We start from the raw sequence: 72,089 nt of genomic DNA, 5'->3' as shown, positions 1-72,089 counted from the left end.
CGTGAGTTTGTTTTTTTGTCTCTCTCTGACCCACCATCTTCTCATCAAGGTCAACCAGTCAGCACTGCTGTGTCTGTTTTGTGATAACATTTATGGTGTCAGGCCATTTATGTTCAGATGATTTTAACAACATTGTGCTGTTGTAGAAATTGGGACCTGATGGCTTTAGCGATGTTTCCACAGATGGAAGAACCTGTTAGAAAAGACCATCTCCTCGGCCTCTGGAGGCATTGAAGCCACCGAGCAAGGATCAACAGCTCCGTAAGTACTCAGGATTTTTAAAGTTTTCTAATGCTGCTGTAATGCTGTTAACAGAAGGCAGAATTTCAAAGATGCACTTACAATGATTGGACTCCTGACATCTCCTCTAGGTCTGCGGTTCTACGGTTGCATGGTAATCATGTCGGTCGTCTAGGTAAGCCCATGTTTGTTTTTGTTTGTATACAATGTCATAGGATTTGCTCTCTGTGGTACTTATGGCTGATGCCTTTGGTCCCTAGATGGCTCCCTAACAGAAGAGTCTGGTTCGATAGAGAGAGATTCACAGAGTGATGATGAAAATGTTCTCACACCTACTATCCCAACTGACCAATCAGAAGCCTACATGCATACTGGTGGGCAGGGTTATGTGGGAGGACAAGCTAAAGTGGCTGATGCTGCTCTTCAAGATGGTAAGAATTTGTTACACTCCGTTACACAGTAATTGTTGCACTATGATAGTTAAACAGTATATTTCTGGTGGTGGTGGTGGTGTTTTTATAAATAGAATTTTAGCAGGCTCAGATATTTACCAACTTTTTTGCACCCTTTGTGTTCTGCCAGTCAGGACACTAAGACTGTTGATCCTTGGATCCTTGGATCCTTTAGAGGCTGCCAGTCAGAAGCAGAAAGTGACATCATTGTCCTCACAGCAAGAAGGGCAGGAGATGCCTTGCCAGTCACCAAAAGGCCGTTCACACCTGGAGATGCTGAGGCATGAAACGAGGCCCTGCCAATCACGAGCAAGCATACGGCAGCGCATGATAAAAAATGTGGATGGAATCTTTCAAAGAATGGAGGGACTGATGAAAAACCTGCATCAGCTTAGGGTAAAGTGGATATATTACTCACTCTCTCTCAAATACACACACACACACATACACACACACACACACACACACACACACACACACTATCATTGCAGCTAACTAGCACTTTCATGTTATGTTTTAAAAGAATGGCTTTGTGCACTTGTGAGATCCTGGTTAACTCCTTGTTTTCATTTTCATAGGAGATTGAAGCACTGTAGACTGCTTACAATGGTGTGAAAAAAGTTACCTGTCAGTCAGTTCAGATGACACCATCCATGGGTCTTCCTCCATTATCAGGACACCATCTATTTATCTTGGGTCGAGCGATGGTAAGTGTGTCAAAGAAGCAATTTATAAATACTGGGGCTAAATCTGTTTAATGCTGTACCACAATTCTTTTTGATTGTACCAAAAAAAAGATCTAGTCTGGAATCACTGGGATAATTTTGGGTTGAGTTTAAATGGAGCCCACTGTTTCAGTTGTGAACTGTCTTTTGTGATGTTTCTTTAACCCAGTCCCCCACTGCGAGTAAGCCTGAAAGGCTGGGCCAGGCCAGCACTGAAAGCATGCCTAGACTGCTCATGCAGTCCTCCACCAACGAGCTGCTCACATGCCTGGGTGTGTTCTTGTGCCGGCGTTGCTGCCTGCTGAAGGACCTGACTGCTGACGAGCCTGTGCAGTGGCTGCGCATTGTGGACCGCTACGTGACACTGACAGAATGGCAGGAGCAAAGCTTCCTCATTCCAAGCACCATGGTCTTTCTCTACATGCTGTGCCGTGACATCATTTCAGCTGAGGTGGCCACCAAGGAGGAGTTGCAGGCCGTGCTGCTCACATGCTTGTATGTGTCTTGCTCCTACATGTGTGAGGAGATCAGCTACCCAGCCAAAGCTTTCCTGGTGGAGGAAAACAAAGGGGCCTTCTGGGCCCGATCCCTGGACATTGCTAACCGCATGAGTGGCAAGATGCTGCAGATTAACAATGACCCGCAGTATTTTTGGCAGGTCTTCACTGACCTGAAGAACAAGATGGTTCATTAAAGGATTAAACAATAAAATATTTTATTAATTAAACATTTTGTTAAAAAGTTCAAGTTCAAGAGGTTTTATTGTCATTTCAGCTATATACAAGTACACAAAAAAAACAAGACAATGTTCCTCCAGGACCATGGTGCAACATAAAAACAACAGTGCAACAGACAACATGCTACACAAGTGCAAACAGTCCAATATACTGCAAAATGTCATTAAATAAACATTAAATAAACAATAATAAATACAGGACAGGACAAATACAAAATACAAAATGAGTAGACAGTGCAATTTAGTACAGTACACAGTACTGGGCATACGTAAAGCGAGTTGTGCATAGCAATCAGTGATATGCTACCCTGAACATAGCAGTCACCGGTAGCAGCCAGAACAGTTCAGAGTACAGTGCTGGTTTAGTACAGCACTAGTCCGATGCAAAACAATGTGTGAGTGTCTGTATAGATATGTATGTATGTATGTGTGTGTGTGTGTGTGTGTGTGTGTGTGTGTGTGTGTGTATGTGTGTGTGTGTGTGTGTGTGTGACTGTCTATAAGCATGTATAAAAGTGCCCATTTTGGAATCTGAATTGGAATTGGAGTTAGCCAGAGTTCAGGAGTCTAATGGCTTTAGGAACGACACTAGCGTTGATTTTGATTCTAGCCACAGTTCTAGTAATAAGCAGAGTTACAACTCTGCATGCAAAGTCACTGAACGTTTGACTGTTAATTCTGTAGCAAGCATAATTGAAAAAATTACATGTCCTAAATGCATGTGTGGTAAATACATTGACATTAGTATTTTTAATTAATTTCTAACATTCGGAGACATTCAGAGGTGTTTCTATTAGGCCCAGAGTTAGCTAGGTCCCCACTGTCTAATTACTCAATGAACCTCAATGGTCTCCCAATCACATCTTATCTAACGGTTAAAGATCTTGGAGTTATGGATCCCACTCTCTCGTTCAAAGCTCATGTAAATAAATAATGTTTCTAGGACCGCCTTTCTCCATTTTTAAATTGACTTTATTAAGAAAATTCAATTCAATTCAATACAAACACTCCATCACAAAAACCTCACAAACAATATCTACCAGAGGACACAGACTACCTTCACTCTATACATTAATAATTAACAATACAATTTACATCTGTAAATTAGGTATACATCCATTTATATGTCCAAAAGAGTCCAGGGAATTTTTCCTCTCATATCAAACGTCTTCAACCTTTTTAACTCACACACAATCTGTTTAAAAACTATTTCTGCAGGTATTATACATTGCTCAATAATCATCTTACATCGTGTTTTCCAAATCTTCGAATTTGGCACACAAACAATCATCCAACAAAGGTCCTTCACACTCAGTCAAATTCTCATTAAACACTCCATACATAATACTTTTCCTGTTACGATCCCATTTAAACCCAATACCTTTCATTTTCTCCCAAATTTCAATAGTCCTTGTGCACTGCAGTAATATATGTTCTATCATTTCATCGGCTATGCAATTTTACATCGTACAGGCAATCTTCCAACAGATATAAGCCATGCAGTATCTCGAACATTTTCCAAGATACTTTTAGACTGTACATTTTTAACACAGGTTTCACATTCTGTCACTGTCAGACCCTTATAATTGACATTCCCCCAAAATCACAGTCTTGTATTGTTTTATCTATCATTTTATTTGGGGACTTATTCCAATCAATATTAAGCTGCCTATATTTAAACAAAAAATCTCCATATAGTAATTTAAAATAAGGAGCATGTTTCCTTGACTTGCCTCTTTTCTTTCCACTGATTTACATCTCCTACCCAAATTGCTTTCCGAAATATAGCTTTCGTTACATTTTTGCAAAAGGCATTTTCTAATTTCTGAGCTAACTCAACTCCCCCTAATCCGCCTTCATCTTTTGACTTGTACATAATTTCCCTTTTTGTCACTTCTGTTATTTCCCCAAATAAAACGAACACACATTTTATTCAGCCTCTTAATACATTTCTCATCCGGAGGGAAAACCATAGCCAAAAACAACAATTTCGAAAAAATAAAGGTCTTAACCTCCTGTATTCTAGTCTTATAGTTTGACACCCTCCATTTTCCCAATTCTAGTTTAATTTCACACTCCTTTTTCTCCCAATTCCGTTCGCTACATCTACCATTTACTACCATCAAACCTAATATTTTTATTTCAGTTTTTATTTCTACATCTATTGGTACAGGTTGCCCATCTCCTATCCATACCCCTTCACTTTTACTTTCATTTAATTTTGCTCCAGCCACAACTTCATACATTTCAAAGTGCCTCTTAACTATATGAAACTCATTTTGATTCTTGACATAAGCCGTCACATCATCTGCGTACGCAGATATTTTCCATCTTTCCATACCTAACATGTGAACACCTTGTAATTGCTGATCATTTTTAATTTTATATAATAGTGGGCTAATAGCGATGACATATAATGCAGCACTCAATGGGCATCCTTGTTTAACCCCTCTATGTATTTCAAAATCTTCAGTTAACACACCATTAACATTAATTTGGACTTTTGATTTACTATACAATAATTTAATCATATTTACAAACCTCTCTGGAAATCCATAATGTTCCAATCTACACCATAAGTAGTCTCTAGAAATATAATCAAAGGCCTTTTTCTGATCCAGTCCTATTATATAAAAATCCCTCTCAGACCCTTCAATAACCAAACTCCTTATTACTCCTAAACTATCCCCCATGTATCTTACTCTTATCGCACATATCTGTTCCAACTCTATGATATCAGTCAATATTTCTGACATCCTATTAACAATTATTTTTGCACAAATTTTGTACTCCAAGTTTAATAGGCTGACCTGTCTCCAATTATCCAACTTACAAGGATCTCCTTTTTTTATATATTAATGATATCACACTATGATAAAATGAATCATGCAATTGCCCCCCATCTAATGCTTCATTAAAAACATCAGCTAGAAGATCAGCAATTTCACTAACGCACACCTTATGAAATTCAGCAGGTAAACCATCGGCTCTAGGATTCTTGCGTGGGTTTCATTCCTCTATTGCTCTGATAACTTATTTTTTCCTAATTCATTCTTCCAACTCCTGCAGCTCCTCCCCTTTAGAAATCTAAAATAATCACCTGGAATGTAAACCTAGCCTAGAGGACCTTTAGAGCTTTATTATTAAAAAAAGACAGACAGATGAACAGAAAAATGCAAAATGTATATAGAATATTTTTAAGTATTCGCCATCTCCACCATTATAGGAATGATGTGTGTGTGTGTGTGTGTGTGTGTGTGTGTGTGTGTGTGTTTATGTATGTATGTATGTATGTATGTATGTATGTATGTATATATATATATATATATATATATATATATATATATATATATGGTTACGTGCGAGTACATGTATGTTGGATTGTATATGTACACGTATTAGAGTGTGATATTTATCGTTTATGGATTGGCTCTGTATGGATTTTATCAATGGTCTCCAGTCTAGATGATTGGTTCTGTTATTGATTAATAATTAATAGAATTATTCTATTGATATATAGTCTATCAATAGATTTTTCTATTGGGTGACACTAATATTATTTTTTGTTTTCCAGTTCATGAGTATGTTTTTTTTGTTTGTTGTTTTTTTGCAATAATATTTTTATTATATCAATATAATAATGTTATACATAGTATCCTGTCATATTGGTTGATGATATGTCTCCTAGGAGAAATAAAGATGGTGTTGGATGGCTATGGTTATTTAAAGCATGGGATATGTTGGTGATGATGACTTGCCAAAATTGCTTGATAGGTGTGCTCTGCCACGTGGCGTGAATGTAATCGTCAGCTGTGTTTTGAGTAAAATATGTACAGATTGCTGAGCTTGTGAAACCAATTTTAAACATCCAATGTGTAGTATAATGTACTCTGTATTATTTTGTACTGAATGCATTGTAGGTTAGTGTTGCTGTCATGTGGTAATTATTATTACACATTTTAATCCAAACTGTGGTATCGGGGGCTAGTAATAAATCTTCCTCCCATTGTCTCGATGGGAGAGTAACTGTGAGATTTGATTTCACTATTGTTTTGTATATCTTAGATAATAGGTTTTTTGTATTAAGAATGTTTGTTTATAAAATCTGATATGGATGTAGGTATCGGAATTGATTTTTGAACACATAGGTGATCTTAGCTGATGGTATTGTAGGAACTAGGGGCTTTCTATACCATATTTTGGGGCTAGTTGTGGGCGTGACATGAAAGAAGTCTTATGATAAATATGTTTAAGGTGTGTAATGCCTTTTTCTATCCAAGAGGTAAAGTTTAATATTTTTGTTCATGGTAAAGTCTGGATTGTTCCAAATGGGAGAATGACTAGTTTGTGTGAGTGTGGAGTTTGATATCTTGTGGAATTTCCACCAGACTGTTAGCATCATGGCCACCTTCAAACTGTTGAAACATGGATATTTTTGAATATGAGTCTGGGCACATTTGAAACACCTGCTGCAAACATTACTGACATTATTTCTTGTTTATGTGATTGGCTGTGTTTCTCTAGTCACAAGTACTTCTGAATGCTCCTCCAGAGCACCCAGAAACCCTCATAGTGGGTTTCTCAACTTGCTCAGACTCAAATCTGAATATCGGCATCTGAAACATCTTGGAGAGGAACAAAAAACACAACACATTTGATTAAATTGTTCTGGTCACCAGGACCGGAGCTCAACCCAGCTCTGGTAAAGGCTACCAGTGCACTGAAGGGGTCCATGCTCTAAACTCTGGAATCCCGCCGGACTGAGGCGTTGGGAAAGCGGTTTCTCTGTATGCCCAGTCATGATGAAAAGATTGTGAATCTTTTATGTGAATGTTTACGTAAATATGAGATTTTACACTCAGAATGTAAATAAAGGTAAGTAAATAAACACATTGTAGTTGATGGTTTTAACAATACCCAGCGTTAGCCTACTTGATCGAATAAACTAATATTATTAACCTATTAATAATACAAAAAAAAAATCTGTATTAACAATTTACTATTTGCCATTACAACTCTGCCTTGAGATCTGAAGTAAATGACTTTATGTAATATAGAATGTAATGTGAAAAATAAATTTGGTAAATTCTGGCTTTAAAAAAGTTCTTTCAGTGTTACTACCACCTGTTGTAGATCGACAGTCACACACCCCCTCTGACAGCCGTGCTGGGCGGTTGAATGGGGTTTGTGTGTATAGGATATAATAATACTGGACGCTGCAAGCAAACGCGCGGCCACATGCTCTACGTCGGCCCTGCAACGAGTTGGGGAGTATACGGCAGGAGGAGAGAAAAAGCTTTGACTAAGTGCATCCTCACCTGGGCACACTCCGCATCATTTCCCCTTATGGAACATCCATACCTCCAGGGCGCTACACTCCATCACTCATACCCAGCACAGCACATACTCACCTGGACACACTCCTCACCATATCCCACTCTACATTCCGGAGCTCCAGACCTCCAGGATTGCAGCGCGCCAGCCGACCCTTTAGGGACCACACTTAAGCCCCCCTCCTTGGGCTAAACCTCTTAGATTGGATCAAGGGCTAATTTTCAATGGATCGCAGCAACGTAGCTGCTCTGCCACTCACAAGAACCTGGCCCAGAATCAGGTCATTTAAGGTCAATTAGCACCAGGTTCTCCACAAACATGCTTTGCAGCTGAATCCCTGGTCCGTTCACACGTGTCTTTGCTCACTGGGGTCCGGGAGGATTCTGATTTGGAGGCGTTCAGTCATAATCCCACAGGCACCAAATGTCTGAACCTGCGGTTCCTCTCATACTGAGCAGGATTACTGTTGCAACACCACATCATCAGTAGGGTAAAACTAACCTGTCTCATGACGGTCTAAACCCACCTCACGTTCCCTGTTAGTGAGTGAACAATCCAACGCTTGGTGAATTCTGCTTCACAGTGATGGGAAGAGCCGACATCGAAGGATCAAAAAGCGACGTCGCTATGAACGATTGGCCGCCACAAGTCAGTTATCCCTGTGGTAAATTTTCTGACACTTCCTGCTTAAAACCCAAAAAGCCAGAAGCCTCACTTTCACGGTCTGTATACCTACTGAAAATGAAAATTAAACGAGTTTTTGCTGTTCTGCTCCATGGGAGGTTTCTGTCCTGCCCGAGCTCACATTAGGACACCTGTATTACGCTTTAACAGGTGTAACCCCCCCCAGTCAATGAGAACATTTTTAATATCTGTGGGAAAAGAGGGAGAAATGTATCCAACAACTTTCTTTTTTAATGTGCAACACAGTCAAAATTGTGAACTCAACTACATGCAAAAACCACAAAAAGCATTTACAAACTGGAAACTCTTACTGCATAATTAAAACATTATACAACTTAAGAAAAAACATAACATAAAACATAAAACATCGGTAAATATGAGAATTCAAACAACAAAATGAACCAAGCTTATTCAAATTGAAAAGTAACAGCAGTAACTCTAGGCATGACCCATGGCCTTGAGGACCTGTTCGGCAGCGGTGTGGTGGGCCTCCTCCTCCATGTTGTTGTTGTTGGGGCAGGGGAGAACTTCGGCAGCACCGCAGAACGGTTCGGATAACCCTGGTACCAGCACGCTGTAGTTGACACAGAGTAAGCCATTGGTGTTGGTATGATAGCGCACGTTGTAGAGTGGCACGCCGAACCCATACATTTGACACAGGAAGTGCACAGCATTGCACGTCCGCGAGAAGTGCTGTGGGCGGGGGTCGTGGGAGGCCGCCCCCACTGACTGGAAGCGCGTGGATGTGAGAAGAGCCTGGCGGACAGGTGTAGGACCCGGAGAGGCGAAGGCGCCCACTTCTTCACACTCGTCATGTCTGCGCTTGGAGCTGCCAGAGAACCAGTGGGCAGTGATGAAGATTACTCATATAAACCTTACTCATATAAACACCACCTGGATTGGCTTTGACATATTCAGGTGGATTTGGGCATGTCATCCAAAGCACACAGAAGCAATAATCTGTTAATACACCATAATTCTATAATCCCAACCCATCAATAAGAACCCTTAATGGCAATTGAATAGAGAAGGCAGCATACCGTACTGAGTCTGCATTGTCTAGGGTGTTGGAAATTCAGGTTACTGGCCATCATAAATATATTCCAGGTTTACAGTTAATGAGAGGGAGATGGTACTCTCTCTCCATCCATCACTACACCTACGAGACAGTCTGTAAGGAGGCCACACTCTAAGTGATGTGAAGGCGTTTACTCCAGACCTTTTTGTGTATTAAATGGGTTTGTTCTAGACCTTTGCTAGCTCTCTAGTGCAGGATCTAATAACGTAATGACAAACAGCTGGCTGAGAAACAAGCAGCCATGGGGCCAGTTACTCATGGTCCCGTTAAATAAGAGGATTCAGAACAAACTGAGCAGTTATTACTGTATAGTTCATCCATTATTGATGTTAATTTCTCAAATTAAAGATGTGGTTTTGCAGCTTAATCTCAATGGAATTTTTTAAATTTAAAATGCTCTGAGTTAGACTACAGAGTCAGTACAGCATATGTGTGTGTGTGTACACATGTGCATGTGTGTGTGTGCGCGCGAGTGTGTGCGTGTGAGCACGAGTGTGTGTGCGTGAGTGTTTGTGCGTGCGTGCGTGTCTAATTGCGCACAAACGTTTCTTGTGCAATGTGAAAAAACAAAGAGCTAGATAGAAAAAGAGAGGGAGATTGATCAAACAAGGAGGGAGGACCTAGCTAAGCTAGGACTGAGGGGAATGACTTCAGGGCAGAGGTGGGTAGATGAATGGCTAAGATGATGGACTGTTGGATGGACTGATGGTGTTCAGTGTAGACCCAAAACAGGGCCTTAAAATCCAGCCTTAGGGGAAACCCACTTAAAGACAGACAAGTGAAGGTTGTAGGTCACATACCTACAATGTGCTTCCCTCACTGTCTATCCATCGGTACGTTACTGATACATACCTGTAGATGGATAAACAGATACATACATAACAATACATACCTATAGAGCGATAGATACATACAAACATACATGCACACAGAAAGACATAAAGAAGAATTTTAGGTCTACCTTTGATATCGAAGAAATCAAGAATTGTCCTAACTATCACACACACAGGCACTAGGTTAGCTAGCTAACTATTTGACGAAACTGAGTACACAAACGCTATGGTAAAAACCTGTGTAAAAAGACCAAAACCTGAAGTAAATTGTTAACTGGAGATGGTAAATGTCATTAATGCATTATGAGCAAAAGATAAACTCGTATGTCAAATGAGCCAGTATGAAGCAGAACTAGCTAGCTAGGTTTACTCTTTAGCTTGCTAGCTAGCTGGTTTCTGTGGCTCGTTTAATGGGGGCGAGTCTGCACGCTAATTAGCTGCTATCACGGCGAGCGTATTATAGCAAAGAAACTAATGTTGGACTATAGGCACAGTCTATATTGTGAGAGACACATTACCCCCAGATATTCAGATATGCTCAAAATGCCCCCCATATAGCGAGGTAATAAATAAAAATATTGCACACACTAGTTGTGTCAGCTGCTGTTGGTGAGACATTTTATGTTATAACACCCACCACTGCTGTCTATTGTCGCACTTAATTTCAGACAATATTACTTTTTTTCTGTGTAAAGTCCCCTTTACTGTCTTGCTGGAAGCTTAATTCTGGACATGAGTGTACCAGTGCAGTGGTGACTTCTCTGGGTCAGGATAGTCAGGGTCAACAGGGGTGTGTGAATGCCAAGGTTTTAGCCTTTTGAATTTTCCTGTGCCCATAATTACAATAATTTTCTAATAATTAATCTGTTTTTTTTTTGTTTTTTTTTTTGTGGTAGAGACATGTTAGGCAAGACAGTACAGGTTGTACCCTTACTGCTTTGCTCAGAGCAAACTGGCTTTCAAAACACATGTATTTCATTTTTTTAGTTCTAACATGTTGGCTTTACCTGAAGTTCTTCTAACGACACTTCAGTGTGGCAGATTCTCTTCTGACTGGTTATCACTGGGCTACTACACTGAAGTATTCTCATATGCTATCAGTAAATATGCCACTTACTTCTGTGTCACTCCACATGTAAACATGGTTCTCTTTACAGAAAATAGTTTAGTGGTGCAATAGCTTATCCTCTTTCCTATCAACTTCTATATCACTTCAACTAAGTCAATCAAATCAAAATCAAAATTTATTTGTATAGCGCTTTTTACAACAGTTGTCACAAAGCAGCTTTACAAATGTCCAAGTCCAAGCCTCCAGTGAGCAAGACAAGGGCAACAGTGGCAAGGAAAAACTCCCTAGAACATGAGGAAGAAACCTTGAGAGGAACCAAGACTCAAAGGGGGGCCCATGCTTCTCTGGCCAACAATGGTCACCACAATAATGACAATTTTAAGAGGAAAAAAAAGCAATTAATATCTAGTCTAACTTTCTAGAGGTCCTAATCTTGTCCCTAAGTACACAGAAAAAAAACAAACAAACTCAGCAGGATTACAAGTATATTTACATTTACAGCATTTAGCAGACGCGCTCATCCAGAACGACTTACAAAAGTGCTTTGTCATTTACTCATAGAATATATCCAAGTTCAGTATAGTAGGTTAGAATTAAACATACCAATGAACTAGAATACTGTGGAATACAGGGATAAATGCTGATACCTAGAAGTGCAAAATACATAAGGTCTATCTTAAACAACGATAAGTGATATAAACAATAAGTGCTAGAGTTTGTATATTTACCCCTAACTATGCATTTCCTTCTAGCACTAAGTGTTTTCTGCAACTTTACTGTTAATGAAAGTGACTTTAATCCATTGTTTAGGCTACATACTCATCAGTTCCTGGTTCTCACAAAATATGCCTTTAATTGTATTGGAAGCTACATGGTCAGTGTAGTATGACTAAGATGTTAAGTCTAATTTCCTCCCTAGATTGGGGAATTATCACGAAGGAAGTGCTTGGGAGGTCTAATGATTTCCAGGGTTACGTTCTCAGGAATGTTAGCTCCTGGTAGGGTCTCCCATGGCAACCAGGTCTGGGGTGGAGACTAGACAAACACAAGCCATTAACACCCTTATGATCAAAAGTATGAGAAGTATAAGAGGATCAGCCCAAAGAGACAATGTGGGGGGCTGTGCAGTGCCTGGGCAGTGAAACAGATTATCTCTTAAAGGTTAAATCCCTTAAAGGTCTTAATCCTGCTCATCCCACATGCTGATGTGTGAGTGAAACAGTGCATAGGTGTAGAGACCTGGACTTGGCGAGATGCAGGCCTATCCTTGCAGTCTGGTGCTATTCTGTTACTAGAGGACCTGAACACGCTTCTCCAACAGTATATTCTTCTGGGCCTGATGACAACGCACACACACATGAACACGCACACACTCGGGCACACAAACAGACATACAGATACTGTTTAATTTCTTCACATCTGTAGATACACTAGCATAAGTTGATATATACGTTTATGAGTTTGATTATGAGCTGATTTCAACTTGACACGTACAGAGTATATAATATACATAGAGAGTGCATAGTTTTACCAGATTGAGTGCTACAGATTCTTGTAATGAAAGGTGACAAACCCAGCCATATGAAGAAAACAAGTACAGGGTTAATCCCTTAAAGGTTTAAAGAAGTCTCCCTTAAAGGTCTTAGTCCTGCTCATACCACATGCTGATGTGTGAGTGAAACAGTGCAGAGGTGTAGAGACCTGGACTTGGCGACATGCAGGTCTTTCCTTGCAATTAATGCTGCATTCTGCTGCAGGAGAACCAGAACATGCTACTCCACACACACACAGACACACACACACACACACACACACACACACACACAGATGCGCACATACAGGTGCACAAATATACACAGATACACATTCTGTTTAATTTCTTCACATCTGCAGACTAGAGTAAGCTGAGGGTATAGTGTTAAACCAGGTACTACATAAACAGTATATAGTATATATACACAGAGGGTATAGTGTTAAACCAGGTACTACATACAAAGTATATAGTATATATACAGAGTATATAATTTTACCAGATGATCATGCTGATCTTTGATCTCCTGGTTCTTCATCTCCAGCGCCACTTTCAGGCTCATAATGTCCTCCTCTATAGGCTGGTATAACACACACATATGCATAAGCACACGCGTACGCACGCACACACCCACACACACGCGCGCACACACACGTGCGCACACACACGCGCACACAAACACACGCATACATACACACACGCACACACACGCGCACACACACAGGCACACACGAATCATCACTACAGCCAGTACAATGGAAAGGTGGGAATGTGTACTGAATGTGTACTGCCGCTATAAGTGAAAGATGGAGGTACTGGTGTATGTGTACTGACACTATAAGGGATCTCTACCTGCAGTGACAGTCTGAGCTTCTCAAGTTCTTCCTCCAGAGATTTCTTCTCCTGTTCACAGGCCATTTTCATATCTGCCAGAGCAAGTATCATTACTGCTGGATATATATAGAACACAGATTTTATATACTACATAATTACTACTGGATATATAAAATATACTATATATAGTACTATACATATATTAGTATCACTTTTATTGGAGCCTAAAGGCTAACATTCATTATTAGTTATGTTAGTATTATTGCATTTCCATAGTACTTACTCTTGATGGACCTGTTATGCTCCTCCTCCTCCTGCTGTTTCTGCAGGAGCTCTGTCTCCTCCTGCTGCTCGTGTTTCAGCATCTCCTGAAGAACCTGGAGCTCCTTCTGCTTCTGCAACCTCAGCTCCTTCAGCTGCTCCAACAAACTGTTCTCCAACTCCTCCTTCTCACACCGCAAACACTCCAATCGGGCCACAGGCCACACTACTGACACAGAACCACACACACACACACACACACACACAGAGACAAACAGAAAGAAAGACAGACATATGAAATTAGAAAGCGATATAGGGTAGAAATAGATTGATGTTATTCAGGGACCTCATTTATAAAACTTTGTGGATTCCAAAGTGAAAGTGTGTGTATTCTGCACAAATAACAGGAAATGGCATATATTCCCCCAAAAATTTGATTTCTAAAGACTCAAGTATGAATTATTGGGAGATAGAGGCGACAATGCAACGCTAAAGACAAAAAAGGAATTTTAACCGCAGTTATGAGTGGAAGCACCAGCAACCGCAGGTGTGAGTGGCATTATATTTACATTTACCTTCCACATCCTTTGTGTCTGTATATTCGTCCTCGATGCGTCCAGTACACCATCTCCAGAAACGTCTCATTTTTTCTCTGTCCTCTTCAGTGTCTTTCCACAGACTGATCTGTAAAGGTGTTCATGGGATTCCCCTCACATGTGACATCAGGCCACAGGACATATGGGGTTCTAAAGTTCCAAGAGTGTAGATGAGTTGTTTTTCTTTGAATTTCCTAATTTCATTGCTGCCATAGCAACAACTGGCAATGCAAACAGATGTGTCATTAATGCAGTGACTCTACCTCAACATGGATTGATTAACCATGTACGGCTCACCGGAGACTGTGATACATATAACATCCCAAAGTGTACTTCATTCTGAGCAAAATCTAACTAGCTTCATTACTGCTGAATTATGAGGGGCCATTTAGGGACAAATCAGGGAAACACGACTTGTACATACATATGAAACATTTTCACATAAATAACCTACTACTTACATTTGTGTATAATAATTTAAACTTGCATATACACGCACTTGCCCACTCAATCCCTGGTGCGTAAACATAGAGTTGCACTATGCTTATGTTGGTATGGGGTGTCTGTTTGTATATAACAATTTTCTGGGTGCCTGGAAGTCATTTCATTGTAACTTCAAGGCAAATATTTAACATGTGTACAGTGCGTATAATAGACAGAGGAAGACTGTTGAACTATCAATATTACGACAGTTATTGACATTTGTGTAATAAGTAGTGCTTCTCTTAATGACAAATGTAACTGTTTTCCCATATAGAATTGTGTGCTTTATATTGTTTGGAAGAACGTTTTCTTCTCATTTAGAAATATGTTCACTAAGTGCTCAGATTGTCTTATTATTTATTATGCTCAGTCTCAGCATTTTTGGCAGATTTCACCACGTTATTACGAACGTGGATACGTTATCTTATAATTATAAGCAGTGTGAGATGTGAAGCTAAGCGAATCACATGTGCAGAATTTCTAACAATAGCCTGTTTTGTATAGCCTGGCTAACTGACCAATCAGTGAAATTAAATGTGGCTGCTGAGCTTGTTGCAGCTGGGTCAATTTAATTTGATTTAATTGTGTTTAATTTTAAACTCAGCTGCGTGCCATGAGACACAAGTTAATCTGAGCATTTTTTTTTTGTTCTAGCTGCAAGCTAACGCCGATTTAACCTAGCCATGTTTTACAGTTATCTTGAAATAATTGAGGTGCATCGCTAGAGGGTGCTGTTCACTTTTTTCTATTTTCTTTGTGTATTATTGATCAGGAAAAAAACTTTAAAATAGATGAGGTGGACGTTTTCTAAGTATGATATGGAATTTGAGTATATGAGTGAATGTTACTATGTAAATGTGTAAGAATTTGGGGATAAGATTATTATGAGATTATTTATAATCAAACGACTACATTATACAACCACATCTTCCTTTTATTTACATATTATACAGATATTTTATTTACAGAGCAGCTCCTCATTGGTTTAGCTCAGAAGCTTCTTTTTGATGTCCTCTTTCTCCAGGTACTCCTGCAGAATTTGTAGATAAAATTATTATGAGATTATTTATAATCAAACGACTACACTATACAACCACATCTTCCTTTTATTTACATATTATACAGATATTTACAGATATTTATATTTTACGTACAGAGCAGCTCCTCATTGTTTGGCTCAGAAGCTTCTTTTCAATGTCCTCTTTCTCCAGGTACTCCTGCAGTTTAGGCATCTCATCTGCCAACCGCCTGAGGGCAGAAGAGACGTGGTGTGAAGTTTAGCCTGCTCTTAAAGGCTACAGTAATAGTACATCTATGAGGCTAAAAGCAATTATTATATGAAACCTTATAGAGGTCATTTGGAATGATCTCTTTCGATCAACCCTAATGTAACCCTTACAAACTTTCATGAACTCATTTGAATAACACTACCATAGCCCTTAAGAACTTTCCTAATTTTTTTTAGGATGTTCTGAACAGATTATCTCTTAAAGGTTAAATCCCTCAAAGGTCTTAGTCCTGCTCATCCCACATGCTGATGTGTGAGTGAAAAAGTGCAGAGGTGTAGAGACCTGGACTTGGAGGCATGCAGGTCTTTCCTGGCAATTAGTGCTGCATTCTGCTGCAGGAGAACCAGAACATGCTTCCACATCCAGTATAATTTACTCGTTATTCTTTTCATGAGCCTATACACACACACACACACACACACACACACACACACACACACACACACACACACACAATATATATATATATATATATATATATATATATATATATATATATATATATATATATATATATATATATATATATATATATAAAAACATATTTATATTTTTCATATTGGCTTTTACTTTGTTTAAAAAAGGAGGGAAGATAGGTTAAAAAATAAAATATTGTGCAGTGACCATAACTCTATTAACATGCTCACTCAGAGTTAACACAGATCACCACACGGGAGTGATGTCCGCGTTGAAATACCTTTAAATATAATTTTCTTGAATATCAGTTGTCCTTCACTCTGGCAATGGTCATTTTCATGTGTCTTACTTGTCCGTTTTATGCTTATTCATATCCCCCAAAAGTCTGTTTAGACAAGCGGTACGTTTAAGCTCTTTCGTGGTGCTCTGTGGTATCTTTACGCATCGCATGTCTTGTCTTAAACTGGTTGTTTTTCCACAGCTTTATCGTGGACGTTGAGCCAAAGCCATCATTTAGGGCCAGCCGACGTTTATCTGTCTAAAACGGTATCTGGAGAGAGAGTCTAGCTAACTGGAAGATGTCCACGCTTGAAGAAAAATCATGGACAACAAGAAGATGGAAACAGACGGCGGAAAAGAAATCATATCTGCTTATATACACGCAGTGTCCCCGATAAAAAAAAAATGTCAACGTGAAACAACAAGTAGTTAAATGCAATAATTCAGATGGGCAGAGATGAACACCACCACTGGAGAAACATGAGGGTCGCGGCTGACAGAAACTACACCAGTTAAATTAATAAAAACAACAAAAGTATTAAGTAAGTAACGATGACAAATCACTGTTAGAAATGTAACTGTTCGGGCAACCAATGGAGCGCAATGAGTTTCCTAGTTGTACCTGGTTTTGTGATCGCTAATGGCGAACGTTTGCTGCTAGCTAGCTATTTCTATTAGCTCGCTAGTTAGCTCTATATTAGCTAGCAAACGTCAATCTATACCATCAAACCTGTACGTTTAAGCAACACCACATAAGTAGCCATCTATATCACTCTAAATGGCACCTTTCCAAAGAATGAAACAAAGTAGCTAATTAATCTTCGCTATCTTGTTAATAGCGACATAATTGTATGGAAATGCAGAGTTTCAGTAGCTAGTTGGCGCTATAGCTTGCTAGCTACGAAGCCGCCGTCTTAGGATGTCAAACCCAGACTTGCTAGTGGGATGCTTTTTCCAGCATGACGGAGCACCATGTCACAAGGCCAAAATGATGATAACCAAGTGGCTCGGTGAACAAAACATTGACATTTTTGGTCCATGGTCAGGAAACTCCCCAGATCTCAATCCCATTGAGAACCTGTGGTCTCTCCTCAAAAGATGGTAGAAAAAGAAAAACTGATCAACTCCAAGCACTGATTAGGCAAGATTGGGTTGCCATCAGTTAAGACTTTGCCCAGAAGCTGATATCCAGCATGCCAAGGTGAATTGCAGAAGGGTCAACATTGTAAATATTAAGTCTGCTTAAACTGGATGTATTTGTCAATAAAAAGTAAAAAAATATTATGAAATTACTTCACTATGCCATATAAACATCTGACAAAAGGATCTAAAAACTTGTAAAACCCAAAATTTGTCAATCTCAAAACCTTTGGCCACAATTGTACACACACACACACACACACACACACACACACACACACGCTTAGCGTATGTTTGTATAATGCACAATAACGGACCTCAATCACACACGCTACAGTTTTTACCAGTGAAGGATATGCAAAATGTCTGCTATTGTCAAGACTGCAGAATTTACCAACCATAACAGGATCTGCAGTTCCCAGATGTGAAGTAATGGATGTAACTTCATCCCCAAAGTAACACTTCCAGATGAATCTTTCTCCTCTTTTCTGCATTTGTAGGTGGGTGGGTTTGATAGTGCTGATCACTTGCAGAGTGTAGAGGCCTGTGACCCCATGACCAACATGTGGAGAGACATCCCCATGGTGCTAAACCCACAAAGCAACTATGGCATGGAGGTGGCAACACATTCTCTCACCAACACACACTCACTCACAGAGGCGGTGATGATGATGATTGCGGCAGTATTTTGTGAAGTAATACAGTCTCACAAAAAGGACTATGCAGGTGTCTGCACAATAAAGGAAGACTACAGTCTTCCCCGTTTCACCAAAGACAGTGGTTACACTGTCACACTTAAAATACACTACAGTTAACACTTTTAATAGAGGTTTAATTGAGGACAAACCTGGAGAGACCTGTAGCTCATCTGAGTGCAGGTAGTGTTGGATTCTCTCTTGGTTGGGTTTGATTAGCTTGACTAATGATTTAAATGAACTGAAAAGCAACTTAAAAAGTCTTTACGTTTTTTATATACCAGCTGTTCTTAGTGACACATACTCAGATCACATTTGTGGTCTGAAATTTCTGTAAGTTTTGTTATTTTGATCATTAGTCATTTTCATAAAAAACATGCTCTAAAACACAATATTTTTATCTGGATTTTGGCAGAAATGTTGCTAGTAGTTTATAGAATAAAACACATCTGCTCAGCCTGGTCAAACATATACCCATCAATTGTAAAATTAGAGAAACTGATAATTTTGTAGTGGTCTTATTTTTTTTCCCAGAGGTGTGTGTGTGTGTGTGCGCGTGATGTGCGTGCGTGTGCGTGCATGTGCGTGCGTGTGTGTGTGTGTGCGTGCGTGTGTGTGTGCGTGTGTGCGTGTGTGTGTGTGTGTGTGTGTGTGTGTGTGTGTGTGTGTGTGTGTGTGTGTGTGTGTGTGTGTGTGTGTGTGTGGTTCTGTGTCAGTAGTGGGGCCTGTGGCCCGATTGGAGTGTTTGCGGCGTGAGAAGCAGGAGTTGGAGAACAGTTTGTTGGAGCAGCTGAAGGATTTGAGGTTGCAGAAGCAGAAGGAGCTCCAGGTACTTCAGAAGATGCTGAAACACGAGCAGCAGGAGGAGACAGAGCTCCTGCAGAAACAGCAGGAGGAGGAGGAGGAGCATAACAGGTCCATCAAGAGTAAGTACTATGGAGATGCAATAATACTAACATAACTAATAATGAATGTTAGCCTTTAGGCTCCAATAAAAGTGATACTAATATATGTATAGTACTATATATAGTATATTTTATATATCCAGTAGTAATTATGCAGTATATACAATCTGTGTTCTATATATATCCAGCAGTAATGATACTTGCTCTGGCAGATATGAAAATGGCCTGTGAACAGGAGACGAAATCTCTGGAGGAAGAACTTGAGAAGCTCAGACTGTCACTGCAGGTAGAGATCCCTTATAGTGTCAGTACACATCCACCAGTACCTCCACCTTTCACTTATAGCAGCAGTACACATTCAGTACACATTCCCACCTTTCCATTGTACTGGCTGTAGTGATGATGCATGTGTGCGCGTGCGTGTGTGCGCGTGCGTGTGCGCGTGTGCGTGTGCGCGTGTGTGTGGAGTAGCATGTTCTGGTTCTCCTGCATCAGAATGCAGCACTAATTGTGAGGAAAGACCTGCATGTCGCCAAGTCCAGGTCTCTACACCTCTGCACTGTTTCACTCACACATCAGCATGTGGTATGAGCAGGACTAAGACATTTAAGGGAGACTCCTTTAAACCTTTAAGGGATTAACCCAGTACTTGTTTTCATCATTTCGTTGGGTTTGTTACCTTTCATCACAAGAATCTGTAGCACTCAATCTGGTAAAACTATGCGCACTCTATGTATATTATGTACTCTGTACGTGTCAAGTTGAAATCAGCTCATAATCATACTCATAAACGTATATATCAACTTATGCTAGTGTATCTACAGATGTGAAGAAATTAAATAGTATCTGTATGTCTGTATTTGTGCCCGTGTGTGTGCGTGTGCATGTGTGTGTGTGCGTTGTCATCAGGCCCAGAAGAACATACTGTTGGAGAAGGATGTTCAGGTTCTCTAGCAACAGAATAGCACCAGACTGCGAGGATAGGCCTGCATCTCGCCAAGTCCAGGTCTCTACACCTATGCACTGTTTCACTCACACATCAGCATGTGGGATGAGCAGGACTAAGACCTTTAAGGGATTTAACCTTTAAGAGATAATCTGTTCAGAACATCCTAAAAAATTTTAGGAAAGTTCTTAAGGGCTATGGTAGTGTTATTCAAATGAGTTCATGAAAGTTTTTAAGGGTTACATTAGGGTTGATTGAAAGAGATCATTCCAAATGACCTCTATAAGGCTTCATATAATAAGCGCTTTTAACCTCACAGATGTACTATATCTGTAGCCTTTAACAGCAGGCTAAGCTTCACACCACGTCGGTTGGCAGATGAGATGCCTAAACTGCAGAGGTACCTGGAGAAAGAGGACATTGAAAAGAAGCTTCTGAGCCAAACCAATGAGGAGCTGCTCTGTAAGTAAAATATAAATATCTGTAAATATCTGTATAATATGTAAATAAAAGGAAGATGTGATTGTATAGTGTAGCCGTTTGATTATAAATAATCTCATAATAATCTTATGTACAAATTCTGCAGGATTACCTGGAGAAAGAGGACATCAAAAAGAAGCTTCTGAGCTGAACCAATGAGGAGCTGCTCTATAAATAAAATATCTGGTAGTAGTATTATTTAAAGTGTCAAATGTGATGAAGTGTGCCCAGGTTCAAAACTACTTTATTGGGCATGACTGTGTGACCTCTTGAGCCCGGAAGTCTGGAGCATTGGTTATTTAAAGGGTCAAATGTGATGAAGTGTGCCCAGGCCCAGAGCTGCTTTGTTTGGCATGATTGGGTGACCTCTTGGGCCTGGAACTCTGTTTCTAGTTTCATTTATAGGGTCAAACTGCATGGTGTGCACAGGCCCAGAGCTACTTTGCTGGGCATGTCACACACACGGGGAGTTCCATGCACAATGCCTTTACAGATCAGTCTTTGGAAGGGCACTGAAGAGGACAGATCGAAAAATGAGGCGTTTCTAGAGCTGGTGTGCTGGAGGCATAGAGAATGAGAATGTAGATACAAAGGAGGTGGGATCCAGGAGAGAACTAATAAAGCAAACCAATAGCAGAAAGCAGAAGTGGCATCTAAAGAAAACGAAGATAGATTGGAAAAAACCTCCTACAGTTGGTATGGATGTTTGATTTTTTTTTTTCTGCTTTTTGGCCTTGCCTTTCTAAATGGATGAATTTAAACCACATGTATAAAAAAACATAGTAAACTAAATCATCTTTGCAATAAGGGACAAAAACTGACTTATTGAAAATGCTTTTATCCATATATATATATATATATATATATATATATATATATATATATATATATATATATAATTATTCTTATATATGATATGATGTGACATAATATTATATGAAAATGAAATTAAACACAATGAGGGATCCTCAAAATAGTTTTAATGACTTTAAAAAAATTATTTAATTGCGAAATAATCAAGTGATTAAAGTAAATAAAAGTTATCAGTCTTAAACGAATACGTACCACGCAGTCTTTAAAAAACTAAAACTCGCTGTTTAAAAACTATTTTGTCCCAGGCCTGCTGATCCAGAATACACACTGATCCACAACCTATCACAACCAAGGGGACTGTTAGAAACTGGTTTAAAGTGACCAGTCCTTCAGGTTTGATCTCCTCCAAGTTACCCTCTACCTGCCAGAACCCAAAATGAAGCAGTGGCCGGACTCTTTGGAAATGCAGCAGTGGCCTGGAGCTCGAGAGGGGCAGGTGTAAAGGGTTTAGTATGAGGAGGGGTGCTTAAGTCTGGGCCCAAAAGGTTCGGCTGGTGCGCCAGGTTTGTGGAGGTGTGCATACCTGGAGGGTAAACGAGACAGGGTGTGGCGTGGCCAGGTGAGGGTGCAGTTTGGTGGGAATGAGTGATGGGCGTATGGTGCCCTAGAGGTGTGGTTGTTCCAGGAGGGGCAAGGTGGTATAGTGTGGCTGGATGAGGGGGTGCTTCGCTGGTCATGTGCTTGTGAGTTATAGGCCTGGAGGTCTGGTGCTTTGAATGACAGAAAGGGTCTGATTTGTGCCCAGGTTTAAAAGTACTTTGCTGGGCAGGACTGTGTGACCTCTTGGGCCTGGAAGTCCGGTGCTTTGAATCATTTAAAGGGTCAAATGGCCTGAGGAGTGCCCAGGTTTAAAGCAACTCTGCTGGGCATGACTGTATGACCTCTTGGGCCTGGAAGTCTGCTGCTTTGAATGATTTAAAGCGTCAAATGGTCTGAAGTTTGCTCAAGTTTAAAGCCACTTTGCTGGGCATGTGGTTGTGATTTAGAGGCCTGGTGCTTTGAATGACAGAAAGGGTCAAATGGTCTGAAATGTGCCCAGGCATAGAGTTTCTTTGCTGAGCATGATTGTGTGACCTCTTGAGCCTAGAAGTCTGGTTGTAGTATTATTTAAAGGGTCAAACTGCATGAAATGTGCCCAGGTTTAAAGCTACTTTGCTGGGCATGCTTGCGTGTCCTCTTGGGCCTGGAAGTCTGGTTTTTCAATTTATTAAGGTGTGAAATGGCCTGAAGTGTACCTAAGCCTAGAGCTTCTTTGATGGGCATGACTTTGTGACCTCTTGGGCCGGGAAGTCTGCTGCTATTAATTTATTAACAATCACAAAACCAGAGACAACTAGGAAACACCTTTCGCTCCATTCGTTGCCCACACGGTTACATTTCAAACAATGATTTGTCATCGATTCTTACTTAATGCTTGTGTTGTTTTCCTTCATCTAACTGGTATAGAGTTGTTGGATTTTTTGGGGAGGCACTGCGTGTATATAAGCAGATATATGTATATGTGTATGATGTGTATGTGTATATGTATACTATGTATATGTATGTGATTCCTTTTATGTATATGTACATGTATATGATTCCTTTTATGTATATGTACATGTGTGTGTATATATATATATATATATATATATGATTTCTTTTCCGCCGTCTGTTTCCAACTTCTTGTTGTCCATGATTTTTCTTCAAGAGAGTGGACATCTTCCAGTTAGCTAGACTCTCTTTCCAGATACCGTTTTGGACAGATAATTGTCGGCTGGGCCTAAATGATGGCTTTGGCTCAACGTCCATGATAAAGCATCAAACTATTGGCTCTGGAAAAACAACCAGTTTAAGACAAGACATGGGGTGCGTAAAGATACCACAGAGCACCACGAAAGAGCTTAAAGTTACCGCTTGTCTAAACAGACTTTTGGGGGATATGAATAAGCATAAAATGGACAAGTAAGACACATGAAAATGACCATTGCCAGACTGAAGGACAACTGATATTCAAGTAAATTATATTTAAAGGTTTTTCAATGCAGACAGTGCATAATGTCTCCAGTCTTGGACAATAAAGCATTCATGTGAGTATTACTGAAAAACACTAACCATAAGAGAAAAAAGCATATTTTTTCAAGTGTTGCGTCCTGTGTTCGTTTGGTGTGTGTGTGTGTGTGTGTGTGTGTGTGCGTGTGTGTGTGTGTGTATATCCATCAGACAAGCTACATTCCTCCTGCATCCTTCCACTGTTGACAGCATTTGACCTCACTCTCAACCACTCTCCTCCGACTCACAAAGCGGCCAATGTTCTGGACCTGATCTTCACCCGTACCACCACAACATCGGACATCAGTCACTCCCCTCCACCTCTCGGACCATCACTTTCTATCCTTCTCTTTCTCCCTTCCTTCTCTTTCCATCCAGATGCTCTTATCCAGAGCAACTTACAAATGCGCTCATGGCAGTGGTAGCTCACTGGTTAAGGTACTTGATATTTGTTAGAGTCTGGGTTCAAACCCTGCCACTGTTGGGCCCCTGAGCAAGGCCCTTAATTCTCAATTGCTCAAGTTGTACTCAGTCATAATTGTAAGTTGCTTTGGATAAAAGTGTCAGGTAAATGTGCTTTCATTTCCTCATAGAATACATCCTAGCCAGTACAGTAGGTTGGACCAAGATACCAATGAGCTCAAATAATGTACAGGGGTCAATGCTGATGCCTAGAAGTACAAAATACAAAATGTCTATCTTAAGCTCTAGTCCTTATTGTTTGTTAGACAACACCAGTGTAAAACAATACCCTACAATAAGTACCAATTTGGTCAGTATAGGAGCAGGGTCAGCTCCTGTTCTTAAAACCCACTCAATATTGTATCTCTGTTTTTAATCCTTTTCTCTGCCCAGGACACTAGTGGCTCTTCAGGCTCTGGCAAAATATAGCACTGCAACCTACAGTACAACAGACACCATTGCGGTGACTGTGACGTCGCCGCACGGCTTGAAGACCCAGTTCATGGTGTACCGGAACAAAAGACTACTGTACCAGCAGATCCAGCTGCAGGAAGTGACTGGGGTTTACAATGTCAGGGCATCAGGCCAAGGCTTTGTGTTTGTGCAGGTTAGTCTGGTGCCACTTCCTGTGCTGATCATGGGGCACCTTGGTGTGGATATGCTTGAAGACCATTTTGAATAGTTTCTTGGGTGTGTAAATGACTCTAGGGATCCTGTATGCTACTAATATTTCTCTTCCAGTTCACCCAGCACTACAACATCCCTCCTCCCAATGACTTCTCCTCCTTCAGTATCTCATTCAACACAACATCAAACTGCAGTGCCCCAAACCTGTCTGTGGGGGTCACTGTGACTGTCAGCTCAGCTCTACTAGAGAACAAGAGGAAAGAATGGCTTTGCCCATGTAACCCTTTGACTTTGCTTTAATTTGTCTTTCGGGTATAATGATAACAGGACTGAGACGGACATGGTGGTCATTGAGGTCAAGCTGCTGTCTGGGTTCAGTCTGGTTGAGGGGTCACTGATACCAGTATCTGGCTCTATAGCGGTAACTTTGACCTCACTGAAAATACCCATCATGCATTAGCTGGTTTGCTTATAAATAATCTGTCTACAGGAGAATGCCACTGTAAAGCATGTGGATCAAAAGGAGAGAAACGTCATCATGTACTTGAACGGGGTAAGAACAGGCTTTCACTAGTTCAACAGTTTCAGATCAACTTGCTTGCAAGATGAACAGTATGTTGTATGTTGGGACAAACATTAACAATGGTCTACGTGATTTTGTATGGTGACGCAGCTGTCTCCCTTCCCCGAGCTGAAGAAGGGAGAGACCTACACTCTGGTTATCCAGCAGGATATAGTGGTGCAGAACCTGAAGCCAGCTGAAGATCTACGACTACTACCAGCCCAGTAAGAACCAGTCCCATTATCCTCAGATTCCATAATGGAAGATGAGGGTTGGGACAGATGTTACATGAGTCATTTTTGGAAGTAGAAATGACCAACCTTATTTCACGTCACTCTTCAATATGTAATTAAGGAACAAGATCATATGAACTGAATTATAATTACACTAAATGTGCTATAATGTCCTCCTGTGTAGCATGAATAAGAACCTGTTTTCCTTTATTCTCTCCTGTAGGTGATGTGGCCTTTACAGAATACACGTCTCCATGTAACAAACTGTAGACTACGTGACCTGCTGCCTGCACTAATGTTGGCCACGTTGTACTGCATTGTACCATGAGAATCTGTCCTTTTACCTGAAGTGTAAATCAGATCTAATGCTACTGGGTGACTGTTCTGTAATTACTCGGTTATTTAGTTGTATTGAAATGAAATTCTCTTGTGCAGTGTACAAATGCCTTGTCTCTTTTCTTTCTCTACTCTTCACTCTTCACCAGTGTTCCCTCATCTGATGCTGTATTGCCACTCAGCTTAATTTTAAAACTTGCCATGCAGAGCAAGGCCATAATCATAAACTGAACAGGTCACAGGGAATTCACTCCCTCATAAGAGAATTGAGGGGCAAAGTATACTAATGCTCAGAAATCTATGCATTTGTATGAAGACGAGTCCAGATATTGTGACCAAGGTTTAGGAAGTGATGTACAAGTACATTTGGGTGTGCATCAAGGACCTCTTCTCACTTTAACCTCTCCACTTCTCTCCAGCCCCCTCTCTTCTCATTCTGTCTACTAATCTCCTTCCCAGTTGTCTCTGCTCTCCCACCGTCTCCCCCCTCCTCTGGTGCTTCTCTCGTTTCTTTTTAGTTATGTATTTGTTTGAATGACCACACCTCCACATGCTGGGGAGTACTTTACTATTCTTAATGATGTGTGGAGATTTTATTAATTTTTTAAAGTCCATTATCATCTAAGGCATCTCTTAAATTGTCACTTGTCCCTGTCCTGTTTAGTGGCTTCATACCCTCCTTTTTACTCTCAATGAACCAGATTGGACAGGAAAAATATATTTTAGTCAACAAGTGACAGCCTCTCGGTGCATCTATGAAGCCTATATGAGTGTGTACAGCAGGATGAGACGAGTGTAATGGCATTATGGGCTCTATCTCTCTCCTTCACCTACCGGTATCCTCATACACTCTCCTTCGAATGAAAGCATGACCATGAAAAACAGCAGTAAACAATGAGGAATGGATTATTGGTGATTTATCTGATTGGTAGTTGTCAGGAAAGACTGAGGACTCTCTTCAACATTTGTATCTGACTAGTATTCATTTTCTCACGGTGAAATTTTTTTTTTTTCTGAAAATATGTTATTGCTACTCTTCCTCTTGTGCATGCCTTGCTGTCAATGAAAGCTGACTAATGAGAATCTTTCACTTTTTAAAAGTAACACCAATAAAGCCATTTATCATAAACAGGTACAGCTACACAGGATATTATATGAGCATACAATACATTAAAACTGCTACTCTACATGTTCACATGCATCACTACAATGACTGACGCATTAGACTTCATGTGGGATTTCTAATATATATAACTAAATATCAAAGCATTGTTAGTTGGATATGACGGTGAGCGTTGTTGGATTCTGCATGGACCACCACAAACCCAGAACTGTACAGTACATCCCTCCCCCACCAGATCTCTATCAGGTCCTGTAAAATATACAGAACACTTCTACATGTTTATCTCTGTTTAAAGTGAAGAGACACGTCCATGCAGTGTCTCTGTTTAAGCATGTCCATCTGACATTAATAAGATCAATGTAATACATTTTCATGGAAAGGAAAAATAAAATTCTATCTGAAAAGGATGTTAGGACGTTTTGAGAAACAACCTTCATGTTGTTATAATTTTGATCATAATTCTGTGTCTGAAAGATAATTTTGTATTCCTCACAACTCCAGCCTACATCTAACCTTCATCAAGACTAGATGTATGAAAGGAATAACAATGGCTCCAAAATATTTCTAAACAAAAATAAAGTGAAACATGGATATTTGATGGATTCAAATGCTCAACAAATAAACAGCCAAACTCAATTCCACCCATGTGAGAAGGAAACAAACAAACCAGAAGTGAACATTAAGGCCTGTACAATTAATGCAGCCTCTGGTACTACCGCAATATTACTGTTATGCTTAATATCAGCCCATTATCATTTCTAGCTCTTGGTACTCACTCGTAGGTTCCTTTAATTGGTTAGATAATGGCTGAAAAGAGTTTGAACAGGTGATTCTTATGAGCTAACTTTAATGAGAGGCTTAAAAGGAATGCAGACAAACTGGGATCTTGTGTCTGTCTGTGCTTCTCCCAGGGGGAAGGGTTGGTGTATGAAACTGGGTATTGGGGTTTCCCATGTCTAGCAGTACAATGTGGTGGAGCAGAAGGTAGTCATATCCTGTGCTTATGTTATGGCGTTACCTTGTATGTGTTTAAGAGAGTTGATTTTCATGTTTAAATGCCTTTTTGTCTTGTAGGTTCTGGTTACTCCTCCCTGTCATATTTCAGCTGAGGGATGCAGAGGGGCTTGGTGGTGAGAAACTGTTCAGATCAAACCACAAATGGTGATGCTTTGTGTCTATTCAGGAATTTAAGCAATCTCTGCTCTGTTCATCCCCTTCAAGTGTGGAACAAATCTGCACCACATTGGTATGGTGTAGCAACATCAGCTTCTGTGGCTCAGCCCCAAGAAGTTGGCTACCTACCTTATCTGACCAAGATGGAGGGCTCTCCTTCCAGTGTTGCATCTAAGCAAAGTAGCTCTGTGTTCCCTCAGCAAGGCCTGGAACCCAGTCAGACTGCGGGAGGATGTTTAAGGAGTGGTTCCAGAAGTCAAATGGATTCAAGTGCACAGACTGCAAGTGGCTCTGCTGGGTATTACCAGTCTGTGTTCCAAGGTGGCCAGCAATTCCCTGGACTTGTAGCCAAAGCTCAACTGCAGGATTCTTCTGGTAATGGTGAAATTCAGTTTCAGGGGCAGAGTGCTAATCGTGTCTTTGGCACCCCCCAGACTTCTAGTGGTCTGTTTCAACAAGGTGTCTGGCATCAGGGGTCTGCTGGCAGCTTGGACTCTATATCCAGTGCTCAAGGTTCCCCAATTCAGTATACTGGTTCAACAATGCACGCTGTGTCTGTTCAATCTGCTCCTACCCATCAGGGAGACTACAGGGCTCCATCCTCAGGCCACCCAACATACCATCCTTCAAAGAAGGTCCAACCTTCTCGTGTTCCTTCCCCTCAATCTCAAAGCTACACACAGCTGAAATCCAGACTCTTAGCTAGCCAAAGTGCCAGTGGGAGTTCTGGTGTAACCTCTACTAGCCGACAGCCCGTCAAGGATACTGAACAACATGGCAGCTCTCGCGGGGCTGTTCCTTTTCGGTTTGCAAATGGATGGCAGACATGGAGAGGGCAGACTAGCCAGTTGCAGATGCAGGGCTCCAGTGCTGGTTCTTCTATTGCCTCTACAAGCCAACAGTCTGCCAGTGATGCTCCACAAAAAAGCAGCTACTATGGGCCTTTGCCAGCCCAGGGTGCAGGTACAGGGCAGACCACTGGCTGGCAGTCTGCAATGCAACCTGCCCAGTTCCAAATGCAGGGCTCCTGTGTGGATTCTGGCTTGACCTCTACTAGCCAACAGCCTGTCAAGAATGCAGCGCAACATGGCAGCTGTCGTGGGTCTGGTCCTTCTCAGACTGCAAGTAGATGGCTGACATCGAGCAAACCATTTGCATCACAGACGCGGGGCTCCAGTGTGAGTTCAAATGTCTTTACTAGCCAACAGTCTGCCAGTGATGCTCCACAAAAAAGCAGCTACTATGGGCCTCTGCCAGTCCAGGGTGCAGGCACAGGGCAGAACACTGGCTGGCAGTCTGCACAGCAAGCTGGTCAGTCTCAAATGCAGAGGTTGAGCTCCACCCACCAGCAGTCAGCTGGTGATGTGCAAAAAAGCAGCAGTTATTATGCACCTGTGCTTACCCACAGTGTAGGAACCCAGCCCTCTAGTTATGATCATGCTTCAATACAGACTGGACCTGTGCTGGGTACAGGTATGTGGCAGTCCACTAGCCAACAGTCTGCACTACAGACTGCCCAGTCCCAAATGCAGGGCTCCAGTGCTGGTTCTGGTGTGACATCTAGTAGCCAACAGTCTGTCAGTAATGCTCCACAAAAAAGCAGCTCCTCTAGGTTCCTCCATTCTCAGGTTGGGAGTACATGGCAGACAGGAAGCCACCAGTCTGCCCAGGCCCAGTTGCAGGGTTCCGGTACAAGTGCTGCGATGACCTCCCCCAGCCAGCGATCCAATGATGCTGCTCAAAGCAGCAGCTCATGTAGGGCCTCCCCTTCACAGGTTGGGAGCATGGGCCAAACTTGGAGCCACCAGACTGCATTGCACACTGACCAGTCCCAGAAGGGGGTCCCAAATCCTCCCCAAACTGCCTCCCGCACAGTAACCTTCAACCAATACAACCCAGCAAGTCAGACCCCATCCAGCATGAATGGGTTGTCCAAAGGGCATCTTGGCAGCTACTCTAGTGGGTGGGGACAGAATGCTGTGATGCAGGCAGGTGGAAGACAGCCAGTATTTGCTGTAGATTTTAATGTGGGCCAACAGTCTTCTGACGTGCAGTTACCCTACACTGGTTCCCCATCAAGTGTGTCCAGTGGTTCTAGCAGCTACAGCTTCACTCAGGACTTGCCTAGTCACTCCAACTACCACCACAGTAAACCCCAACTGCCTCCTACTCAGTTCAGTGGGATGGTCAAGCACTAGGCTCAGGCTAATGCTGTTCAACAAAATGATGCTGAAACTATTCTTGGTTCTTCTTAATCCTGCTTTCTTAAATAAAATGTGTTGGCAACACTGCTGTCTGCTTGGTTTCTGTTGGTTAAACAATGCTGTGTGAAATTTGAAGGGGACACTAGACAAACAGGGGACTCTGTAGTGAGGTGGCTCTTTGGTTTGTTTGTTTTTTTTGGCCCCCTTTTTCTTGTATGCCACAATTACACTAGTTAGAATGAGGATGTCCAAACTGCTTGAGGTCTAAAGCTGTGTGGGTTTAGTGCATGTTCAGCAGAATTCACTCTGACTGTTTACAGTTCACATTTTCACATGGACCTTCATAAGACTGTATTTGAAATGGGACCTGTGAAGTACACTGACAACTGTGTGGAAGTCCTCATTCTGAATTGAGGGTTGTTTAAAACTGGCTCATGTTTACCTAAATGGTGTTCACTTTAAGGTGTATGGGAAGTGTTTTCGTTTAGTTGGTTGGTTCCTCTGTAGTGATTCTATTGAGGCTGAAGGAGCAATGCAGTTTTAGTTGAACTTGGTTTAACACATAAATCACTTATGTAAAAATTGTGTGAGGTGCTGAGACACCACCCAGTCATTTTTAGAAGAGGGTGATTTTGAAAGAAGGTGAACATCCTCTTAAAGAACACTACAAAGTCTTCCTTTCTTGAGAAACTTTTTTTTTCTTTTCTAAAAACATTTGTTGAAGGAAGAGGTTGGGGGCACAAACTTAAATCATTAATCAAATAGATAAGTCAGATTTTTTAAAAAACACAAATGCTTTATGAAACCTGGTTAAAGAGCTGGCTGAGGCTGTGTTCAATATGAAGTGCAGGATCTACAGTCCCTGTTTTCTCCTTGTCTTTATTGTTGATCTGTGTGAATGATGTTTCCACTTGTTTCTTGTAACCTGGTTCATGGTCCCTGTAACTTCTCTTTCCTAAGAAAGCAAAACAGGTTGAGCCTTATACTGAAATGAGGATGTAAACGCGTATGTACAATATATATTTATTTCAAGATGGCACCAGTGAAGTCGGCTGCCGTCACGACTGCTCCATCCACACCTGTCACTTTTCGCTATCTTCTTTGCCCTTTTTGTTCTTCCTGCTATTCCTGACATCTATAAAGCCCTTCTTTCTTTCTTCACCACGATACGCATCTCATACAGCAGAGATGCTCTTATTTCTCTTAGTCTACATAGCACTCACCTCAAGCCGTCTCTAACCCCAGACCCAAGATGGCCGACGGAGATCCTGAAGGAGAACAAAAGACGCGACATTAGGAAAAGGCCTCGAGGAAAACGAGCCACCGTCAGGAACAGGCTGAGGGCTCAGGCACACCAAGCTCCCTTACCTAGCATCCTGCTAGCCAATGTCCAGTCTCTGGACAACAAGCTCGACGACCTCCGGGCCAGGATAAAGTTCCAGAGGGACATTCGGGACTGCAACCTCCTCTGCTTCACCGAGTCGTGGCTGAACTCAGCGGTACTAAGCTGAAACGGGAAACTCCAATTCAGAGGAAGGTCACACGCTGGACAGACCAATTGCTGGCTACTCTGCAGGACGCTCTGGATGACACGGACTGGGACATGTTTCAGTGCAGCAATGGTGATGTCAGCGAATTTATGGAGGCAGTAGTAGGGTTTATTGGGATTCCAAGAGCCACTATCAAGAAGTTTCCCAACCTGAAGCCCTGGGTGGACAAAACCATCCACGAGGCTCTGAACTCTCTCACTGCCACCTGCAACGCGGGGATCATCAGTGGGAACATGGAGGAGTACAAGTCTGTGGCATACAGAGTGTGCAGGGCAGTGAGGGAGGTGAAGCGGTGCTATGGGAGGAAACTAGAGACATAGTTCCAGCAGAGTGGCTCTAGATCCCTGTGGCAGGGAATATGGACCATCACGGACTACAGAAGCCCACCCTGCGGACTGATGAGTGCAGATGAGTCTCTGGTGAATGAGCTAAACACGCTTGCTTCGAGGCTACATCTAGCAGTGCTAATGCTAACAGCGCTAGCGCTAACAACGCTAATGGTGCTATCGGAGCAGCCAACATGCGCAGAGCCCACCATAAGCCAGCGCCCTCTCATCATCATGGAGAGTGACGTGAGGAGAGTATTTAAAAGGGTGAATACCAGGAAGGCGGCGGTAGAGTCCTCAAAGCCTGCGCAGACCAGCTAGCCCCGGTATTCACTAACATCTTCAACCTCTCCCTGATGCTCGGTATCGTCCCATCCAGCTTCAAGTGATCCACCATCGTCCACGTCCCAAAGAAAGCTCGACCCTCTGGCCTCAATGACTACCACCCCATTGCCCTCACATCAGTCGTGATGAAGTGTTTTGAAAAGGTAGTCAGAGACTTCATCACCTCTTCACTGCCAGCCTCCATGGATCCACTGCAGTTTGCATACCGCCACAACCGCTCCACTGATGATGCAATTGCACATCTGCTCCACACCACACTGACCCACCTGGACAAAGGGAGGGGTAATTATGTTAAAATGCTGTTTGTCAACTACAGTTCAGCATTTAATACCCTCATCCCCTCCAGACTCACTACTAAGTTGGAGGATCCAGGATTGCATCCATATGACAAGAGGGCCTACCTGGAGGAGATTAAACACCTGGAGAGCTGGTGCCAGGAAAATAATCTCCTCCTTAACATCAGCCAGACAAAGGAGCTGATTGTGGACTGCAGCAAGAAGCAGGAGCGGCACTACCAACCTGTGAGGATCAATGGAACCACGGTGGAGAGAGTAGACAGTTTCAGGTACCTTGGAGTTCACATCTCGCAGGACCTGTCCTGGTCCCGCCACACCAACTGCCTGGCAAAGAAGGCTCGTCAGCGTCTTTACCACCTCAGATGCTTAAGAGAAAGAGATCATTCCAAATGACCTCTATAAGGCTTCATATAATAAGCTCTGTTAGCTTCAGAGATGTACTATATCTGTAGCCTTTAACAGCAGGCTACGCTTCACACCACGTCTCTTCTGCCCTCAGGCGGTTGGCAGAGATTGCTAACCTGCAGGAGTACCTGGAGAAAGAGGACATCAAGAAGGAGTTATCAACAATTCTTATCAATGCACATGTTCTGGAAAAAACTTATGTGAGGGAAAGGCTATCATGTTATTTAAATAGTCAGAATTTTAGCACAGAGTTACTGTGTGTGGTTCCCACAAGTGGATATATTTCAAAACACTATAAAGCTCTTTATGACAGTCCTGTGAACTTGAATAAAGCCTTTTCCAACCCTTCAATGATGCACCGGTGTGATGTTGAATTGTCTTTGAAAACTGAAACATTCTCACAAAACAAATTCAGTGCATTGCAAGCATGTTTTGCATCGATTCTAGTGTTAAATCAAAGATGAGAAATAATACCCGTTTCTTGAAATATTGCAAAATTTGTCTTTGAATTTGGATAAGCAATGCTATTTACTCATATTTACATAGTGCGCTATGTTGTCAAATTTTTATACCAGCGTCTGATTAGCTTTCGATTTCAACAGGAAAAAAAAGGAAAAAAGAAAATGGTATATATTTTGCAAAATGAGTGAGACCTTTCTCTGGGACAGCTCCTTTTTAAACAGCATGCTGATCTCTTGCCAATAAATTCATTGAATGAACTCTAAATTGATAAAAGGAAAATTGTAACAAATCAATAATACCAACTGACCAGAATGTGGACAAGAGCCAAAAGTCGAAACACTAACAAAACTAGCTGCAGGAAATGGGCTCGTTGGTCTAGGTGTCTGATTTTTGCTTAGGGTGTGAGTGGTCCCAGGTTCAATTGGTTGATGAGCCTTTCATCTTTACTTCTGATACATAGTTGCACTGCACCATGCGTCATTGTCTCCTTATGAAATGAGCAAAATAAATGACTTCTGCTTCTTACGAATGTCCAGTAAAAATGGCACTAGATTGCCCTACTAAGAGGCTTGTTATTCTAGGCTTGCGATAGTAGCTTTGGGTGCAAGAGTTCCTATGTTCAACTGGCCCAAAAGCCCACCTTGACCTTGAAACACTGGTTGCTGTGAGAGCATTTAGGTTTGTGTTTAATTTTGGTAAGTGAAGTTCAGCTTCAGACAAAGCAATGGTGCCCACGTCCTTTCCTGGTGATCCAGTGTCCCACAGAGAATACATTTTGTACTGTTTACTCTAAAATAAATGAAAGAGTGCATTAACTCTAACACTTGTGTTACCTTGGGTTTAGAAATAAACTCTCTGGGTCCAAAATTGGCTTGTTATGTTTTTAGGAATTTACAATGGCAACCCTCACCTTAAAGCAATGTCTATGTCTAGAGATAAATGGGTCGCCCTAGGAACAACATTAAAGCTAGCGCTTTAAAAGTCGGTGACTTCCCTCTGTCCAAGGCCTAGATTAAAGCCATTGAATTTCATGTGGCTAAATGAAATCATTGATGCACAAGCCTCACGGTCATGGTTTTTTTTTTTTAAGTGCATTTTGCCCTGTCATTTCCAATGTGTATTTCACAGGCTAAACACGTTGAGGCCGAATGATGCAGCGCCAAGAAAATCTCCGTGCACCATCTGGTCAAGGCTTAGATTAGAGCCAGCAAGTTTGGTGTCGATAGGTCAAAGCACTAGTGTGCAGGCCTTAGGAGTGTTCTTTTCAAAGGCTATGTAAAGATGATATCGAAGGACTGGCTATAATGTAACAGTCAAGTTATATTTGGCTTGCAACTAGGCTCTGTAGGGTGGAAGAACTACAGGGCCAGAAATGGGTTGTCTTTCGGTACCTATTACAGATACACCTCTTCGTAACATTTGGGTGAAGTAAGAAAGCCAGCTATGGTGGAAACACAGCATAGCCAAAGGCATAAAAAAAGCCTGAAATTATCATGCCTTTGATAGCCAAATAAGACAGCTCAGCACGTGGAAGGTCACAATGAGAAGATGGCTTGGATTCCTTCACAAATAGCAAAATGGGTTTTGTGTGCAGACTCACAGATCATGAACAGTAGAGCACACTCACATAGTCAGCAGGACTCAAACCTGCGTGGGGAAACCCCATTGGATTTCTAATAATGGAAATTATCATACCTTTTGTTGTGGAAATGTACTTTGCTTCGCTTTACTTTGCTTTGTGTTTCTATAGTCACAGCATAACAGTCCGTACCTAGGCGTGAGAGCCAAGGACATCAGCGGCTAACATGCTGTTCTACAAAGAGAGCTAGAAGAAGACTGTTCTAACCGTAGAGATAGAAGACCCCACCTGCGCTCAGGCTAACCAAAACATAAAGTTCAGATACGTTGTAGGAGCTGTTTTTTCTTTCTTTTCTTCTCTGTGTACAAGGGGAGAGGGACTTGTACTGTGAGTCAGTTCTCTTTCTCTGTTATACAGGGGACAGAACTCAATAAACTTATTCAATAAACTTACTCAATGCATACGGCTGTCCGTGTTTGATGTGTTCTCATTTTTCCACCACACCTTTGATGGCCAAATAAAACAGCTCAGCACGTAGAAGGTCACAATGAGAAGATGGCTTGGATTCCCTCACAGACAAAGTGAGTTTTGAGTGCAGACTCACAGATCATGAACAGTAGAGCACACTCACATAGTCAGCAGGACTCAAAACTGCACAGGGAAACCCCAATGGATTTCTAGTCCATTGTCCTCTCGGCCATGGCTACGACATAAATCATCAACAATTCTTATCAATGCACATGTTCTGGAAAAACCTTTGTGAGGGTAAGGCTATCATGTTATTTGAATAGTCAAAGTTTTAGCACAGAGTTACTGTGTGTGGTTCCCACAAGTGGATATATTTCAAAACACTATAAAACTCTTAATGACAGTCCTGTGAACTTGCATAAAGCCTATTCCTTACCCTTCAATGATCCACTGGCGTGACGTTGAATCGTCTTTGAAAACTGAAACATTCTCATAAAACAAATTCAGTGCATTGCAAGCATGTTTAGCATTGATTCTAGTCTTAAATCAAAGATGAGGAATAATACCCGTTTCTTGAAATATTGCGAAATTTCTCTTTGAATTTGGAAAAGAAATGCATTTTAGTCATTTTACATATTTTTGAACCCTGAGTGATACCTTACACCTTGGACAGCTCCTTTTTAAACAGCAGGCTGATCTCTTGCCAATAAAGTCATCAAATGAACTCTAAGTTGATAAAAAAAATAATTAAAAATTTTAACAAATCAGTAATGCCAATTAACCCCTATATGCGCCAACGCAGATACATACACATACAATTAGATGGAAAATAGCCTTCTGTAATTACAAAATTGACTTATTCAACCGTACCTTGTTCAGTAAAGTTCACCTATGATTAGGTTTAATTCACTCTATTGTCTTCCAACTTTATAACTGCTGAAATCTGTCAAGTGAAATGACATATAAATGCTTGCGCTCACCTTTATATACTTGTAGTGACGTCAAAGATGTTGTCATGTCATATGCATTGTGACATTTCTAGAATGCTGCACTGACATTTTGGTTATTGGGAAAATAAGTCAATAGTTCAAAAAATATTTGAAATCCCTATTTTTAGCAGCAGCCGAGTAAGTAGCTGATAGATGGGTACTGGTAGATGGGTACATCTTTCTTCAAAAGAACCCTTATATGACTTTCAATTTTTTTTTCTTCATGTAAAGAGACCCTTTTATGTGTAACAAAAAAATAATGTGATTTGTCAAACATCCAATTTCAAACAAAATATGCCCCAAAAAAGACCAAACCAAAGACTTAAAGAATACTAATAAGAGATTAATTATCTGCAAAATTTACAAAGATTTGTACTGTAAAGCATGACATTTACTGTTTGTGAACAAATCAGGATCAATAATATCCAGTAAAGTGGTGGGTATATTTTGGAGAAAAGTTACATATTAAACTTATTTTCCTCAAAATCTTCATTTTGATTAACATTTGAGGTATGAAACCTAATAAGTAAGAAGTTCCTGAAACATTGGTTGTACATGCACTTGCATAAAGTGATCAATCGGTCTGGCTACAAACCGGCACATTCTACAGAAACGGCCCTCATAGCATGTGACGAAAAAACTTCATGCTGGTAAAGCTGCCAAACAGTCATCTGTTTTGATTCTTCTAGTCCTTTCAGCAGCCTTTGACATTCTTCTCTAATCTAACACGGTCTTGCAGATTTCTCCTTTGTAACATATGAAAGATTCTGCCCTATCTCTCGCAGGACGCTACCCAGGTGCTTGTGTAGTCTTTTGTGATCTCAAAGCTAGACTACTGCAACTCGCTACTTGCTGGTCTTCCTCTAAGAGCCATCGGCCCGCTACAACTTGTCCAGAATGCAGCAGCACGACTGGTCTTCAATCTTCCGAAGTTTACACATTACTCCACTGCTGCACTCCCTTCACTGGCTCCCAGTAGCTGCACACATCAGATTTAAAACCTTGATGCTTGCCTACAAAAGCCAAAAATGGATCATCCCCTTCATACATGAAGTCAATGGTCAAAGCCCGATCCGTTGCTTGAGCACTTTGAACCTCAAGTACGGCTCGGCTTGAAATTCCTTGCTTCGGTTCTCATTGACGACAAGCATCGAGACTATTTTCTGTCCTGGCTCCAAGATGGTGAAATGAACTCCCACTTGCTGTCCAGTCAGCAGAGTCCTTTGCAGTCTTCAAATGCAGACTGAAGACCCATCTATTTGCAGACTAGTTAAAGGACAACTGACACTGCTCCCATATTGACTGACTAAATTTGTACTTATTGTAGGGTATTGTTTATGTTGTTTAAAAAACTCTAGCACTTATTGTTTATTGCACTTATCATTGTTTAAGATAGACCTTATGTATTTTGTACTTCTAGGTATCAGCATTGATCCCTGTATTCTACAGTATTCTAGTTCATTGGTATGTGGGACTCTAACCTACTGTACTGTACTAAGATATTCTATGAGTAAAGGACAAAGCACTTTTGTAAGTCGCTCTGGATAAGAGCATCTGCTAAATGCTGTAAATGTAAATGTAAATGTAATCAAAAACCAGCCATTTTTGCACATTTTCAGCAAATTGATGTTTCAGGCTTTATTGATGATTTGAGCGTTGCCTTGTAAAGAACGATAACATCCTCGTGAAACGTGACGAGATGGGGGAAACATCTTCACTACCTATCATAAGACAAAAAAGTTATTGATTTTTAAAAAATGGATATAACTGTGATATTCTGTCTAACAACTAAATTGTCATATGTGTTTCTAGCAATATGTTCTTACCTGTAGTTGCAGCAGCAGCTACAGTGTTAGGGTGCTCCTTGCTTTTCTTTTTGAGTTTCTAACAAAAACAAAACAATGATTTAGTAGAAAAATATCAGAGCATAAGTAAATTTATAACTAAAAGTACATATACAAACCAGCAATAATGCAACAGAATATAATTTAGAACAAATTATGTAATTTATGCAAAGTGATATATACACATTCAGTGTGAAATGAAATTCAAATATGCACTACTTTAAAAATTAATAATGTAACAAAATCTAAATAAGAAATAAGTCAAATGTTTTACCTTTAAGTTCTTTGAGACCTTACTGAAGGGGAATAGGAAATGCAATCTCCCCTTCTGGGCTTTCATGGTTTTGCTCTGATTGTCCAGAGCAGGCTCAGTACATGGTGACCTAGCAGACATCTCAGACTCTAGTGATGGAGAGCTATGTATATTGATACTGAACAGGGAAGACCAATCATCGTGTGTGCTGGGGGACTCTTGAGCCTTCTTCACAGAGGGTGGGACAACCAACTCCATAACTTGGCTTGCCATGACGTCAGAGGAGGTGTTCATACTATCTGTGCGTAGCTCTGATGATGCCTGTGATGCTTTCAAGTCATCCTGCTCTAGAAAGATTTGCATGACCATACCACAGATCTCACAAGATGAGACCCTTTCAAGGTCAGGATTTATTAAATGACGGCACAAAAACTGCGTCCTTCCTTTTATGCGGGGAGTGATGTCTTGCAACAGTTCAGCAAATTCCTCCATCTCATCATCAAAGCGCTGAAGCATATCCGAAACCGGAGAGCCAGCTATAGCAATGGTACTTATAGGTCTAGATGTACCATCGTCTTGGACATCTGAGGATAACGATGTCAAACTCTTAGTATCTCCTATCAGAACCTCACTCATTGCTTCTGAATTTGTATCTTCCATAGCAGAGTGGAATTTCATCCAAATTTGGTCTCTCTCATGGTCATCCAGGCAACTGCGATGCGTATCAATAACTGCAGTCCTAACATCTCTGCTTAGAGAGTCTATATGAGCTGTCCCCTCCTTCACGTGGACTGAAGCTGAATGATTTATCTCACAAGATCTGGTACGGAAAGCATTCAGCAAATCTGCAGTTTCCTTCTTGGAATCTGAAAGCAACACTGATCTTACATCAACATCTAACATTTCTTCCAGAGATGAAAGAAGACCCATCACAGTTACTTCAGTGACAATGTCCGCAATGAATGAACCCATATGAGAGATCATGACCTTTGTCTCCTGTGAAAGAAAGGAGAGATAACATAGAAAGGCGAACATTGAAAATGGCTCCAAAATGGTTTTGGTTGTTTGATTTACAATTAATATGAATCCCATTTAAAATATGTTGATGTCTAAGCAATGTAGTATGACTTATTAGACTAGGGATTGCTTTCCGGATAGATGTCCACTGCCTAAAAGAATGTGAATAAAAGCATTCTTTAGAACTATAATTAATATTTCTGCTAAAAATCTGATGCATTCAAACGTATACCAAAAATAAAAATGATAAATTGAAGAAGAAGAAGAAGAAGAAGAAGAAGAAGAAGAAGAAGAAGAAGAAGAAGAAGACAAGGTTTAAAAATGGCATACTCATGAGTCAGAGCCATCACAAAATGGGTCAAGATTGGTGCAATATCCAGCTTCTCCAAGTCTGGGATGATTTGTTTGGCTCTATCAAGGAGCATTTTGCTGTCATTCCTCACAGGTTTATTCTTCTCGTCTTGTCTCGTGCTTTTTAACTTGCTCTTGTTTTGAGAACCATAGAGGAGGTTGAATAAAAAGACATTAAATATCAGGATAACATAACAACTGTGCTGACATCTCACTTTTTAGCAACAATTCGATTTTCTGATGAATAACAAATTTGGCCATTGTAAACTCACCTTTTTAAATACTGAAGAAGCCTGTGCCACTTTTGGAGGTGAAGGAATTTTACTATGGAAACAACAAAAATATATAAGGAAATGTTCGTTTGTCATTCTTCAAACATCAACAGCCTGAACTAAAATCCATGGTTAAATTATTTTGAGAGAGCTTGTGTCTAAGTTTATAGATTGTTATTCTTATTCTCTATTTAATGGATGAATCTCTGATAGAGCTCTGGTCCATGTTGTATTTTGTTAATTGCACAATACAATCAAAATTATTTTATTCTACTTTAGCACATTATAAGGAAAATAAGACTAATTCCTTTAACATTACTTCCTAATCTTTTAAAATAACAAGGCTGATGAAACATGTTTAATCTGTTTCATGTTTCATCGTTCCGATACTTTGGAATAGTCCAGAAAGTATTTATAGTATCTATTGGTGTTTAATACAGATTAAAGAGTGGCTTGTTTAGCTTAGTCTAATTGTTCAGCTTGTTTAGTCGGTTTAATTTAAATTCTGTTTAAATTAATTTCATTTTCTACATTTATATTTTGTGACTTTTAACTTTTATTTGATCAATGTTTTATTACTGAATACTGTTCGTTCATTTCAGTGTAAAGCACCTTGAGATTTTGGGTTCTATAAGGAATATGCTGTATAAATAAGAATCATTTAAAATTAATATTGTTATTCTAAGATTTTTTAACATTGTAGTGCCTTACATCTTCCTGCCAAAAAGACGCTTCTGTTTCTCCATTTGTCCTGGTCCAAGTTTTCTTAGGACTCTCCTGGGATACTTTGATCTGAAAAGGCGATATGAAGTCAAAAGCATAAATCATTTTTACAGTTTGGTGGACAGACAGCAATCTAACATGTAAGCAGGCAGGCTTGAGGATCAGAAGGCAGACAGTTATACATGTGAATGGCAGTCAGTTCAGAAAGACTGTCAGTATGCAGACCAACACTCATGAAGGACAGAAAACAGGCAAGAAAGCAATCAGAATGGCAGCACACCTTTACAGGCAAATTTCAACAGGCAAGCAGCTGGGTATGCATATCCCTAAACCATTAGTTCCAAAGGCTAAATCTTACTGCATTGAATACAAAAAGTTTATGAATGGTTTAAACTGATTTTATTAGTGGTTAATAATTAGGTCACAAACAACTTAAACATCATTAAATAAACAGTCATGACACATACACAAAAGGGGCAGCAGGAATGTGTTGACCTGTAGAATGTGTTGGTGGGTATATGGAAGTAACTTATTAGCTAACAAATATCTGACCCCACGTAATGGTGACTGTTGGAGAAGGCAAACTAAGATAAGTAACCAGTCAGGTTAGCAGTACATATGAAGGTGAGCTAACTAGCCCATATGGCAAGCAACACGTCAGCTGCTCTTTTTATGCATTTAAACTGTTCATTTATAGCCATTAACAAGGTACTTTAAAACTCTAGACTTTTCAAGAGGTAACCCATATTTCAAAAACTGATACTCCACCGTCAAATGTTTCTTTCTAAGAAAACAAGCTGTAAGGTAGCAAGCAAATTTCCAGAAAACACTAATGTCTGCTGAGAGCCCTGTTTTCTTTACTATTTAGGTTACTTTACTCATAACAAGAAGGCACAGAAAGCACACCCATATGTATGCACAGGTTATGTCTTGATTTTATATGTTGCAGCTGACCAAAAGGGTCGCTGCTACCTTTCATGGTGTTACAATAAATTATCATCTTTTGAGTTAAGGGCCAAAAAATTTGCTCATAACATAAAACCCATTTCCGCTTCACTGCTTCAAGCAATAAGTCCTTTTTTTTGATAATTCTTTTACATATATTGGTTTCCACAACGGGACGAAAATGACAGGGACTGAAACGCACCCATTAACATTCACTAGCTTACGTGTTATCCAACAGTCATTTCCAAATATTCAACCTGTGGCTCGGCACCGCTAAAATGATTTCATAACGTAGACGGCATCTGACAAAATCAACACATAACCGACAACTGCTGTGAAAGTTAGAAAACACAGAATACATACATTGTTTTCACTCACACAGCGCACAAAGTGTTAATGGTCAAAATTATCAAATTAAATTGTTTATATTAAACAGATTCTCTCTAGTGAGTGAACAGAGCTAGACGCAGAGAGAGGGGTGCTACTGTGGACCGACTCTTCTCTGCTAAGCAGAGCTGTTCGTCTCAAACTGCCCGCACTTAGGAACGTTATACGCACCTGCAGTGTGTACATACGACATCGAAATACGTCACCAAGTGTGGGCAGACGAGAAAGGGCGGGTATGGTGATGAAATTTGGTTTAATCACTTATATTACTTTTCTTGTACCTTTAAAATAGCAAAATCTAAATAGCATGAAAAGCAGTCGCTTATGCTTGACATAAAGCCTTGTGTGAGAAAACAGGTGGAACGTCAATGCATTCCATAACTATATAAAACTACAGCAGACAGACCGTTCATCATAAAATTAGAAAAGCTCTAGCTATAGTAGCTAAGCGGACATTTAGACAGACAAACAACCCAAACTGCAATACAGACAGAGGTGGGTAGAGTAGCCAAAAAGTAAAACCACTAAATTATCTGTTAAGTGGACGTACCGAACCAGGAATGGGTTTGCTCTTCCTCGACTCGTTTTGGCCAAGGGTGAGCGAGGGACTGTGGGTTCCATCAGTGCACATTCCTTGACCAATGTATTCTTAATGATCCATTTTATTTCTCATTCACACTACATCAAAGACAGTTCACTTAATTTTCAAATCCAGTGTGCATGCCTTAAAAGTATGCAAACTGTTCAAAACATATGCCTTAAATTAGAAAATGATATGCTGCTGATCATTGAAATAATCAACTTTCTGGAGAAGGAGAACCAGTCTCGATTGCAGTGGCTCGCACTGCTCTGTGCAAACAGTGTGCACAGAAAACAGGGATCCTCACGATTCTTTCCCAGCTGTTCGTCTTGGTTTTATTTGATAATGATTCTCTCATCAGAAATGCAAAATCTAAGTACTGAACTCTGTTAAAATTCTTATAATAAATGCATTTATCTATTATATTTACACATATTTTCTGTGTTTGAACAGGCATGGTATGGATATATATACTTTGACATTTCCCAGATCTATAAACAAATCTCACATACAAGACAGAATTCTGATACCGCACCTTTTGCAAAATTGTACATTTGCCATTAGATCATGTTTGGCTTGTGTTTTAACCTGTGCTAGAAGCCTCCAGGGTAAAACACAAACCAAACATGATGCCTTGCCGGCTCCTGAATATCCCTTTCAGTATCTACAGATAGACTACGCACATGCCACCTTGTAGTCAGTTGAAGTACCTGCTGGTGATTGTAGACAGGTTTTCCAAGTGGACTGAGGCATTTCCTTGTTCTTAGGTTAAAATCCTAGCCAAGGAGATAATACGGAGGTACTGTGTGCCTTGGGTAATAGATTCAGGTTAGGGACCCTGTTTCATTTCCAAGGTAACTCAGAAACTATGCACCTACCTAACTATTGACTGGAAATTTCACATCCCTTATCATCCTCAGTCATCTGGCATTGTTGAGAGAATGAAACATACCTTGAAAGAAAGGTTAACAAAGGCTATGATGGAAACAGGAAAAAAGTGGATACATCTACTGCCAGCGGTGTTATGTGAGATCAGAATGACGCCCAGTGCCACCAATAAATTGTCACCGTTTGATGTAACTTTTGGTAGACCATTTACCATCCCATGGGTCAGATGTAACCCAGGTGTTTCTCATTCAGGTGACATGGACGTGATCTTGGTGGACTACACCCAAATGTTGACTGAGAAATTGAACAGTGTGCATGGTAATGTCGCTTGCTCTCTCCCTCTTCCAGCAGACAAGCCTACTCATGCATTTATTCCAGGTGACACTGTTTTGGTCAAATCACTGAACCCTTGGAAAGCTGGTAAAGCTGCGTATGGACCCCCAACAACCGTGATCGCAGTGACCCGAACCGCTGTGCTTACATCGGGATCAGCACAGTGGATACACACCAGCCGGCTGAAGAAATCACCAGTAGCTGACGCGTCCGACAAGCAAAATGCACCTAAACACATTCACATATAGTACAAAATTTGTTATATGATTTCATGCTGAGGGACTGGCCCTTGGCTGCACCACACACCAAGGAAGTACTCCTTGGCCCTGTATGTCAATACACTTTAGCATTGGTATTATAACTTGATAGATATCCTTTCTGCCTATTAACATCCTTTTGCTGACTCTTTGGTCCTTTCCTGAAAGGTTCTTGCAAAACCTTACTATAGGAATAATGGGCCCCATTCATTTGATAATATTGCCATTATTTTCAGTCTCAAAAAGTACAAAATGGGGGATAGTGGGCTTTCAGAGTCATCAACAACAGTGTAATGGTAAATTAGCTTGTGTGGTCTCCCTGGTAGCGGTAGGAGAGGTGGAGCCAGGGAAGGACTGTCTGGTTTGTCAAGCATTCCATACACCCTGGGTACCAGTCCTGGTAGATGATGTTATGGCAGCAGCACTTAATCATAATTCATCCGACTGTCAGATCAATATGGGAGTACGGTTTATACGAAATGTATCTAAGGCAGCAGCTGCCAGTGGTAATCTCCCCGCATGGGCCTTGTTTGGTCGTTCATGGCCAAACCACAGGACAGACTGTGACATTGGCATTTGTAAATGGTATTACCCCCATTTCAGAAATATGACCCTAGCAGTATTACCTGTGAAAGGTAGCACCTGTCTATGTTCTGCAGGCTTGCCTGATTGTCCATTTTTTGGTCACACGCTGTGTATAAATGAGGTATGGACATTAGGCACGGGACTGGGCAAATGCACAATAAATAATATAACAGGCACACCGTCTCTTTGCCCTGCGATCCTGGGCACTGGCATATCTGCAGCTATCATGTGGGTATGCGGTAGGATGGAATACTCCAGCCTACCCACTTTGATTGTTAGTCATACCCGTCATCAATTTCCCTGAAAAGGATGTTGTACCCCAGCATTAACTATCCCATCTCTGGTCATATATACATGTTCGCAGTTGACATCTGACAGAGCTAAAAGGTCTGTAATTAATGGCACCCCTAATAGGTATGGTGGGTATGTACTGGCCAACCCATGGACTAATCCTGGAATGAACGCGGGTGGGAGTTTGTTCCTGGGAGGAGGAACTACTGCAGCCCTTAATAAAATTAATGGTTTGGCATGGCAGGTACTTAATTTAGCCAATAGGAGTGAAAACGCCATGGCATTACTCAATGATAAGGTAAATAAGATCCGTACCGCTGTCATGCAGAACCGCCTAGCCCTAGATCTCCTCTTGGCAAAGGAGGGAGGCATCTGCAAGGTCATTAATGAAACGTGTTGCTTTGACATCCCTAGTTACTATAACAGCATTACTGACATCATTTTGCACATGAAGACCGCTATTGCTGAGCCTCCACCCGCCGATGATTCTTGGTTCAGTTGGTTAACTGAGCTTGTCGGCCCTTGGGGATCTTGGCTCATAAACATATGTTTTCCCGTACTCCTGATTATTGTGTTGATTCTTGTTTGTGGACCCTGTTTATTGTCACTCCTGTCTTCTTTCATAACTCTCATTTCTACCTCCGTGATTAATCATGCTAATGTTGCCTTGGTGCCTGTGTATGAGAAAGGTCTATATACTGATATGTGATTCCTTTGGAATCAAAGAGGGGCGTGTTAGATACTGGAGCCTTTCTGTCTTCAGGCACTCAACGCAAGGTCTCTGCCTATCAGCCATGACATGGCGGTTTGACCGCGAGCTGGTCGCCCGAGGTCATCCGCTCCCTCTTCTTGTCTTCTTTACCGCTCCCTTTCTCTTTCTCTCTCTCCCTGTCTCTCTTTAAGGACAGCAGTGGCTCATGACGGGCACGGGAACAGCTAGTGGCTCGTTCATGCAGAGAACATCTAATCTTTACTAACCTTGTTTCTTTCCTTTCTACATAGACCCTTAGAACATGCCTCACTTTTCCCCGTCATCCTGTAGATTTAGATAGTAGATTTAGGACACATATATACTCTGTGCTTTCCTCGATAAAGTGGAGCTCTCTTGATTCACTACCTTGGTGTCAGTGTCTCTTGACTTCCCCGGATCCGACTACAGAGGATGGATGGCAGTGGGTTACTTGGAGGAGATTGAACCTGAAGGACTGGTCACTTTGAACCGGTTTCTAACATTTGCTTTTGTGTCTAGAGCAAGTAGAATTAAGGGCGTAGGGCACAGAAGACCTGTCTTGTGTTTTTATGTTCGCTTTAACAGAGACCTCTTGTGGTGACTTGTCACAACTACGGCAAGAGGCAGCAGCAGATGACACCAAAGATCACATTAGCTTGGACTTTCATGTTCTATTTGTGCTTCATTATGCGTACAGTAGTCGTGGCATGTTTTATTTTTCGCTTCATAGCATCTCATAACATAGTAAAGTGAACAGTGAGAAAGTGGAACCAAAGAAAGGACTTAACGTTGGGTCCCATGACAGTGTTGCAGTAAAGAAAGGAAAATAGGACATAGCTCACATTTCTTTTCAAGTAGCTCGCTCTCTCTCTCTCTCTCTCTCTCTCTCTCTCTCTCTCTCTCTCTATCTATCTATCTATCTATCTATCATTCTCCCTCTCTCTTGCTGTCCCAGACAAATTGGGACACACGTCTGTGCTACTGGTTTAGGGTTAGGATTAGGGTTAGTTTTTTTTTGTTTTTTTTTTAACAATACCCATATTTTTATACATTATATATTTTATATATTTTAATGTTGATTGTTTTGGTTCTGTGTGAAGTTAAAATATTTTTTTATGCTGCACTTGGCCTCAATTAATGTATTTTAAACATATTGGATGTGAGTCCTTGACCAGCATGTCAATAAAGCTTCATCCAGTTGCTCTTGTCACAATGTGTTCAGTTCTTCTTAAAAGGGTAACATCGCAATTCTAAATTGTATTACAGTAAAGCAAAACATTAAAGGTTATTTGGTTGTACTATTCTATTGATCCTATAGTCAGTGGCTATCAATAAGAAATGATCAAGCACAGTTTTATTGGGTGTGTGTCTGGAAAGAGAACTACAGCACCCGGTAAGATTTTTGGTTCAAGATTAATCATCATGCAAATGATTGTGATTAACACTTTGTCTGTTTAATTAAACTGTTATACTATAAACCTAATATTTTAATAGGGCTGGCAACTTTCTAGATCCGATTACTACACGTGTGTGAAGTACAGGTGCTGTAGCTATACAAAATACCAATGTCCACAGTAGCCTAATTACAATATATGCATCCAAAATAAACACCAGAAGCCTGGACTAATGCTAATGTACATAAGTGCACTAAATCTAGGTAGAACTGTTCGATAGGTAGGATAACAAAACACTTGTCCCGCCATACAAAAGAAATGAGAGCGTGATAAGGACTCCAAGTCGCCACCAGATGGCGCCCGAAACCGCTTAAATGTATTCCAGTCGGAGATGCCTTTTACCTTAACATGCCAGGATACACACTCACTGGATGTTTAATCTTTCGAATGGGTAAGCTATATTTTTATAGTCAGGAAAGATTTTTTATTATTATTAATCAATTAAGTAATTCAAGCTGTTGCATTTTGCTGAGTTGAGGGAATATTGCATAACCCTGTAATAGCCAAATAATTAGATTTGATGTGCTATTTTGTGGATTAATACCATACCTGGCATGGTTTTAATGGCACATGGTCAATACTTGCTGTCAAAATACAGAGGTTCATAAGAACCTCCTTCCTTCATAAGGAGACTCCTGTTTTTGAAACTGTTTCGCGCCAACACCACTGTTTCTGCATACTAGCTCTTACTGCTTTTTTGCAACATGTTTATTCTTCGCCGTTAGCGATAGTTTTATCTGTGAGAAGTGTAGATGAATTGCTGTTCTGTGACGTGGGAGACAAGGCAGGATGCAAAGACGAGCCGTGGTTCACATGAGACACATGTTTATTAACACACAAAACAAAATGAAACCAAACACGAAGAACATTAAGCACTAACATCGGAGGCTCGTCGCTTTCAGAGTCCTCTGACCCGGTCTATAAACCACAGGAAGGATCCTCATGGCGGGCCTCCTCCACCTCCACTGATGGATCCTCAGAGCAGTCGGATTCGGTGTCTGACCTGAGGCCGACGTCAACATACTCCTCACTCCTGCTGTAATCCTCATAGTCCTCCTGGTAGTCCGTGGGGGGATAGTAGGACCCTGCAGAGTCTGACCCTGGATATTGGTAGTCGTAATCGTACGGGTCCCGGTAATCCAGTGAAGGTAGGCAGGACTCTGCAGCATCTGATCCTGGACCACCACCAGGGCCCCCCCAAAATCCTCCAGAGATACTCTCCCCCGATGTGAAGACAGGGAGTGTTCCCACAAGTATGGAGGATTCTCCTGCATGGGTTGGGTAGAAGCAGCTACACTGCTTCTTCCCCTTTTTCTTCTTTCCCTTGGCTCGAGGCAACCTTCAACGGTCGGTGTTCCTGTGACGTGAAGCCGGATGCAAAGATGAGCTGCGGTTCAGATGCCACAGACGTTTATTATCATACAGAACAAGACAAAACCAAACACGAAGAACATTAAGCATTAACACTACTTAGAACATAACAGGCAGTCTTAAAACACAACAAAGCAGCATACATGGGGTCAAACACTGACAAACAACAACAAAACAAGGGTTTAAATATGTGTGCTCACAATTAAAAGAACTATAGACAGATGCTGGTTCACTCCTAACATCTGCAAATTAAAATACAAGTTGGTTATTTCTCAAAAAGGACTGAAGCTCTTCCTCCGTCAGTGAAGCACCCTGGTAGTGTTCTCATATGTGGCGATGGAAGTGACGTCCATGTAAATAGGTGTTTAATCACTGCCATGTGCTACTTGGAAAAGAAATTAATCTTTTAGTATGAACAATGTTGGGGATAAAGAATGGGGACTTGTACATCTCCAATAGCGATTAGAAGACAATAACTGACACTAGGACACCTCATCTAAATATGTCGACTTGACAAGTATAGTATTATTCATGTTATACATCTATGGGTTAAAAATATGGAAAAAGTGTTTTAACAAGAACGCCAGAGGGGGCATTTACTATTTTGTGGAGAATAAAAAATGGCTCATTTTAATGTGTTAAAATTTTTTAAATTCTTTTGCAGAGAGGGAAGGGTGAAAGGACTGAGAAAGAAGGTTAGCACCTGTCAACCGGTGCTGGGAGTAGGCCTCACTCACCTGTCATGCACAAGAGACCTGCAGTCCCAGGGCACAGTAAAGGCTAATTTACTCCCTACATATATAAGCTTGTAAAACTTGTTTCTGTTAGAGTGCTCCTAGACTGAGGTACCTACATTCCCAAGTCTGAAAGGTGAGATTCTACCTGTGCACGTAGAAAATCAGGTAGGCTGTTTTTGTCCTGCTCTTCAGGATGGCTGGCTCAGTGCTTCTTGATACTTTTAAGTCACTGAATGACAACCAGCTCTGTCCTTCTCCCTCAGCTGTGTCACTGATATAGTGGCCTGTCGGAGTAGTCGGTGGTCCTTAGTCATTTAATAGTTTCTACTGCACGTGTATAAATAATGTCAGATTACTCACCATGGTCCATGCTGTCACCTAAATGAGAAACCACTGCCTGGAGTCTGTAGGTGCCAGTGGGTGCACATTCCTGCAACAAACAAATACATCTTTTTTTTCATACGATTAACTGAAAACGCATCACGGATCGAACGCCATCTCTGTATTAACAGGCCTCTTTCATTCTCTCTCATTCTGTCTCTGTGTCTCTCTCAGCCTGTATCTCTCTTCTTTTTGGTCTCTCTCTCTCCTCACCGGTAGGCTTACTTGCTGTCCTCTAGCTCCCTGTCCTTCTCCTCTCTCATTTACTACTGATGGGTTAAAAGAACTTAGTCATTATGGCAGATACTTATACACAGCCGTATTATCACTCCACTGTAAGAAAATGGCACAACTCTACCTGGCTGGGGACTGGAGTTTTCCCCCAGTTTATCATTTTGCATTTCTTGCGGTTTGTCCTGGGTTCCCGCTGCTCCACTGAGGACAAACCACAAAGCCATTCAGTCGGCATTTTGTAGCTAAATGGGAATGGGTGGACAGAGAAGTATGTGGGCACGGGTTGATGGTACGAGCTCACCTCGACTGCTGCCTGAGAGAAGCCACCCCAGGAAGGGCAGAGAGATCCAGCTCGGACGGGACGTCCATCACGTCTGAGAGCTTTTGGCCCAGCATGTCAAACCGCTTAAGGTGGAGGACGAAAATACTGTTCCAAGAGGAAAAGTGACTTAAGGACTGGAAGTGTGTGTGAGTGGAGGAGGGTGTGTGTGTTGGACTGGTTTAAAACTCATTCTTTAAGGTCATCTACGTCAGACGAGACTCACCGTGGCAGTGTGAAAAACTCCACCTCTTCAGTTGCCTCGCAGCCTGCTTCACACTCACAAAAACGCTCCAGTAGTGTTGGCTGAAAAAAGAAAGAGACCCTTTCATTGAGAGTGATAAAATCAAAATGGTAGCATGTCATAACTGTATTCTCTCCTTTACAACACAGTAATGAAGCCTTATCCAAAGAGGGTGTGTGAGGTGACCAACCTTAAAGTAAGTGTGTAGGCTGTCGGTCGTAGCAGGGCTCAGATTTACAGAGAGGTGGTTGTAGACATCCACTCTGCAGCTCTGCTTTCCACAGCTTTCACAAAATGGAGAACAGAAATGTTACAACATTTGCACAGAAATAATCTCCTGCATCCCTTATACAGTGTGTGAGTTATCACATGCTAATTTGCTCAGTTTTACAAGTAGATAACATCTTATCTAATGTGAAGCATCAGAGCAGAAAACATTTAGAATGCTCAGTCCATGTCTGTTATGTTTTCCCAAACTCACACACACTCTGAGATTTGAAAGCTATGTGATGAATACAAGCTGAACTTGTGAGCATTTTAAATGTTCATATTTAAGTTATGTATGTTATGAAACTTTCATGAATACTTTAAAGAGATGTCCGGAGAAAGCGCCTACTCTCCGTGAGAAAATGTACTTTAAACAAACATGTTAAGACTGGTTAAGACCAGTCCATTAACACAAAGGAGATATGCAACAGTGATACCTAATTACCTGGTACATGTGAGCACAGACTTGATATGAAACTCAAAGTTTGCCACAGGGCAGATGTAAGAGAAGAAAGAGGCCCTGAGTCTCTCTCCCTCCTCTTTCAGCTGCAGTAAGCAGAGCATCAGGAACTCATGAGCATCCTGTGGAGGACAGCACAGGAGAACATCAGAGGAGGATTTGCTCCTGGACTTCAACAGCAGCACGGTGAGAAAACAAAGGTGGCCATGTGCAGTTCCTGCAGGGTACTGCGTGAGGTTCTGATGTGTTCTGAATGGCTGAGGGGGCCATTTAGCTGGACCTGTTCATAGTCCTCTTCGAATGCAGGGCAGCGGGCTGAAACACACTCAAGCAGGGCTCCCAGGAGCTGCACCTTCTGCTTTGTGCTGCGAGTGGTGAGTTGGGCCTGCTGCAGATCTGAAAAACATCTACACACAGCAACAGGGAGACCAAGTGGTTTATATCTCTGAGCATCACAGCACCTCCTTAAGCACTCATGATTAAACAGTTCATTTAGACCCATGTGAAGCCTCTGGTTCTGAACGGGTACCTGAGCATCTGGCAACTAGAAGGATCCGTCAAGCAGGATGACTGAGCTCTGATGGGTCTCCAGAAGCAGGAGATACTCAGTAGGCACTGCAGAGTGGCGTTCATATAGCAGCTGTTCCCAATGTTGGGAAACCTAACAGGTCATCCATGTTAAAAATAGATTTAGTGCACAAGCTCTGAAACATCCAGGCCACTACATGTCAGTATAATGGCTGTTTCATAATGTGAAGAAGAACTGCTAAATGACTTACTGTTCATTTAATTACAATATGTTTGTATTTGTATAGGAGAAAAAGACTGAGCTTCACCTGTGTAAACTGTAAAATCATCTACTCTTAATAGGCTGTGTAGTAAAACGCGGTGTGTATTCTCGTCTTTACCCGAGCTGCCGAATGTTGAGGTGTTCGACAGCGGAATGGATGGGGGTGTGGCCTTGGCCCTCACCCTGACCAATCTGACGCATCCTTTTACTCCTGAGGACGTGCAGCAGCTGTCGCAATAAATTCCGCGGCTGAACACGAGTGTCTGCCTGCATCAGAACAGCCGGAAACCTGAGAGACAGAAAAGAAGGGAGAGATGAATACAGAGTGGCCAGTTATGCACAAAATGTTCACATAACAACCCTTAGACAGATAAAGGTGTGAAGAATGAAAAATACAATGATGTTTTTTCTCGTTTTATGCCCTAAGGAAGTTACAATGGCAGTGCCATTGGGTAACCACCATGCCACACTTTTCTCTGCCACGAAGATGAATTTTGATAATGTACCCACCTCTCAATGCGCACGGAGTCCACATCTTTATCTGCAGCCTCTGTATAGAGAACAGAAACTTGGAGTAAATGTCCTTAACCAAAAACAGACTATGCATTTGAACAACATGATCAAATCTGCTGAGCTCTAACCAGGAACAATCACTGCTGTAGTCCTGAGCGACTCATATGAGGAGGAGGAGGAGGCTTGACCAGGAAGGCACGACTGGGTAGAAGAGGCATTGTGGGATATGTCCACAGGTGAAAAGGAAGAAGCAGTACTGAAGATCAGGGACCCCTCAGAGGAAGAGGGGCAAGAAGTGGAGGTGGTCACATTCGCGGCGTGACCGTCTAATGCCACGCAGGAGTCAGACACTTTGGAGGATGAGATTATGTGTCTCCACCAACTTCTATTCGTTTTCTCCTTCTTTTTCTGTAGAAAAGCATTGTAGAAACGTATGGATTTGTATATGCAGTATTATCGCGACTTAGCGATATCTCGGTATTCTTACAAGAATCTCATTTTGATTTAAAAAAAACAAAACAAAACTTTTTAATCATCTGCATTTGCGCTATTTTTTTTTACAGGAAAATGCTAATCAGTTACGCACTGTAACGGCCCGAGTGCCGCTGGTCAAGGAACAGGACGTAGACTCGCTCCACGGAGACGTTTATTAACGATTATTAACATACGATACAGACACCGGCACTCACGTATAACACAAACTGTGACCGTGAACATGATCAACGACTGACAATAAGGCACACACTAACAAGGGTTTAAATACATACAAACATGACAAGAGTAAACCGATGCAGGTGTGTGCTGAACAACATAGGCAAGGTTACACACGAGACAGTCAACGCGGCGGGCCATACCACGTGACCAGTGGAAGCGTTCCGTGACATGCACAATAAATCTTAATCCTTTTCAGATTATCGTATTTAAAATCGTTCCCAAAGTGTAGGAAAAAACATACATACCTTCATACACGAGCAAACACAGCCCATCCTGTTCGAATCTGTGATCTACTCGATTAGAGAATTAAGTAAAATATCAAATATGGTTTTTACAGGTCCTTTAACTGATATTCGCGATACAGCGCACCTCATTGTTTTGTTTTAAAACGGAGTTTTGACTCTTAGATGTTATGAATATGTATTATTTCGTCATTACTGATGCAAGTTCTCAGTTCTCATACGTTGTCACCCTCTTGAAAATAAATATTATTTACGTGTGTGTGTGTGTAAGCGTTTCAAACGTAAGATTCTTTAACTTCCGCAGTATAGTTTGGTAAATTCAGGTAGCGTAATGTTTTTTCCTAAAATCCTCACTGTCTCGCCCTGTGGTAAGGAGAAATGTTCCAAATATGACAGGTTACGTTTTATCATAGATAACTGGCTACAAATTTACATTTGCGCCCTAATTTCTCTAGACATACATCTATAAGCATTGTTACTTTAAGACGCAATTAGTCTTGCGCTCTGGCAAACGTGTGCACCTGTAAATAATTACAATTATTTTAATGTACAACTTATTTTATTGTATAACCACACTGTAAATAGAATCCATAAGAATGTATTCAAAGCCAGAGTTGTAACGTTCAGTTATTTTTACAGGTAGAGGATTACTGTGCTTCTACTATCTCTTAGCAACAAGTGATTTTTTTTCCTTCAGTATGACATGTGGGATAGTTTAGGGAACCTGATTTTTTTGTTAGATAAATATGTGTGGGTTATGACCGTTAAAAAGACCTGAACAAAAAAAATGTTTGGATTTTTATTCGCTGTCACCTTTCATCACGGGCAACATAAAAATTCACACTACTGCAATATCGCTAACATGTTACTGGCATGCGAATAAGACACCTGAGCACAGAGAGAAACCCAGTGTTATGATTACAGTTGACATTGGAACTAGCTAGATAGCTCATATTAAGACACTTCTTTGGAGAACACGTGCTAAAGTGTTTTCCCCACAATCTATATGCACAATTTATTTGCCAACTGTGACCAGAGAGAGAACATAGCTTACTCACAGCCTAGGACTTGAATGGATTTTGATGAGGACTGCATATGCCTGGGATCAATTCAAACACGTCATGACGATGATATAAAACCTGATGAAACAAGCTTGACAAGCAGCAGTTCCGTTTTTCCGTGAAAGTATCAAGCACAGATGAAGACGTTTCTATGGTTATCTCGGTTTTATAAATATTAGCCTATAGAGTTGGGCTTAGTACGTGAATAAAAGATGGAATTAAACATGCATAAATTACGGTGTCCTGGAAAACCCATCGTGCTGCAAATACACAAAGCATATTCATCAAAGTGGTAACACACTTTAGAAATGCGGTGCAAATTTAGAAAACGCATACAACTTCAGGAACAAATCCTGTCACAACACAACGGAATTGCTGTTTCCGGAGGACACGGAAAGGGGTGGACTTCTATGAGATTAGCGTGAAGTCTATTGGAAGTAGTGACAACTGAATAAAAAGGGTTGTTTTTTTTCCAGTTACCACGGTGTTATCAAAGGTAGGTATGTGATACAGAATGGAAGACTGACCTATTCATGCTCTGCATTCTTGCTTATTTATTTATACATAAGGCAGCCTTAAAAACATGGGATGGAAATCCCATTTAACACAATATGGACTGTTTTACATTCAGAGTGAAATAAGTAACATTCACCTTTTAATATATATTATATATTTATTTATTTTAAATGTTAAAATTCTTAACTAGGTCAGTGTTTTAGTTAGCTGCAAAAATGCCCCCATATTGAAATTTGTATTTCTAATGTCACAAGAACACTTTATTGACCTATCTCTGCCTAGTCAGCCTATAGAGGTTTAGCACACCCACTTAAATTGCCTTTCTCAGGCATTTCAGCTCTGAGTACCTTTTGAATGAAGCACAATACAGGGCAGCCAATCATAAAGGAGCTCATTTATCTTACATCCGTCTTAAAGGTGCAGTAGCAACAGGTGTCTGTTGAATTCCGAGCGATATCTATAGAGGTTGGAAATTGGTTGTGTAAAAATGAATTGTGATTATTAAGCCACATAGATGTAAGTGGACATCAAGGGAAAAAATAGTGTGGGTGCCAAGTATGGTGATTGTATCTTAAAAGCTCTAGGAAATGTGACATTCAGAATGTTTGTGAGACAAAAAAAAAAAGATATAATTACTATCCATGGTTTAATTGACTGTGTTGCAGACAACATAGGCAGAGATTAGACTGAAAAATGTCAGAGTATTTTTAATGCTGTTTATTGCTGTCGTCAGAGGTTATGCAGCCATATCCTCCCTAGCAAGTACGGCGTCTAATACCTGCAGACACAAAAACCGTGTTGAGCAATATTTAATTACATCTACTTGAAATGCATATTTAATTGCATTGTTAGTATTCATGGAAAACAAGTGTTAGGATTGCTCTGCTGCATTGCAAACTTTCTCACTCTAACAACTGTGGATTCCATCTCCTCAATCAGTTGGTCCATATCATGTTCACAGAAATCATATTGCATCTTTATGAAAGAATTCAGTTTCAGTTCCAGCTATGAAGAGAAACAGTGTTAAGCAATATTTAATTACATCTACTTGAAATGTATAGTTCATAGCATTGTGAGAATTTATGGAAAACAAGTGTTAGGATTGCTCTGCTCCACTGCAGACTTTCTCACTCTAGCAAACATGGCTTCCGGGTCCTCAATACATTCATCCCAGTCATTGTGATCATAAATCTGATTCAAAGGAGTCTTTTCAGGAAGCATCATCTTGAAATTCATATCTGGAGGTTCTATCTTTTTGAAAGACTTCAGTTCCACCTGTAGATATAAGTAGAAATATTGTTGAACAGTATTTAAATACATTAAATTGAAATATGACTTTAATTACATTTTAATGCATTTGGAATTTATAGTTTGTATTGGACTGGAAAGGAAACAAATACAATTTTTATCGCATAGCCGTTATCACATAGCCTGCAGGCCTAATGATGTAAAAATGTGCCCCCAAATATCAAATGTTCAACAGAAATAACAGGACCTGACACACTAAGGTACCGTAGACCCATTCAAATTGTGCTATTGGAATAATAAATTCCAATGCATTCAGTCATTTTAGCTAGTGTTGATTTTGATTCTAGCCACAATTATACTAATAATCAGTGTTACAACTCAGCATGCAAAGTCACCGAACAGTCGACTGTTAATTCTATATTAAGGAGAATGTAAAACAAACAAACAAAAAACCCACCAACAATTTTTTTTTTCCTGTAATTGACAAAGATTGCATATGCTAAATGTATGTGTCCTAAATATATTCTAAATAAATTGACATTAGTGTTTTTAATTAATTTCTCCAACATTTGTTGAAATGCATTTGTAATTTATATTCAAAGACATTTCAGTGTACTTAAGTACAAGCATTAAATTAGCATCACTTCTTCACCATAGCTATTTTTCCATTTTTTGTGGCTTTTGTCCCTTGCCTCAGTATGGCTTTAAATCATTTGTCTTGGTTCTACTTTACTTACCATGGCTGATTCAGTTCTCTCAGTAGGCAAGTCATTCTTCAGTAAATACTTTGGTCTAGTATCTGTTTAAAAAGTAACAGAAAATGTCTTATTAGCGTTGTATAGATACTTAGAACACTTCTACGTAGATCTCTCTCTCTCAGACACACACACACACACACACAGTTCATCCAAGTGGTGGCTGTGGTCAGAACTTACCCTTAAAGAAGTCATCCACTGAGGTAGTGTTCCTTCTCTTAACACCCTTCCGACAACAGCAAGTGAACAATAGCACAAGCTGCGTGAATATTCTGGCAGGGATCTGGGCTCGTGTCTTTTCGTTCTTCTTTTTCCTATATTTACCAAATATCCCATGCTTTTCCTTTTCATACTTGTCAGAAAGAACAGGTTCCTTGCGTCTTGGATTGCAGTCGTAACTACCGGACTGACCCATAATAAATTTAGTTTTGAAAATCCAAGTGTAACCGTTATCTGTGATCTGTAGACTAAAAATGGTTCACAGAAATTGTTCATTTGAAAAATCTGTTCTTTGACTACATCATAATTGCATAATTGATGCGGCTGCATTATGACATCACACGTCACCTCTGCAATAGTTTTCAATTTATACCAACCTTAAAGAGAAAATGATTAGCAAATGTAGTTGCTAGTGATTGTCTAGTGATTGTAAGCAACGACTATTCGTGCTCTGCATTCTTGCGTATTTATTTATGCTAGGTATTTTTTGCATTATGCTTACTACAGAATTAACAGTCAACTGTTCAGTGACTTTGCATGCAGAGTTGTAACACTGCTTATTACTAGAACTGTGGCTAGAATCAAAATCAACGCTAGTGTCGTTCCTAAATCCCCAATCAGCTAGTCGTAAAGTTAACATTCAAATAGAAAATAAAGATACAGACTTCAGAATTAGTTAAAGAGAATAGCTGAGAGAATAGAATAAATTATCCGTTACTACCCCTGTCTTTTATCATCCCTCCATCCCTCCATCCCATGCCATCTCCCTCTATTATTTGCTTTTCTATTTTTTTCTGGTATCTTATCTCTTTTTAAAAAAAACATTGGCCAAAAGACTAACTAAAACACTGACATACTTAGGACCTTTAATATTTTTTAAAAATATAACATTAAAAGGAGAATGTTACTTATTTCACCCTGACTGTCCACTTATATATCTGTTTTGAGTATGATTTTCCTTGTTCAAGTGAAAACAGTAACAAATGTAGCATGTCACCCATAAAGGACATATCTCTCACTGAATAAAAACTTGTATGCTTCAACAGTGTACAGTGGGAGAAATGGCGATCACCTTTAAAATGATTTCTTACTGTAGGCCTATTATAAACAACATGGAGGAAATAAAAATAAAAATACTTGAGTTAGACAGTGGACACAGGTTGCTAATAAATCAAGTAAATGAAACTGGATGGACTGCTTAATTATGTAACAACACAACATTTATGGCGACGAAGATGTTTCAGACATATACATTCTTACGTGATGCTGACCTCGATATCCATATTTCACATTGATACTGTAACACTATAGATGAACCTAAACCTCACATTCTCGTCACGTTGATAAGCTTTTTGAAAGTTTGATCATGATCAAAGATCATGATCTTTGTTTTCTAAGTGTGTTTCCAAATTGCCTTTGACTGCTGTATGCCTAATTGCGGCATTTAGCACCTCATTTCGTCTCTAATTTTTGACATGTACTCTTGACATAAGTCTTGCATAAGTGGAAAGTCGATCAGCCCCCATTTAAAAATGGTAAGCTTTTACTGTCACGTTAATAACATCACGCACACATAATGCTTCGACTGTCCTACACTTTAAATATCTTTTGCACATTATGGAGTGTGAGCATAGTTACCAGTTCCCTTCATGCAAAAGGGTTGTCTTAGGTTACTGTAAAGTCTAATGCACATTTGGAATTATTAAAAGTAGTTTATAATCAATACGAAATTTTACTGGGAGCCAAAGTAAAGTAGCTAAGATATGATTGATGTGATCAAATTTTCTAGCTCTATTAAGAACTATGGCTGCTGCATTTTGAACTCGCTAGGCACTTTAGGCACTTAATAGCACAGCTAGATAGTAAGGGATTACAGTAGTCCAATATTGAAGTAATAAATGCATGGACTACCTTTTCTGCATTATGTGTGGAGAGCATGTTCCTAATCTTTGAAATGTTTCTAAGGTGGAGAAAGGGGGTCCTAGAAACATTATTTATTTACGTGAGCTTCGAACGAGAGACTGGGATCCATAACTCCAAGATCTTTAACTGTTAGAGAAGATGTGATTGGGAAACCATTGAGGTTCATTGAGTAATTAGAGAGTGGAGACCTAGCTGACTCTGGGCCTAATAGAAACACCTCTGAATGTCTCTGAATGTTAGAAATTAATTAAAAATACTAATGTCAATGTATTTACAACGCATGTATTTAGGACGTAATTTTTTCAATCACAACAAAATATGTTGTTGTATTTTTTGCATTATGCTTACTACAGAATTAACAGTCAACTGTTCAGTGACTTTGCATGTAGAGTTGTAACACTGCTTATTACTAGAACTGTGGCGAGAATCAAAATCAACGCTAGTGTCGTTCCTAAACCCCAATCAGCTAGTCGTAAAGTTAACATTCAAATAGAAAATAAAGATGCAGACTTCAGAATTAGTTAAAGAGAATAGCTGAGAGAATAGAATAAATTATCCGTTACTACCCCTGTCTTTTATCATCCCTCCATCCCTCCATCCCATGCCATCTCCCTCTATTATTTGCTTTTCTATTTTGTTCTGGTATCTTCTTATCTCTTTTTAAAAAAAACATTGGCCAAAAGACTAACTAAAACACTGACATACTTAAGACCTTTAATATTTTTTTTAAATATAACATTAAAAGGAGAATGTTACTTATTTCACCCTGACTGTCCACTTATATATCTGTTTTGAGTATGATTTTCCTTGTTCAAGTGAAAACAGTAACAAATGTAGCATGTCACAAATATATACATGACTATGTATGAAAAATGAAAGACATCAACATGAAACACTGGAGCTGATTTCAGTTAAGCACCTAGTTATGGAAACTATAAAGACTAACATTGTCATAAAAATGTTGTGAAAGTTAATGCTTAGAAGATTACAAGTGGCTAAGACATACCTTGTTATAGGCTGTGCTTACTGATGTACATCAGGTGGACATAGTGTCAAAGCAGAGGGTCTGATGGAGCAGGTGGAACATCAACATTTAAAACAAAAATGAACTGCTTGTATTTAGTGAACTAAATAAAGCATAAGCGTCCTATGCATGGCATACAGATCCATATAAGCTTTGATAAAATCCATCCTCATGTAAAAGATGTATTGTCCCAATCATAGTAAGTGAAAACTATGACATAAAAAACTTTCTTTACCTAATATAAGCAGGCAATTATCTTTTAATTTGACCTACCCCAGTAAATCACGGTACCTAAGTTGATGAATAACAGGAATAATCACAAACTTCTAATGAATCAAAGTAATATATAATTACAATTATAAAGGACTAATTTGGTTTGTCTCCCCCAAAGCCATTAGAATGTTCTTCATATAACAGGTGAAAATGACCTACACCAATGTGATATACAAACCAATCCTGCTTTTATTTCACAGAAGAGCTGAGCAATTATGGGGAGGCACCCTAAAAAGTTGAGGGTGGAATTACCTGTCAATAAACAAAATACAGAATAGATAAGCAAAACTATTCTGTTGCATCATCTTTGAAATGACGCTGCAAGGAAAATGTTGATATGAATAAATGCTTGTATTCCTTTCTGATACAAGTCAAAAAATATCTTTAAAGTGGGTCAAACATGAGAACTATGTGCATTCCTTCACAAACATATACAAATCAATGAAAAAATCTCCCCTAATATGTTTATATACACAAGTGTCTGTGGGAGCCCCAAAGCTATATTATGCATTCAAATAACAAAATATATAATCACAGTCCCTACAAAAAATGAAAGTAAAAAAGCAAACAAACAACAAAAAGGGGAAAATCATAAATGAAAATATCCCAAAAATAATTTACTAATGTCATGTTTGTAAGCAGCCCTGCTTTCCTGCTTCCTAAAATGGTGACATATTTTAGGTACTCAGGCCACTGGAAACAAAAATATACACAGTAGTTCTTCCACACATTTAGAGGAACCTGATTTTTTTGTTAGATAAATATGTGTCGGTTATGACCGTTAAAAAGACCTGAACAAAAAAAATGTTTGGATTTTTGTTTCCTGTCACCTTTCATCACGGGCAACATAAAAATTCACACTACTGCAATATCGCTAACATGTTACTGGCATGCGAATAAGACACCTGAGCACAGAGAGAAACCCAGTGTTATGATTACAGTTGACATTGGAACTAGCTAGATAGCTCATATTAAGACACTTCTTTGGAGAACACGTGCTAAAGTGTTTTCCCCACAATCTATATGCATAATTTATTTGCCAACTGTGACCAGAGAGAGAACATAGCTAGCTACCTTACTCACAGCCTAGGACTTGAATGGATTTTGATGAGGACTGCATATGTCTGGGATCAATTCAAACACGTCATGACGATGATATAAAACCTGATGAAACAAGCTTGACAAGCAGCAGTTCCGTTTTTCCGTGAAAGTATCAAGCACAGATGAAGACGTTTCTATGGTTATCTCGGTTTTATAAATATTAGCCTATAGAGTTGGGCTTAGTACGTGAATAAAAGATGGAATTAAACATGCATAAATTACGGTGTCCTGGAAAACCCATCGTGCTGCAAATACACAAAGCATATTCATCAAAGTGGTAACACACTTTAGAAATGCGGTGCAAATTTAGAAAACGCATACAACTTCAGGAACAAATCCTGTCACAACACAACGGAAGTGCTGTTTCCGGAGGACACGGAAAGGGGTGGACTTCTATGAGATTAGCGTGAAGTCTATTGGAAGTAGTGACAACTGAGTAAAAAGGGTTGGTTTTTTTCCAGTTACCACGGTGTTATCAAAGGTAGGTATGTGATACAGAATGGAAGACTGACCTATTCATGCTCTGCATTCTTGCTTATTTATTTATACATAAGGCAGCCTTAAAAACATGGGATGGAAATCCCGTTTAACACAATATGCACTGTTTTACATTCAGAGTGAAATAAGTAACATTCACCTTTTAATATATATATATATATATATATATATATATATATATATATATATATATATATATATATATATATATATATATTTATATTTATTTATTTATTTTAAATGTTAAAATTCTTAACTAGGTCAGTGTTTTAGTTAGCTGCAAAAATGCCCCCATATTGAAATTTGTATTTCTAATGTCACAAGAACACTTTATTGACCTATCTCTGACTAGTCAGCCTATAGAGGTTTAGCACACCCACTTAAATTGCCTTTCTCAGGCATTTCAGCTCTGAGTACCTTTTGAATGAAGCACAATACAGGGCAGCCAATCATAAAGGAACTCATTTATCTTACATCCGTCTTAAAGGTGCAGTAGCAACAGGTGTCTGTTGAATTCCGAGCGATATATATAGAGGTTGGAAATTGGTTGTGTAAAAATGAATTGTGATTATTAAGCCACATAGATGTAAGTGGACATCAAGGGAAAAAATAGTGTGCGTGCCAAGTATGGTGATTGTATCTTAAAAGCTCTAGGAAATGTTACATTCAGAATGTTTGTGAGACAAAAAAAAAAAGATATAATTACTATCCATGGTTTAATTGACTGTGTTGCAGACAACATAGGCAGAGATTAGACTGAAAAATGTCAGAGTATTTTTAATGCTGTTTATTGCTGTCGTCAGAGGTTATGCAACCATATCCTCCCTAGCAAGTACGGCGTCTAATACCTGCAGACACAAAAACCGTGTTGAGCAATATTTAATTACATCTACTTGAAATGCATATTTGATTGCATTGTTAGTATTTATGGAAAACAAGTGTTAGGATTGCTCTGCTGCATTGCAAACTTTCTCACTCTAACAACTGTGGATTCCATCTCCTCAATCAGTTGGTCCATATCATGTTCACAGAAATCATATTGCATCTTTATGAAAGAATTCAGTTTCAGTTCCAGCTATGAAGAGAAACAGTGTTAAGCAATATTTAATTACATCTACTTGAAATGTATAATTCATAGCATTGTGAGAATTTATGGAAAACAAGTGTTAGGATTGCTCTGCTCCACTGCAGACTTTCTCACTCTAGCAAACATGGCTTCCGGGTCCTCAATACATTCATCCCAGTCATTGTGATCGTAAATCTGATTCAAAGGAGTCTTTTCAGGAAGCATCATCTTGAAATTCATATCTGGAGGTTCTATCTTTTTGAAAGACTTCAGTTCCACCTGTAGATATAAGTAGAAATATTGTTGAACAGTATTTAAATACATTGAATTGAAATATGACTTTAATTACATTTTGATGCATTTGGAATTTATAGTTTGTATTGCACTGGAAAGGAAACAAATACAATTTTTATCGCATAGCCGTTATCACATAGCCTGCAGGCCTAATGATGTAAAAATGTGCCCCCAAATATCAAATGTTCAACAGAAATAACAGGACCTGACACACTAAGGTACCGTAGACCCATTCAAATTGTGCTATTGGAATAATAAATTCCAATGCATTCAGTCATTTTAGCTAGTGTTGATTTTGATTCTAGCCACAATTATACTAATAATCAGTGTTACAACTCAGCATGCAAAGTCACCGAACAGTCGACTGTTAATTCTATATTAAGGAGAATGTAAAACAAACAAACAAAAAACCCACCAACAATATTTTTTTTTTCCTGTAATTGACAAAGATTGCATATGCTAAATGTATGTGTCCTAAATATATTCTAAATAAATTGACATTAGTGTTTTTAATTAATTTCTCCAACATTTGTTGAAATGCATTTGTAATTTATATTCAAAGACATTTCAGTGTACTTAAGTAAAAGCATTAAATTAGAATCACTGTTCACCATAGCTGTTTTTCCATTTTTTGTGGCTTTTGTCCCTTGCCTCAGTATGGCTTTAAATCATTTGCCTTGGTTCTACTTTACTTACCATGGCTGATTCAGTTCTCTCAGTAGGCAAGTCATTCTTCAATAAATACTTTGGTCTAGTATCTGTTTAAAAAGTAACAGAAAATGTCTTATTAGCGTTGTATAGATACTTAGAACACTTCTACGTAGATCTCTCTCTCTCAGACACACACACACACACACACACAGTTCATCCAAGTGGTGGCTGTGGTCAGAACTTACCCTTAAAGAAGTCATCCACTGAGGTAGTGTTCCTTCTCTTAACACCCTTCCGACAACAGCAAGTGAACAATAGCACAAGCTGCGTGAATATTCTGGCAGGGATCTGGGCTCGTGTCTTTTCGTTCTTCTTTTTCCTATATTTACCAAATATCCCGTGCTTTTCCTTTTCATATTTCTCAGAAGGAACATGTTCCTTGCGTCTTGGATTGCAATCGTAACTACCGGACTGACCCATAATAAATTTAGTTTTGAAAATCCAAGTGTAACCGTTATCTGTGATCTGTAGACTAAAAATGGTTCACAGAAATTGTTCATTTGAAAAATCTGTTGACTACATCATAATCGCATAATTGATGCGGCTGCATTATGACATCACACGTCACGTCTGCAATAGTTTTCAATTTACACCAACCTTAAAGAGAAAATGATTAGCAAATGTAGTTGCTAGTGATTGTCTAGTGATTGTAAGCAACGACTATTCGTGCTCTGCATTCTTGCGTATTTATTTATGCTAGGTATTTTTTGCATTATGCTTACTACAGAATTAACAGTCAACTGTTCAGTGACTTTGCATGCAGAGTTGTAACACTGCTTATTACTAGAACTGTGGCTAGAATCAAAATCAATGCTAGTGTCGTTCCTAAATCCCCAATCAGCTAGTCGTAAAGTTAACATTCAAATAGAAAATAAAGATGCAGACTTCAGAATTAGTTAAAGAGAATAGCTGAGAGAATAGAATAAATTATCCGTTACTACCCCTGTCTTTTATCATCCCTCCATCCCTCCATCCCATGCCATCTTCCTCTATTATTTGCTTTTCTATTTTTTTCTGGTATCTCCTTATCTCTTTTTTAAAAAAAACATTGGCCAAAAGACTAACTAAAACACTGACATACTTAGGACCTTTAATATTTTTTTAAAATATAACATTAAAAGGAGAATGTTACTTATTTCACCCTGACTGTCCACTTATATATCTGTTTTGAGTATGATTTTCCTTGTTTAAGTGAAAACAGTAACAAATGTAGCATGTCACCCATAAAGGACATATCTCTCACTGAATAAAAACTTGTATGCTTCAACAGTGTACAGTGGGAGAAATGGCGATCACCTTTAAAATGATTTCTTACTGTAGGCCTATTATAAACAACATGGAGGAAATAAAAATAAAAATACTTGAGTTAGACAGTGGACACAGGTTGCTAATAAATCAAGTAAATGAAACTGGATGGACTGCTTAATTATGTAACAACACAACATTTATGGCGATGAAGATGTTTCACACATATACACTCTTACGTGATGCTAACCTCAATAGCCATATTTCACATTGATACTGTAACACTATAGATGAACCTAAACCTCACATTCTCGTCACGTTGAGAAGCTTTTTGAAAGTTTGATCATGATCAAAGATCATGATCTTTGTTTTCTAAGTGTGTTTCCAAATTGCCTTTGACTGCTGTATGCCTAATTGCAGCATTTAGCACCTCATTTCGTCTCTAATTTTTGACATGTACTCTTGACATAAGTCTTGCATAAATGGAAAGTCCATCAGCCCCCGTTTAAAAATGGTGAGCTTTTACTGTCATGTTAATAACATCACGCACACGCACACATAATGCTTCGACTGTCCTACACTTTAAATATCTTTTGCACATTATGGAGGGTGAGCATAGTTACCAGTTCCCTTCATGCAAAAGGGTTGTCTTAGGTTACTGTAAAGTCTAATGCACATTTGGAATTATTAAAAGTAGTTTATAATCAATACGAAATTTTACTGGGAGCCAAAGTAAAGTAGCTAAGATATGATTGATGTGATCAAATTTTCTAGCTCTATTAAGAACTATGGCTGCTGCATTTTGAACTCGCTAGGCACTTTAGGCACTTAATAGCACAGCTAGATAGTAAGGGATTACAGTAGTCCAATATTGAAGTAATAAATGCATGGACTACCTTTTCTGCGTTATGTGTGGAGAGCATGTTCCTAATCTTTGAAATGTTTCTAAGGTGGAGAAAGGGGGTCCTAGAAACATTATTTATTTACGTGAGCTTCGAACGAGAGACTGGGATCCATAACTCCAAGATCTTTAACTGTTAGAGAAGATGTGATTTGGAAACCATTGAGGTTCATTGAGTAATTAGAGAGTGGAGACCTAGCTGACTCTGGGCCTAATAGAAACACCTCTGAATGTCTCTGAATGTTAGAAATTAATTAAAAATACTAATGTCAATGTATTTACAACGCATGTATTTAGGACATAATTTTTTCAATCACAACAAAATATGTTGTTGTATTTTTTGCATTATGCTTACTACAGAATTAACAGTCAACTGTTCAGTGACTTTGCATGTAGAGTTGTAACACTGCTTATTACTAGAACTGTGGCTAGAATCAAAATCAACGCTAGTGTCGTTCCTAAACCCCAATCAGCTAGTCGTAAAGTTAACATTCAAATAGAAAATAAAGATGCAGACTTCAGAATTAGTTAAAGAGAATAGCTGAGAGAATAGAATAAATTATCCGTTACTACCCGTCTTTTATCATCCCTCCATCCCTCCATCCCATGCCATCTTCCTCTATTATTTGCTTTTCTATTTTGTTCTGGTATCTCCTTATCTCTTTTTAAAAAAACATTGGCCAAAAGCAGCTGCATCATTACCTGGTTTGGGAACTGCACCACCTTTGACCGCAAGACCCTCCAAAGAATAGTGAGAACAGCTGAGAAGATCATTGAGGTCTCTCTTCCCTCCATCACCAACATCTACCTAACACGCTGCATCCGGAAAGCCACCAACATTGTGAAAGACCCCACACACCCCTCACATGAACTGTTCACCCTTTTGCCATCTGGAAGAAGGTACCGCAGCATCCAGTCCCGCACCTCCAGACTGTGCAACAGCTTCTTCCCAGAAGCCATTAGACTCCTGAACTCTGGCTAACTCCAATTCCAATTCAGATTCCAAAATGGGCACTTTTATACATGCTTATAGACAGTCACTCACACTCACACACACACACACACACACACACACACACACACACACACGTACATACATACATACATACATACATATCTATACACACACTCACACATTGTTTTGCATTGGACTAGTGCTGAAGTCAAACGTCACACAAATAAACTATGCACTCCTGTTGCAGTCTTGCACATTATCCTACTTGCTGCTAGAGTACTGTACTAAACCAGCACTGTACTCTGAACTGTTCTGGCTGCTACTGGTGACTGCTATGTTCAGGGTAGCATATCACTGAATGCTATGCACAACTCGCTTTACATATGCCCAGTACTGTGTACTGGACTAAATTGCACTGTCTACTCATTTTCTATTTTGTATTTGTCCTGTCCTGTATTTATTATTGTTTATTTAATGTTTATTTAATGACATTTTGCACTATATTGGACTGTTTGCACTTGTGTAGCATGTTGTCTGTTGCACTGTTGTTTTCAGGTTGCACCATGGTCCTGGAGGAACATTGTCTCGTTTTTGTTGTGTACTTGTATATAGCTGAAATGACAATAAAACCTCTTGAACTTGAACTTCAACTTAAAGTCCCTCCAGACAGGCCAAGCCCTACAGCCTTGTACTGGGCCGCAGGATCAAGCAGCGCCTGTGGGAAGCGCTCTTCTGTCTGACTCTGCGAGAGGAAGTGAAGCCTGATGGACAGTTCGACGTGACTGAGAGCTTCTCTACTCCAATTTTCAACAGCTTCGTGCCGCACTTTGAAGTGGACATGAGTGGAGAACCCATGCCTGAACAGCCTAAGAAGAAAAGCCGAAGACACTGACTTTATTATTACTATTGTGATTGTTATTGTCATCCTTGTTTGCATTATTACTATTATTCTTCTTATTATTGTGATTGTTGTTATTAACTTTTTATATTCTATATGTAGAGTTTCTGTATTGTTTAAAATTGGTTTAAGCTTTTCTTAATTTTAAATTTAGTCAATCAGTGTGTCCCTTGTAAAATAATTGTGTAATAGTTCATGAGATGTCACTGTAATAACATTTTAAAATTATTTTGCATTATAATAAATTTACTGTAAATAACAATAACTTTAAATGTTTAAGGTGTGGCATCTTAAATAAATTGATAGAATTGTACTTTTTTCTAACGTTACAATTCGAGTCTTAATTTACATCTCTTATCAGTGGAAGATGCACTTGCTCACACCTTTCCTTTAGATTCCTTTTGTACACGCTACAGACTGTGACCATGAGATGCTTGAATGAAAATTGAACATTCACCCTTGTGTATGAGTGCCGAATGTTAGCTAATGCATCATGATGAGCCTATCCTTGTTGAGTTACTTACTGAGATCATTCTCATAGCAAGTTCATTGCACCTTGTGTACTTGTTGTAGTGCAGTGAGCAGTTTCAATCTTAGTTACAATCTTAGTTATCAAAGACTCATTCCACCCAACCACAATACATCAGAGAGCTGTTTTGCATGTCAGTGCATCTTCACCTTGAGCCACAAAGTTAAATAGCTTTTAGGCCTGGTTCAGGCTTCAGTTCTTACTTCACAGTATTCTCACTGCTGAGCTGAGTATAGAATTCATTTTGTGAAAATAAACGTTTTCCCTCAGAATAGGGAGACATATCTAGAGTTGTGGGGCACAGCAGAACCACTTCAAACTGGCAGTGTTTGAGTGCTGTCATATGGCAGATTAGGTCTAGTGGAGCTCATTTGATGGTGCAGATAAGAAATTTGGGTAACATTACTGAAGGGCACTGTTCAGAGTGCTAGATGACTCCCACATAAGCCCTTAATGACAATTGACATAAACATACTTGAACATTTATAAATGCTTATGCCAACAAGCATCAGCTGACATTAAAAGCTGCTTTTGACATCTTTGATATCAAGTTAACATAACTAAATCAAGTGGCACATTTTTGGTAAGATTAGGAGATGTAATAACGCTAGGTGGGGAGAAATTACATCACACATTATAACAACTGACTTTGCAGTTATGTGTTTGTTTTTTTTAACTAAAATTAAATTAAATTTTAACAAAATGTTTAATTAATAAAATATTTTATTCTTTAATCCTTTAATGAACCATCATGTTCTTCAGGTCAGTGAAGACCTGCCAAAAATACTGCGGGTCATTGTTAATCTGCAGCATCTTGCCACTCATGCGGTTAGCAATGTCCAGGGATCGGGCCCAAAAGGCCCCTTTGTTTTCCTCCACCAGGAAAGCTTTGGCTGGGTAGCTGATCTCCTCACACATGTAGGAGCAAGACACATACAAGCATGTGAGCAGCACGGCCTGCAGCTCCTCCTTGGTGGCCACCTCAGCTGAAATGATGTCGCGGCACAGCATGTAGAGAAAGACCATGGTGCTTGGAATGAGGAAGCTTTGCTCCTGCCATTCTGTCAGTGTCACGTAGCGGTCCACAATGCGCAGCCACTGCACAGGCTCGTCAGCAGTCAGGTCCTTCAGCAGGCAGCAACGCCGGCACAAGAACACACCCAGGCATGTGAGCAGCTCGTTGGTGGAGGACTGCATGAGCAGTCTAGGCATGCTTTCAGTGCTGGCCTGGCCCAGCCTTTCAGGCTTACTCGCAGTGGGGGACTGGGTTAAAGAAACATCACAAAAGACAGTTCACAACTGAAACCGGATTATGAGTGATAACAGTGGGCTCCATTTAAACTCAACCCAAATTATCCCAGTGATTCCAGACTAGATCTTTTTTTTTGGTACAATCAAAAAGAATTGTGGTACAGCATTAAACAGATTTAGGCCCAGTATTTAAAAATTGCTTCTTTGACACACTTACCATCGCTCAACCCAAGATAAATAGATGGTGTCCTGATAATGGAGGAAGACCCATGGATGGTGTCATCTGAACTGACTGACAGGTAACTTTTTCTCACCATTGTGAGCAGTCTACAGTGCTTCAATCTCCTATGAAAATGAAAACAAGGAGTTAACCAGGATCTCACAAGTGCACAAAGCCATTCTTTTAAAACATAACATGAAAGTGCTAGCTAGCTGCAATGATAGTGTGTGTGTGTGTGTGTGTGTGTGTGTGTTTGAGAGAGAGTGAGTAATATATCCACTTTACCCTAAGCTGATGCAGCTTTTTCATCAGTCCCTCCATTCTTTGAAAGATTCCATCTACATTTTTTATCATGCGCTGCCGTATCCTTGCTCGTGATTGGCAGGGCCTCGTTTCATGCCTCAGCATCTCCAGGTGTGAACGGCCTTTTGGTGACTGGCAAGGCATCTCTTGCCCTTCTTGCTGTGAGGACAATGATGTCACTTTCTGCTTCTGACTGGCAGCCTCTAAAGGATCCAAGGATCCAAGGATCAACAGTCTTAGTGTCCTGACTGGCAGAACACAAAGGGTGCAAAAAAGTTGGTAAATATCTGAGCCTGCTAAAATTCTATTTATAAAAACACCACCACCACCACCAGAAATATACTGTTTAACTATCATAGTGCAACAATGACTGTGTAACGGAGTGTAACAAGTTCTTACCATCTTGAAGAGCAGCATCAGCCACTTTAGCTTGTCCTCCCACATAACCCTGCCCACCAGTATGCATGTAGGCTTCTGATTGGTCAGTTGGGATAGTAGGTGTGAGAACATTTTCATCATCACTCTGTGAATCTCTCTCTATAGAACCAGACTCTTCTGTTAGGGAGCCATCTAGGGACCAAAGGCATCAGCCATAAGTACCACAGAGAGCAAATCCTATGACATTGTATACAAACAAAAACAAACATGGGCTTACCTAGACGACCGACTTGATTACCATGCAACCGTAGAACCGCAGACCTAGAGGAGATGTCAGGAGTCCAATCATTGTAAGTGCATCTTTGAAATTCTGCCTTCTCTTAACAGCATTACAGCAGCATTAGAAAACTTTCAAAATCCTGAGTACTTACGGAGCTGTTGATCCTTGCTCGGTGGCTTCAATGCCTCCAGAGGCCGAGGAGATGGTCTT

General features: G+C 40.1%; 3 protein-coding genes across 3 annotated transcripts; 1 reads left to right on the top strand and 2 right to left on the bottom strand.

The window, feature by feature from the left end:
* Positions 1-28,164: 28,164 nt before the first annotated feature.
* On the top strand, positions 28,165-30,702 carry LOC145656012 (uncharacterized). Its single transcript, XM_081709472.1, has 3 exons — positions 28,165-28,235; positions 28,326-28,381; positions 28,473-30,702. Exons 1-3 carry the CDS (start codon positions 28,204-28,206, stop codon positions 30,620-30,622), a joined length of 2,238 nt encoding a protein of 745 aa, XP_081565598.1. The 5' UTR covers positions 28,165-28,203; the 3' UTR covers positions 30,623-30,702.
* Positions 30,703-48,766: 18,064 nt separating this feature from the next.
* Positions 48,767-51,306, bottom strand: LOC145656009 (uncharacterized). Its single transcript, XM_081709470.1, has 4 exons — positions 51,227-51,306; positions 50,806-51,108; positions 50,427-50,496; positions 48,767-49,345 (listed from the first exon to the last, which is right to left on the bottom strand). The coding sequence occupies exons 2-4, from the start codon at positions 50,914-50,916 to the stop codon at positions 48,834-48,836; spliced, it is 693 nt and encodes a 230-aa protein (XP_081565596.1). The 5' UTR covers positions 50,917-51,108; positions 51,227-51,306; the 3' UTR covers positions 48,767-48,833.
* A 128-nt stretch (positions 51,307-51,434) lies between these two features.
* Positions 51,435-57,685, bottom strand: LOC145656008 (uncharacterized). The gene is made up of 7 exons (XM_081709469.1): positions 57,680-57,685; positions 53,403-53,682; positions 53,272-53,311; positions 52,880-53,050; positions 52,501-52,632; positions 51,957-52,378; positions 51,435-51,528 (listed from the first exon to the last, which is right to left on the bottom strand). Exons 1-6 carry the CDS (start codon positions 57,683-57,685, stop codon positions 52,144-52,146), a joined length of 864 nt encoding a protein of 287 aa, XP_081565595.1. The 3' UTR covers positions 51,435-51,528; positions 51,957-52,143.
* Between the last annotated feature and the right edge of the window lie 14,404 nt (positions 57,686-72,089).

The sequence above is a fragment of the Electrophorus electricus genome, unplaced genomic scaffold (genome assembly GCF_041902795.1).
Source record: "Electrophorus electricus isolate QZ-2024a unplaced genomic scaffold, ASM4190279v1 Scaffold43, whole genome shotgun sequence".
Taxonomy (NCBI): Eukaryota; Metazoa; Chordata; class Actinopteri; order Gymnotiformes; family Gymnotidae; genus Electrophorus; species Electrophorus electricus.
This window is presented reverse-complemented; position numbering and strand designations above follow the sequence as displayed.

Excerpts from the sequence above, each read along its gene's own strand:
- LOC145656008 (XM_081709469.1), bottom strand. Across the intron at positions 53,312-53,402 it reads TACAGCAGTGATTGTTCCTG|AGGCTGCAGATAAAGATGTG; the intron begins GTTAGAGCTCAG and ends TTCTCTATACAG. Across the intron at positions 52,633-52,879 it reads CTCAACATTCGGCAGCTCGG|GTTTCCCAACATTGGGAACA; the intron begins GTAAAGACGAGA and ends ATGACCTGTTAG.
- LOC145656012 (XM_081709472.1), top strand. The coding sequence starts at position 28,204 with ATGTCTAGCAGTACAATGTGGTGGAGCAGAAG. Across the intron at positions 28,236-28,325 it reads ACAATGTGGTGGAGCAGAAG|GTTCTGGTTACTCCTCCCTG; the intron begins GTAGTCATATCC and ends TTTGTCTTGTAG. Across the intron at positions 28,382-28,472 it reads GGATGCAGAGGGGCTTGGTG|TGTGGAACAAATCTGCACCA; the intron begins GTGAGAAACTGT and ends ATCCCCTTCAAG.
- LOC145656009 (XM_081709470.1), bottom strand. The coding sequence starts at position 50,916 with ATGCCGACTGAATGGCTTTGTGGTTTGTCCTCAGTGGAGCAGCGGGAA. Across the intron at positions 50,497-50,805 it reads AAACTCCAGTCCCCAGCCAG|GAATGTGCACCCACTGGCAC; the intron begins GTAGAGTTGTGC and ends TGTTTGTTGCAG. Across the intron at positions 49,346-50,426 it reads AGGTGACAGCATGGACCATG|CTCATCTTTGCATCCGGCTT; the intron begins GTGAGTAATCTG and ends TCTGAACCGCAG.